Source organism: Lampetra fluviatilis, chromosome 61, assembly GCF_964198595.1.
Source record: "Lampetra fluviatilis chromosome 61, kcLamFluv1.1, whole genome shotgun sequence".
Classification (NCBI taxonomy): Eukaryota; Metazoa; Chordata; class Hyperoartia; order Petromyzontiformes; family Petromyzontidae; genus Lampetra; species Lampetra fluviatilis.
The window spans coordinates 6,485,405-6,539,929 of record NC_136335.1 but is presented as its reverse complement, the minus strand read 5'-3'; the positions used below and the strand labels follow the sequence as shown (position 1 = coordinate 6,539,929).

The 54,525-nt window shown below is 49.0% G+C and overlaps 1 protein-coding gene across 4 annotated transcripts; it reads left to right on the top strand.

Moving 5' to 3' along the window:
• The first annotated feature begins 4,722 nt into the window (after positions 1 to 4,722).
• RO60 (Ro60, Y RNA binding protein) lies at positions 4,723 to 35,789 on the top strand. Of its 4 annotated transcripts, none has more exons than XR_013640466.1 (11): positions 4,723 to 4,761; positions 19,205 to 19,353; positions 21,572 to 21,962; positions 22,672 to 22,863; positions 23,218 to 23,667; positions 25,956 to 26,102; positions 28,508 to 28,645; positions 28,798 to 28,917; positions 30,218 to 30,331; positions 32,046 to 32,192; positions 33,480 to 33,566. XR_013640466.1 is itself a non-coding variant. In XM_078881449.1 (11 exons), exons 2-11 carry the CDS (start codon positions 19,216 to 19,218, stop codon positions 33,633 to 33,635), a joined length of 1,986 nt encoding a protein of 661 aa, XP_078737575.1. In that variant the 5' UTR covers positions 4,723 to 4,761; positions 19,205 to 19,215; the 3' UTR covers positions 33,636 to 35,789. The 4 variants fall into 4 exon arrangements, 3 of the variants coding, with proteins under 3 accessions (XP_078737575.1, XP_078737577.1, XP_078737576.1); XM_078881449.1 differs by having other exon boundaries at positions 23,218 to 23,660; positions 33,480 to 35,789; XM_078881451.1 differs by lacking the exon at positions 33,480 to 33,566 and adding an exon at positions 32,826 to 33,364 and having other exon boundaries at positions 23,218 to 23,660.
• The last annotated feature ends 18,736 nt before the right edge of the window (positions 35,790 to 54,525 follow it).

Genomic DNA, 54,525 nt, shown 5'->3' with positions numbered 1-54,525 from the left:
GGCGCTGGGCGTGCGTGCGGCCTCAGCCGCCCCGCAATGAGGTAGCGGCTCCCGCATCTCTCTGCCGAGAAGCTCCTGTGACGACGCAGCCTCTTGGCCGTGATGGCGTGCGGTGGGCGAGAGGCGCGAGCCGAGGGGGCTCATGGAGCCGAGGGGAGGAGGCCGTGATGACGTGGAGGAGGTCGTGATACACTCACTCATCTTACACTGACTCACTCACACATCATACACTGACTCACTCATCGTACGCTGACTCACTCACACATCATACACTGACTCACTCATCATACACTGACTCACACTACCACTGACTCACTCACACATCAAACACTCACACTACCACTGACTCAATCACGCATCATACAGTCACTCACACTACCACTAACTCACTCACACTACCACGGACTCACTCACGCATCATACACTGGGAGTGTCGTGCTGCCAGCTATGGCTGCAACGTTTGGTCGTACATGTTATATACAGTATATTGTTTATTGTTAAATTTAAATCACAGTTCCTATGATTACTGTTGTTACATTGTTTTTATAGTGTTATTTTAGTGATTTCGAAAACATGGGTAATCTAAATTGTATTATGGTTGTTATTGTTTGACTTGCATCACACTGGGATTTTTTGCACAGAGCGGTTTTTTTGGGGGGAAGATTTGCTGGTTTATCCAGGATGTTTCTGTTATTCTTTGGTTCTTTCGGTTAAGTCACGTCTAAAGATTAAATAATGAATTAAAATAATAGCGACGTTTCGATTGCAACACAAGCAATCATCATCAGGCATAAGAGAAATAGCAACAAAAATCTAACTAGAAAACTATAGACAGACATACAAGCAGACAGACATCACAAGGACACACAGAGAGAGGACACATATCGGCACAGAGAGAGGAGTCGTTTCTGTGACGGTCCCTTAAATATAGGGAGGGGGGGCGGGGACGGAGAGAGGGAGGGGGCAGAGAAAATTAGCATATCAATGAGTGGACGGCAACGTGTTGCTGCTGCGCAAGTAAGATGACGACGTGGCACGGCACGCAAGCTTGAAAATTAGGAGAAAGACACACTAAAATTAAATAACCTCGCAAAATATCGAAATGTGATGTAATGCAACACAGAGAGTCGGTCAACACACAATTAACGCATAGCCTGGTTGATTACGTATTTCAAAGATTGCTAAGTTAGAATTTAAGTGTGAAAATTCCAAAGAGAGGACACAGGCAGAGAGAACAAATAGCCAGAGAGAGAAAAAGATAAGCTTAAAACTTCCCTGTAGAAGTGGTTCAATCTTAATTTTTGGAGCTTTCGTGACTACAGGAATTATTCTTTGGTTCTTTCGGTTAAGTCACGTCTAAAGATAAAATAATGAATTAAAATAATAGCGACGTTTCGATTGCAACACAAGCAATCATCATCAGGCATAAGAGAAATAGCAACAAAAATCTAACTAGAAAACTATAGACAGACATACAAGCAGACAGACATCACAAGGACACACAGAGAGAGGACACATATCGGCACAGAGAGTGGGGTCGTTTCTGTGACGGTCCCTTAAATATAGGGAGGGGGTGCGGGGACGGAGAGAGGGAGGGGGCAGAGAAAATTAGCATATCAATGAGTGGACGGCAACGTGTTGCTGCTGCGCAAGTAAGATGACGACGTGGCACGGCACGCAAGCTTGAAAATTAGGAGAAAGACACACTAAAATTAAATAACCTCGCAAAATATCGAAATGTGATGTAATGCAACACAGAGAGTCGGTCAACACACAATTAACGCATAGCCTGGTTGATTACGTATTTCAAAGATTGCTAAGTTAGAACGACCCCTCTCTCTGTGCCGATATGTGTCCTCTCTCTGTGTGTCCTTGTGATGTCTGTCTGCTTGTATGTCTGTCTATAGTTTTCTAGTTAGATTTTTGTTGCTATTTCTCTTATGCCTGATGATGATTGCTTGTGTTGCAATCGAAACGTCGCTATTATTGTAATTCATTATTTTATCTTTAGACGTGACTTAACCGAAAGAACCAAAGAATAATTCCTGCAGTCACGAAAGCTCCAAAAATTAAGATTGAACCACTTCTACGGGGAAGTTTTAAGCTTATCTTTTTTCTCTCTCTGGCTATTTGTTCTCTCTGCCTGTGTCCTCTCTTTGGAATTTTCACACTTAAATTCTAACTTAGCAATCTTTGAAATACGTAATCAACCAGGCTATGCGTTAATTGTGTGTTGACCGACTCTCTGTGTTGCATTACATCACATTTCGATATTTTGCGAGGTTATTTAATTTTAGTGTGTCTTTCTCCTAATTTTCAAGCTTGCGTGCCGTGCCACGTCGTCATCTTACTTGCGCAGCAGCAACACGTTGCCGTCCACTCATTGATATGCTAATTTTCTCTGCCCCCTCCCTCTCTCCGTCCCCGCCCCCCCTCCCTATATTTAAGGGACCGTCACAGAAACGACCCCACTCTCTGTGCCGATATGTGTCCTCTCTCTGTGTGTCCTTGTGATGTCTGTCTGCTTGTATGTCTGTCTATAGTTTTCTAGTTAGATTTTTGTTGCTATTTCTCTTATGCCTGATGATGATTGCTTGTGTTGCAATCGAAACGTCGCTATTATTTTAATTCATTATTTTATCTTTAGACGTGACTTAACCGAAAGAACCAAAGAATAATTCCTGTAGTCACGAAAGCTCCAAAAATTAAGATGTTTCTGTTGTGCGTCGTCGCTTTAAGATATTCTCCATTCATATTTTGTTTGTTGCGGTTGCACCCGACTTCAGAGCCGCATAGTACCTAATAAATGAAACTTGAAACGCACGGCAACGTTGCTGCAACGTTCGCCCAAAACTTTCTTCCGTCATAGGAAGACATCTTCCGGAATAGGTAGATATTGTCCGGCATGTAAAGGCTACTTCTCGAATAAGGGAAATATTCTTCTGGAATAGGTAGCACTCTTCCGGAATGAAGAGGCAATCTCCCAGAACAGGAAGTGCTCGTCCTGAATTGAAATACTTCTTCTGGAATAGGAAGTGATCTTCCGGAATAGGCTAATCAACTTTTGAAATAGGAAGCGGTCTCCTGGAATAGGTAGAAAATATCTTCCGGAATTGAAATACTTCTTCTGGAATTAGAAGTGATCTTCCGGAATGGACAGGAATTGCTCAGCTCCAGGGTGATTTCAACAAACTACAACATCAGCTAGTTGCTCTTAAACTAGTCCTGAATACCTCCAAAACCAAGGTGCTATGCTTCTCACCAGGACTAAAGCAGGAAGTTATTTTTCCCCAATTACATTCCTTAAATAATTATCAAATAGAGCAAGTCAAGATCTATAAGTATATTGGGGTCATTCTTGATTCAAAACTGAATTTTGAAGATCACATTGATTATATTGGTAAAAAGACAAAAATTAAAATTGGTTTTCTATATCGACACAAGCACTGCTTCCCCCCTATGTTCCGTTTGGAATTGATAAAAGCTACCATACTGCCTCTACTTGATTGCTGTGACATCGTGTATAAATCAGCCAAGTACTGTACTGAAGAAGCTTGACTCAATGTATCACTCGGCCTTAAGATTTGCATTGAACTGCCCATATAGGACTCACCACTGTGATCTCTACATTGGGTCAAACTTAACATCTCTCAATGTTCGACGGCTTGTGCACCAGATCTTATTTATTCATGATGTACTTACAAAAAAATCCGCAGATTACCTGCTGGATCTCCTCTCTGTTTCAAAGAACAAATTTGACCTCATTTACCAGCTTCACATTCCCTATTGCCGTACAAATACTGGAGGAAGGGCCTTTGCTATTGATGCCCCCAGGGTCTGGAATGCTATTGCCAATAAACTGCAACTTGAATCACTACCTATGAGATCTTCACTCAAAACTGCTCTAGAGGAGTTGTACACCCACAGCTGCCACTGCAATTCAGTGGCCTAAAATACAATGTTTCGCTCCGGATGATCGCTGCAAAGTATGATCTGTGTTTTGATTTAGTGTGATGATCTTAAAGGTGCATTGAAAAATGTTGATACTCCGACTGATGCTCCTACTGTTGTGGAGTGACTCATGCAGCCAGCTATGGCTGCAGGGTTTAGTAGTACATGCTGTTTATGTCGTTTATTGTGAAAATTCGGTCACAGTTCCTATGATCACTGTTTCATTGCTTTCATGGCTTTATTTTGGTGATTTTCGAAGAGTTTTTTGGTTTGGCCATGTTTCTTTGTTGTAGTACAGAGTTAGACTGATGGCCTTAATGTAAGTTTTCTTGTGGTTGTTGTTTGACTTGCATCCCACTGGGATTTTTGCAGTGTTGGTGTACGGTGCTTTTTCTGCAATATTTTGCTGTCTTTTCTTGGATTTTCTGTTTGCACTTAGTTACATAGTCACTTTAAGATGTTTTCTTGTTCATGTTTTTGTTTGTTGCGGTTGCACCCGATGCAAGAGCCGATTGGCTCACAGGGCTATACCTAATAAATGAACTTGAACTTGAACTTGAAATAGTAAGCGGTCTCCTGGAATAGGTATAAAATATCTTCCGGAATGGGAAGTTATCTTCTGGAATAGGAAGAAATCTTACGTCATAAAAAAACAAAGAGTTCGGTCCCTCGGAAGAAGGCGTCGCTATTCTCAACAAGGCTCACGCTCATTGGTCGGCGCGCGTGCAACGCCTCCCCCTGATTGGTCCGCGCGCCGCCCGAGTCACTCCCCGTCGTTAGCGGCTGAGCGCGGTTCGAATCCTGGCTCCGGTGAGTTTAATGTTATTAAATATTTTTTATTGTATTATGATTATTATCGTCGCTTTTTTATTTTGTTACTGCTGCTGTTGTGTTTCTGACCGAGACGTTATTGTTTTACTCATTCATAACGTATGTTTTATAATGATCCTATCACAGTACAATCGCGTACAGTGTGCATGCAATGATACTCTTAAGACCCGTTAGCCGATGCGCTTATTGGTAACCACATTAAGTTCACTTCGTGAACAGCAATTAAATATGATCTTACGTAACCACCGGCGTCAATCACCATCCATCCATCGGCCATAATCTATCCACTGCTGGATGAAGGCCTCTTAATATGACCCTTAACATCATCATCACCACCACCACAATATCTCGAATATCCGCACAGATGGGTTCACCAACCCACACGCGGCACAGGCATATAATTTTTATATTTTGCGATAACAAAATATAAATATAAGAGAATGTAATAGCATTCCGCTGGATAACGAGGGGTTCTTCACGCCGTACGGGTTCGTATTGGGGGGGTTGTTTGACCATACTTCACTACCCTGGTCAATGAGGGTTGGTGATGGTGGTGGTGGTGGGGAGCGGTGGTGCAGCGATTAGCGCGCTTCGCTACGAACCTGGTGACCCGAGTTCGATTCCCTCTCACGGCCAACACCACCAGTGACGATTATCTGAACCGGTCCCGGGCCTCCCCTTGGTCGATTCGGCCTCAAATTACGCCCGACCACCTTTGTCTCCCTAGCGGCGATGTTTACACATGGCACGGGACCGGTTCGGATATTCGTCACTGGTGTTGTTTTCATACACGCAGGAAAACGCGCAGCACTGATATCTCCTTCAAGGCACTGCTAGACAGAATGGTCTCCGCTAGAGCCCTTCTAGAGAGGGTATTTGGCCTACTCTTCCACACACCGAGTAGTTCATTCTTAAATCTGGCGTGCATTCTTTTATACGGTGCAGTCAAACATTTTGCCATGAAGTATTGAAATCAGTTTGCACTTTAAGTCAAGGCCGTAGCCATGGAGTCAACATTTGGGGGGACCAAATCTTCCAGGGTGTCTGGGGGTCCCAACCCAGAAAAATATCTACATTTGAAAACGAATTTCCTGCCTAAAATATAAAAAAATTCACTAACACATGGGATAGACTTTTTGTTTATTTTTGACAATAATGTCTAATAGTGTATTGTATTACATTGCTCTGTTTTTACTTTTTTTACCATTTCTTGTTTCATTGAATGTAATGGCAGAGATTAGGGATTAATAAAGTACAACCATAACCACAATCATAGAAACAAAAATCTACGCATTGATTTATATGAAGACAAGTCCAGATATTGTGGCCAAGGTTTAGCAAATTGTTGTTTTTATTTACATAGCATAGCAATAACATTTTTATAATAGGAATATATTGTGGGGGTGACAATTTGAGCATATTTGAATATTGGGGGGGGGGGGGGGTGTCCCCCCCAATATATAAGAGGCTTGCACAAGTCCAAAAAGTTGTAGAAAGTGTGGGGTAAATAGTTGATGTAAAAGGTTTCCGAAAATTGTGGACCCCCCCCCTCAAAAAATATCTTTACCTACACACCTTACATATGTAATAAAGGACTCGATCCTGGGTCTGTCTCCGTTGTCCTTTATTCGGGTTCTTACACTTTTCCCACACGGCCCTCGCTCAGAGCTCTCCCCTTGGCAGCTCCATAGCTGCTCTTGCTCCCGTAGCCTCCACACCTCTGCAGCTCCGCTGCAGATCCCCTGTGCAGTCCTCCGGCTGCCCTCACTGCAGCTCCACCGCTGCCCTCACTGCAGTTCCACCGCTGCCCGTCGTTCCTCCGCGCTTGGTCACCGCTGGCCGACGGTGCCAAGTCTTACTCCCCCGTGTGTGTGGCGATCTCGCCACTCCTCGACCTCCGCCCTGCGTGGCCTCACTCTAACTCTGTCTCCCACACTCTCCCGTCTCTTCCGGTATCTCTCCCTTAAGACCTCACCCCTCTCTCACACGTGACCTAACTCCTCCCCCCCATGACGTCATATCCGCGAAGCCATTTACGCCCGCATTACACATACAACAAAGGAAGTAGTATCTATTGACTCTGTAGTAGTATCTACTGACTGTACCATAGTATCTACTGAGCCAGTAGTAGCTACTGACTGTGTAGTAGTATTTAGTGACTGTAGTAACTACTGACCATAGTAGTATTTACTGGACCTACAGTAGTATCTACCGACTATATAGTAGTAACGACTAAGTGTATAGTATCTGCTGACTCTATTGTAGTATCCACTGACTATAGTAGTAACTACTAACGCTATAGCAGTATCTACTCACTCTATAATAGTATCTACTGACTCTAGTAGGTACTCACCGTGGTAGTATGTATGTACTGACTGTATAGTAGTATATACTGACTGTAGCAGTATTGACTGACTGTTGTGGTATATACTGACTGTTTTAGTATCAACTAACTCTATATAGCAGCATCTGCCAACTCGATAGCAGTATCTACTATCAATACAGCAGTGTATACCGACTGAGGTGGTACCTGCTATCACTACAGCAGTGCATACTGACTGGTGGTACCTGCTATGATTACAGCAGTGCATATTGCTGTGTTGATACCTGCTATGATTACAGCAGTGCATACTGACTGTGTTGGTACCTGTTATGATGACAGCAGTGCATATTGTGGTGGTACCTGCTATGATAACAGCAGTGCATACTGCTGTGGTGGTAGCTTCTATGATTACAGCAGTGCATACTGACTGTGGTGGTACATGCTATGATTGCAGCAGTGCATACTGCTGTGGTGGTACATACTATGATTACAGCAGTGTATACTGCTGTGGTGGTACCTATGATTACAGCAGTGCATACTGCTGTGGTGGTACCTGCTATGATTACAGCAGTGCATATTGTGGTGGTATCTGCTATGATGAGAGGAGTACATATTGTGGTGGTGGTACCTGCTATGATGACAGCAGTACATACCGAGTGTGGTGGCACCTGCTATGACGACAGCAGTACATACTGTGGTGGTACCTGCTATGATGACAGCAGTACATACTGTGGTGGTGGTGGTACCTGCTCTGATGAGAGCAGTACATACTGTGGTGGTGGTGGTACCTGCTATGATTATAGCAGTGCATGTTGACTGTACTCACCACTCACCCTCACCACTCACCCTCACCAATTATCCTCACTACTCACCACTCACCCTCACCACTCATCCTCAACACTCACCCCTCTCCCTCACCACTCACGCTCACCCTCACTACTCACCACTCTTCCTCACTCCTCACCACTCACCACTCATGCTCACCACTCACATTCACCACTCACCCTCACTACTCACTAATCACCCTCACCACTTACCCTCACCACTCACTACTCACCCTCACCACCACTACTCACCCTCACCACTCTCCCTCACCACTCACCCCTTTCCCTCACCACTCACGCTCACCACTCACCCTCACCAACCATCTTCACCCTCACCACCACCACTCTCCCTCACCACTCTCTCACCACTCACCCTCACCACTCACCCCTCACCACTCACGCTCTCCACTCACCCTCACCAATCATCCTCACCCTCACCACCACCACTCACCCTGACCACTCACACTCAACACTCACCCTCACCACCACCACTCACCCTCACTCACCCTCAACACTCACCCTCAACACTCACCCTCACCACCACCACTCATTTTTTACCTACGTGACTTTTCTGAAAAAAACTAAGAGTATGAATCCTTGCAGTCACGAAAGCTTCAAATCTAGAAGTGTACTGGCAGTCTATAATGTAGACTGTATCCTGGTTATTAAGCTGGGTGAGTCTACTGGCAGTCTATAATTTAGACTGTAGCCTGGTTATTAAGCTGAGTGAGTGTACTGGCAGTCTATAATGTAGACTGTAGCCTGGTTATTAAGCTGGGTGAGCGTACTGGCAGTCTATAATGTAGACTGTAGCCTGGTTATTAAGCTGGGTGAGTCTACTGGCAGTCTATAATGTAGACTGTAGCCTGGTTATTAAGCTGAGTGAGGTACTGGCAGTCTATAATGCAGACTGTAGCCTGGTTATTAAGCTGAGTGAGTGTACTGGCAGTCTATAATGTAGACTGTAGCCTGATTATTAAGTAAAGTTAGTCATTTTTTGTCTGTCTGTCCGTCTGTGTACGCTCGCTTGCGAGGGATTTGGCGCTCGGACCGTGGGGTTTAGGCCGAATTTTTTTTGCCAGGAGGCACGTCCCTTGCCCCGCGGTGGGAATAGGCATGTCCGTTTTTTCATCCGTCACCTTTAAAGTGGTTTAATTATCGATTTAATGATATGCAACATTATTTATTTATTTCCCCGTGTCGCTCCGCGCGCGACATTTGCGCATGCGCGAAGCGCTGACCGGGGGTTGCCCCTGGCAACGCACACACGCGCCGTCGGCGGAGGGGGAGGGGCATTTTCATTTCGTGGGCAAGCTTACAAGGTGGGTCGCGCTTATTAACAGCTCCGTTAAAACAAGATAGATATTACTGTTTACTACTTTTTCTTACTCTGAATTATTAGGTAAGAAGATGATAGAGGTTGAGCAATGTTTGATGATCGTACACGATGTAACACGATTTTTCCCCTGGGTAATAAATGTTAACTTTTACGTGCTTATGCCTCAAAAGTTCAAAAAAGGCTATAATTCCCCACAAACTTTGCTTTTGTGACTAGGACTTTACGTGAAGGAATGACACAAATGCTCACCGCGTTTTATCTTTGAAAATAGCTATATTTCAAAATATCACTGTCCTTGTCACAAAAGCTAAGTTTGAGGGGAATTATAGCCTTTTTGGTACTTTTGAGGCATAAGCATGTAAAAAGTAACACTGACTACCCAGGGACTAAAACAATCATCACTTTTCTGTTGCACAGTGTTTATTATCGATACAAAATTTGATCTTTTAAGAGTTTTTATTATTTTTAAATAAATTATAAATAAATCTCTTTCTTTTTCGCTCCAGCTTATTCACACTTCCCTCCTCCTTGCGGTGGTTGGTCAGTGAGATTTGTTTATTCGGGTTAATTTGTGTGCATTTGGACATAGTTACAAGTACCATAAGTTTATTAAGATGACAAAAATTTTCACACTTTTGCTCGCGGCAAATTTAAAATCAAAATGGCGGAAAATGTATCGTACTTAATTTATTATTTAAAACGGGTGCCTTACATTTATTATTTCCCTCTTTCGGTGATGTCACGTAAATAGAAGCACAACGACAATGCATTCAGTTTGTTTTAAGCATTTTTTTAGGTGTGTAAGTCCAAGTGTGTGTGTAACACTGACTACCCAGGGACTAAAAAAATAATCACTTTTCCTTTGCACAATGTTTATTAACGAATCAACATTTTATCTTTTTCGACTTTTTTCATTTCTTAAATAAATTTTTCGCTACAGCGTATTCACACTTCTCTCCTCCTTGTGGGGGTTGGCCAGTGAGATTTGTTGATTCGGGTTAATTTGTGTGTATTTGGACATAGTTACAGGTAACATAAGTTTATTAATATGAGTAACTTTTTATTTCACACTTTCGCTCGCGGTAAATTTAAAAATCAAAATGGCGGGACATTTATTATCGTACTTAATTTATTATTTAAAACGGGTGCCTTTAATGTTTTATTTGCCTCTTACGGTATTGTCACGTAAATAGAAACATAACGACAATACATTCAGTTTTAAGAATTTTTTTAGGTGTGTAAGTCCAAGTGTGTGTGTAACACTGACTACCCAGGGACTAAAAAAATCACTTTTCCTTTGCACAGTGTTTATTAACAAATCAAAATTTGATCTTTTCGACTTTTAACTTTTTTTAATAAAGAATAAATTAATCTCTTTCTTTTTCGTTCCAGCTTATTCACACTTCCCTCCTTGCGGTGGTTGGTCAGTGAGATTTGTTTATTCGGGTTAATTTGTGTGCATTTGGACATAGTTCCAGGTATCATAAGTTTATTAATATGAGTAAATTTTATTTCACACTTTCGCTCGCGGCCAATTTTAAAATCAAAATGACGGAAAATGTATTATCTTACTTAATTGATTATTTAAACCGGGTGCCTTTCCTTTATTATTTGCCTCTTTCGGTAATGTCACCTAAATAGAAACATAACGACAATACATTCAGTTTGTTTTAAGCATTTTTTTTAGGAATGTAAGGCCAAGTGTGTGTGTAACACTGACTACCCAGGGACTAAAAAAAACAACACTTTTCCTTTGCACAGTGTTTATTAACGATTCAAAATGTGATCTTTTTCGACTTTTGAAATGTTTTAAATAAATAATAAATATATCTCTTTCTTTTTCGCTCCAGCTTATTCACACTTCCCTCCTCCTTGCGGGGGTTGGTCAGTGAGATTTGTTGATTCGGGTTAATTTGTGTGCATTTGGACATAGTTACAGGTAACATAAGTTTATTAATATGAGTAACTTTTTATTTCACACTTTCGCTGGCAGTCAATTTAATAATCAAAATGGCGGAACATTTATTATCGTACTTAATTTATTATTTACAACGGGTGCTTTTCATTTATTATTTGCCTCTTTCGGTAATGTCACGTTAACAGAAACATAAGGACAATACATCTGTTTGTTTGAAGCATTTTTTTTAGGTGTGTAAGTCCAAGTGTGTGTGGAACACTGACTACCCAGGGACTAAAATAAGCATCACTTTTCTTTTGCACAGTGTTTATTAACGATACAAAAATTTGATCTTTTTAGACTTCATTTTAAAAATAAATTATAAATAAATAAATATTCCTTTTTCACTCCGGCTTTGATTGCTGCGCATCTGCTCATATTTACAGGTACAGTGATCCCTTGTTTATCGCAGTTAATGGGGACCGGAACCCCTCGCGATAGGTGAAAATCCGCGAAGTAGGATTGGCCCCCTAGGAATTTCCGTATATGTGTGTGTGGGTACCAGAATGTTTAAAATATGTATATATATATACTTTATATATATATTTTACTTCAATCTACTTAATTATAAAACCTTAATATTATACATTCACTCTCTCTCTCTCATACGATACGTATTATGGTGTTCTACACTCACCAATGACAGTAGTATCTTGAGACTTGACTCCAGTAATGACGACAACAATGACAATGACGATGACAATGACGACGATGACAGACCTGTGCAGTTCGATGAATGTGATGATGAATGATGATGATGATGGTGTTACTGCACAGGTATAATGAGGCCTTTAAATCAGTTCGAAAAATGCGCGATGCACTGAGGCCGCGAAACTTGAACCGCGAAGTGGCGAGGGATTACTGTATACTTTTTTCCCTTTTCATTATTTATTTCGTTTTGAAATTATTCCTTGGCAAAGTTGAAAAACAACCTGCCGGAAAAACCCTCATGATTCTACTTCATTTATTTTCAACTTATAGTTTGATAAGTTCATAATATTCCTTTAGATATAGTACTGAGGTTAATGTATTGTTATGTTGGTAAAATGATAGGAGTCACATTTTTATGCTTTATAAAATGTCGTTGGTGTGCATCTCATAATTACAGATACATGAATGCTCCTCTGAAGAAAACTTGTAAATAAAGATCACAGGAGGAGAGACATAGGCCAGGCCGATTACGCTAACAAACTTGCTGAGTGGTGACGGGAGTGAGGTTTTTCTTTGCGGCAAAAATGCCAAAAAGAAAAAAATCAAGCCTCTCCAAGAAAAATAAACATCCGAAGAGAGTGGCGCTGTACCACGCAAAACAAACAACGCAGGAGCAGCAACTTTCTCAAACAAACAACGAAGGTGTCTCAGTAGCACATGCTGAGGAAACTGAAGAGCAGCTTGCACTAAAACAAACGACTGACTGCACAGCCACTGCAGCAACCCAAACTGAAGTCAATCCTGAAGAGGGTACATATCGACAAGCCAGAAACCGCACATCCACTGCAGCAGCACGGGCTGCCGAAATTCCTGAATATTGTGCATCTCGCCAAACAAGGGACCGCACAGCCACTGCAGCAGCACGGGTTGAAGAAAACCCTCAACATCGTGCATCTCGCCTAACAACGGACCGCACAGCCACTGCGGCAGCACGGGTTGAAGAAAACGATGAACATCGTGCATCTCGCCAAACAACGGACCGCACAGCCATTGCGTCAGCACGGGCTGACGAACCACAACATCACCAGGTGGCGCACATAACGCAAGTCCGTCATGCTGCTGCATCTAGAACAAGAGCAAATAACCCGGAATGGAACAGAGCAGCTTTTATCTACCAACCAGATATTGATTATCAATCGATGGCCATATTAGGCTGTATGTCGATTACTTGCGTAGATTGTGGTGCAAAAAAATGGATAGCAGAAAGCAAGGGAATGTGCTGCAGTGATGGCAAAGTAAAACTTTGCCTTGTGCAGACGCCCCCTGAGCCACTTAAATCCTTAGTCTTAGGACAAACCACTGAGTCTAAACACTTTCTCACCAACATCAGGAAGTACAATTCCTGCTTTCAAATGACTTCTTTTGGTGCGACTAAGGAGATAGTGGAGACAGGCTTTATGCCCACATTCAAGGTTCAGGGACAAGTCTATCATCGAATCGGATCCATTCAGCCACTGACTGGCGAACAACCAAAGTTTTTGCAGATATACTTCATGGGAGATGACGGTCAGCAAGGCAACCAGCGCTGCAGCAATATTCCTGGTGCAAGACTCAAAATTGTCCTCTCACTCCAAGGGATGCTCAGCCAACACAATTTATTAATTTCAAGTTTCAAACATGCAGCACAACAAGTCACCTCGCATGATTATCAGGTTGTCATCAGTGCATCCAAGGTCCCAATTGGGGAGCATGCACGGAGGTTCAATGCCCCAACTTGTGGTGAGGTTGCTGTTATTATGGTGGGTGAGAAACATGGTAAGAGACATTGTGCTTCGCTACCAAGACAACACCATCAAGCGAATTTCGGAGAGAAACAGCATATGATGCCCTAAAATACCCAATTATTCTGTGGCAAGGACAAGATGGCTACCACATCCAGATACCTCAAAATATCAAAGCTACAGGACTAAGTCATCCTCACAAAACTGTTTCCTCTAAAGACTTCTGGGAAGAGTCTACACGGTTCATCCCAACTATCAGGAGTGCTACTTTCTGAGAATGCTTCTCCATGTTGTCAAAGGGCCCAAATCTTTCCAAGACCTAAAAACTGTGCAAGGGGTTGTGTGCGAAACATACAGGGAAGCTTGCAGTCTTCGTGGAATACTTGAGGATGACCAGCATCTTGACAAAGCTATAACAGAGGCTTCTGTTAGTCAGTCCTCTTCTCAACTCAGAATGCTCTTTTGCATTATTATTCAAGTTTGCAGCCCTTCAAACCCCACGGGACTTTGGGAAAAATACAAAGAGGTCATGAGTGAGGACATCCTCCACAAAGCTCAACGAGAAAATCCAAACATCGATGTGCACTTTAATAATGACATCTTTAACCAGACCCTCATCCTCCTGGAGAATAAACTTCAATCCATTTTTGGGAAAGACCTCCGGGCTATCGGACTACCCACACCCTCCAGGGAAAACATGCATGGCCTTGCACAAGAGATCCTACGTGAAACATCGTATGATGGTTTAGAGCTTCTTAAATTTATTGAGGAAAATGAACCAAAGCTGATGGATGCACAAAGAGAAGCCTACACAAACATCTTGGAAGACATTGAGTCAAAAAATGGAGGCATTTTTTTCCTTGATGCACCTGGCGGTACTGGGAAGACCTTTGTCCTCAACCTGCTCCTGGCTAAGGTTCACCGAAAGGAGAAAATTTCCCTGGCTGTGGCATCATCAGGGATTGCGGCAACTCTGCTTACTGGAGGAAGAGCTGCCCATTCCACATTCAAGCTTCCATTAGATCTATCCTGACAAGAAAACCCTGTTTGCAATATTTCAAAGGGGACTGCCCTTGTACAAGTCCTGGTTAATTGTTAATTAATAGTGTGGGATGAATGCACCATGTCCCACAAGGGAGCATTTGAGGCTGTCAACACAACATTGCAGGACCTCCGCAACAATTCCAGGATTATGGGTGGTGTAACTTTTCTCATGGCTGGTGACTTCCGACAAACCTTACCTGTGGTACTTCGAGGAACCAAAGCTGATGAGTTAAATGCCTGCATCAAGTCTTCATTCCTCTGGAGCCACGTATTGATACTGAGACTAACTACAAACATGCGTGTATATCTCCATGGAGACCAAGAGGCAGGAAACTTTGCTGAAGCTCTTCTTGATATTGGAAATGGCAGAATTCTTGCTGACGGAACAGATGGACTTATCACCATGCCTAAAGGCATCTATTCCACTTCAGAAGAGGAACTGGAGGAAAAAGTTTACCCAAACATGCAACAACACTTTCAAGATGTTGTCTGGCTAGAGGAGAGGGCCATTTTGGCTCCAAAAAATGATGCCGTTCACAGAATAAATTCTATGTTGTTGCAGAAATTATCTGGAGAAAGCAAGTTCTACAAATCTATTGACAGTGTTGGACCATGATCAAATTGTTAACTATCCAGTAGAATTCTTGAATTCTCTGCAGCTCCCGGTTGTTCCACCACACAACTTGCGACAATAAATTGGGGCACCTGTCTTGCTATTTAGAAACTTGGACCCACCTAAACTGTGCAATGGCACAAGGTTAATTGTGAAAGATTTACATTCAAATGTTATCAAAGCTACAATCATTATAGGCCATTCTAAAGGTGAGGACGTCTTTATCCCTCGCATACCTATAATCCCAAATGACACAGTCTTTGAATTTAAGAGGCTTCAATTCCCCATCCAGCTTAGCTTTGCCATGTCCATTAACAAGGCGCAAGGACAATCTTTAAAAGTGGTGGGACTGAATTTGGCAAATCAGTGCTTTTCTCATGGCCAACTTTATGTTGGATGCTCTCGTGTAGGCAATGAAAATTCTTTACATTACTTTGCACCAGCAGGCAGGACCAGAAATATTGTTTACAAAGAAGCTCTTTGATAGGGGGGTGTTGGTCAGAAAAAAGTGGCAGTTTTTCCTGTCGGCGATCTTGCAGCCAGCGGTTGTTTGCGGCACCGCCCGTGCGCTGTTGTTCTTTTGCCTCGGATCTTACCTGCCCTACTTCCCTTCTCCCCATTTCCCCCTTTTTCTTATTACAAGTTATATAGTCTTGTGTTTTTTGTAGTGCCTTACTATAGTACAAATATATACATGTTTTTCTACCATTGACCATATACTTATGACTCATTGGATTCGATATAAGACAAAGGCATGTACATCTTCTTGGTTCTTTCGGTAAAGTCACGTAGAAGGGAAGTAATAAAATAATATAAATAAAACATAATAAATAAAAACATAATAATATATTCTATTATATTATTTTATATTATTATGTTTTATTTTTATTATTTTATTACTTCCCTTCTACGTGACTTTACCGAAAGAACCAAGAAGATGAATCCCTGCAGTCACGAAAGCTTTAAATCGAGGCATGTACATGTTATGTAGTAGTACAGAGTTAGCCTGATAACTTTAATCTAAATTGTTTTATGGTTGTTATTGTTAGACTTGCATCCCACTGGGATTTTTGCGCACAGCGTTAATATGCGGTGTTTTTTCAGGAAGATTTTGCTGTTTTATCCTGGATGTTTCTGTCGCGCGTCATCACTTTAAGATGTTCTTTGTTCATGTTTTTGTTTGTTGCGGTTGCACCTGAGTCAAGAGCTGTATAAAAAGGCACTAAATAAATGTTAACTACAATTAAATACATGTTTCTGTTTGTCTTGCGTATGGCACTTTTGGAGAGCTAAATGTCAATGTCCAGGTCTGCTGGCAACGAAAGGGCTTCAGCAGAGAGCTTATGCAAGTCCTGTTATTCCTACATTGAAGAGACGGAGACTACACTGGCTTATTATGTGGTCCATCATTTGGGTTCACAGTTCCATTGCTTATTTAGTATTACAGTTTTTATTCTCCTAAACACGTTAAATTCATACACAAATACTTTTTACGTACATTTAACTTTTTGTATTTGTGTATGTAATATATGTACTACCACATATTCTTAGTTTTTTTCGGTGAAGTCACGTAGGTAAAAAATGTAAATTAATAAAAGTAAAATATAAATATTTTTTATTCTACTTTTTTTTAAGAATATGAATCCTTGCAGTCACGAAAGCTTCAAATCTAGAATGTACTACCACACTCGGTATGTACTGCTGTCATCACAGCAGGTACCACCACACTCGGTATGTACTGCTGTCATAGGTACCAACACAGTATGCATTGCTGTAGTGATAGCAGGTTCCACCACAGTCGGTATGCACTGCTGTAATCATAGCAGGTACCTCCTCAGTCGGTATACACTGCTGTAGTGATAGTAGATACTGCTATCGAGTTGGTAGATAATGCTTTATAGAGTTAGTAGATACTAAAACAGTCGGTATATAACACTACAGTCAGTCAATACTGCTACAGTCAGTATATACTACTATACAGTCAGTACATATTACCACGGTGAGTAGCTACTAGAGTCAGTAGATACTATTATAGAGTGAGTAGATACTGCTATAGAGTTAGTACTTACTACTATAGTCAGTGGATACTACTATAGAGTCAGCAGATACTATACAGTTAGTCGTTACTACTATATAGTCGGTAGATACTGTAGGCCCAGTAAATACTACGATGGTCAGTAGTTACTAGAGTCAGTAAATACTACACAGTCAGTAGCTACTACTGGCTCAGTAGATACGACGGTACAGTCAGTAGATACTACTACAGAGTCAATAGATACTACTTCTGTTGTATGTCAGGTGTGTAGGTATATATACCTACGATGGGTAAAGATATTTTTTGAGTGGGGGGGGGGTCCACAATTTTTGGAAACCTTTTACATCATCTATTTATCCCACACTTTCTACAACTTTTTGGACTTATGCAAGCCTCTTATATATTTGTTGGCATAGAAATGTTCAAACGGCCCACCAGGCTTTGACAATACCTTAGTATCTGTGTATATATGTAAGGTTTTTAAGAAATATATTTTTTACCCGGGCAATGCCGGGTACTTCCGCTAGCTTTAAATAAATATAGACAACACGTTCTACTCAATTAAATAGACTTTTAAATAAATGTTTTCTCCTACAACATCAGAGTGCAGCTCCACATTAAATACGCACTACAATGACAATAGTTTAAAGCGATTTGAAGCATGTTTTTTGTTGGGGGGGGCAGAGCTTTGCGACGTTACGTTTGAGGGGGGGGTCTGACTTTTTGTGACGCCGTGTGACGATGAGGGGGGGGGGGGTCAAAAATCGTCCAAAATCGCGTGACGTCATTTATGGACGGCCCCTTTGTTAAAACACATTTCTCCAATCATTCTATTTTCTACCGTCTGTATGAAGTCATTGAACTAAGAACATGTGCATTGGGAACTCTCACAGTGAGTAGTGCACCATCGTGTGTCTAAAGAAAGGTACCTGAGGCTATGATATATCTCACATGGTATAGCTGGTGATTGAACCCTAGTAACCAGGCTCTCACGTCCGTTATGGTCATTCTTGAGATTGTGAATGGCTCGGCAGGTATTAATATAATCATAAGAGCCGGGTGTGTGTGGCTGACTGTACGTGCTTTGAAAAATTCAAGGGTTGCTCGATCGGGCGAGGATCATTGTTGTGAGCATCAACCAGGGGTGTTGAACCCGCTCGCTAACCGCAACTTCAATTCTATACGCTCCTGACTTACTTTGAATAAGATGACTTAATTTCACATGGCGCGAGACTTCACTCCGTAACGCCTGCGGCGTAATATTTACACGCGGCCACGGCAAGCGTGGGCCTGGTTCCATATTGGCACAGGCGATGAGAGAATGATGGAAACCGTGTTGAAAATCAGCCCATTCCTTAATGAGATTTTCACGAGTGAATGTTGTGTCATTTTTGCATCCATTCAAATAAAAAAAATGGAGGCGTAATTTGTGGCTTCTCTCAGAGATGAATAACGCCCTTTGTCCAGGAAAACAAGCATCACTAAGGCAGCTGCCACATTGCGATGTGCAGCCAATCCCATGGAATTAGAGCTTGGCCCCGCGTCTGAGGAAACGGGAGCGCACGGACAAAGCGCCCACACATAGCAGGGGTAAAAACCTGAATGAAAAGCCACACAGATGGATATAAATGTCACCCCTTGCTGCCCTGCTATTTCCTGGCCATCTTGCATGCCAAGATTACTTCACACGGTATTCCCAGGCAGCCTTTCATCCAAGTACTAAGCAGGCATAGCCCTGCTTAGCTTTCGAGATCTGACGAGATTGTATGCATTGCCGGCTAATTTGGTCATGGGCTGCCCTTTGATTAGGACTGTTAATAAAGCCCAATTTCCTCCACCCCCCCCCACTTCTCAGGAGGCAGCCGCATGGATCCCGCACGTTCTTCCTGCCCCGTGAGCTGGGGAGTGAGCGGCCTCACTCGCCTGCGCCGCTTCCTCTGCTTTGGCTCGGAGGGCACCGTTTACCGTGCGCGCGTGGATCCACCAACTAAGGAGCACGCTCAGGTGAAGTGCCTGTGAGGCAATGAGCACGGCGTGGGGAGGCCCTCATCCAGAGAGCGGATTGTGCATGTACAGCGGAGGAGTCTTTGACCTCCCTCCCTCCTTCCTTTTTATTACGATCAGAAGAAGGAAAAAGATGCTCGGTTAAAATAAATTAAATCACAATTTATGATTTATTTTATTTTATACCTACGTGACTTTACCGAAAGAACCAAAGAGTATGTATCCCCGCAGTCACGAAAACTTCAAATCAAGATTGGTTATTCGGCACTTGGCTTCGTTCATCATGTCGTTTTTGTTTGAAATTTTTGGCTTTAATGGCCTTTTTTACACAAAAAATATAACACATTTACACCTTTTCCAATGTAACGTAAGTCCCATTGTGTACTGCTGTGTTCACAGACACAAACAAACAATCACCTTAAAAATCTCATTACTAGATTCCCTCCATCAGTCACATTACACAGAGCACCCTCTATAGCCCAACGTGTCAAAAAGGTTGCAACACCCCCTCATGAACTGAGCCAAATTCTAGCAGAAACCAGGACATTGATTATGCGACAGTGGCTGTCTAAGCCGTTTCCCTCAATTGCGCATTTTTCGGCCCTATAGATCACCAATTTCGCATTGTGACGAAGTTCACCAAGCCCTCTATACAATGGGAACCTCATTTGCCAGTAAAAATATGATAATTGGTTCTTTACCCTTCTATCTGGCAACAAAACTGACACCTTTTTACAAGGAGTCATGTTGCGGTCTATGCAAACATGACTCCTTGTAAAAAGGTGTCAGTTTTGTTGCCAGATAGAAGGGTAAAGAACCAATTATCGCCCTCTATAAAGTTTACATTTCAGTAAGATATTGCGTAGGAGCTTGAAAAGCGAGCCTAGGCTTTTACAATGTACATGCTGATGGGCATCTGTTTCAGTTCTTATTGAATGCAGTCCCGTCATTGCAGCCATCTCAGTCGGGAGAAGCCATTGACCGTGCGTGCCTGGTTTCACCAGATCGCCTACCTTGGTGAGACGTGCATCAACTGTAACGCTTCTCTATAGCTAAACCCACGAGGGAGGGGAGTCGCCTGTCAGGATTCCGCAACAGCGGTCCCATGCTGACCGGGGTATGTTCACCCGGGTAGTGACGAGGAAATCCCTGGTCTCTACAAATGGGGAATCCACTTTAGCGAGCGGGACACCCGTAATGTTCATATAGACGAGTTGTTTGCTGCACTGCAGCCCCCCAAATTATTTAGAAAAAGAGGTGCTGTGAAACATCACTTGGGTGGTGGGGCTGTGTACAGGAACAAATTGCACGGCTTGCAAGCAGAAGGTGGACAGTTGACTCCGTACGCACGTTAGACCTTGCCCGCCTCCCCGCCGTGGCAAAGCTAAAACAACCCCCCGGTGCTTCCTATGTGACCAAAATAAATTCGCTGTCATCCTTTGAAGCTTGACGATCAAGTGAGTGGGCGGAGTGATAGAACAAAAATCGGTGCCACAATGCGGACGCAACTAAACCGGTTCACTGCCAGGGTTTTTGCCTCTGAACGTGAGGGTTTGACGTAGGCGGCCCCCCAATGTTCCAGTCATTTCCACACCCTTCCAAGAGATCCCAGTTTCTCTGGAGTGGTTGCTCTCCAGGCCCCAGGAGCACGCCAAGATGTCGAAGGCTTCCCTCGCTCCACACAACGGTGTTGGCCAACTCGGGGGGAAAATGGGCCTCGTCACGCTTCCCCACGCGATTATCCCGCTGCATTTCTCCCAATTATTCTTGGAGCAGGTCGCACGAGAATATACCTCCCTGGCAATCGCAGAGCCGTTCAACATCGTCAAAGGCTTTGTAAGAAGAGGAGAAAGTCGTCAGCGTATTCTACAAGAGTCACTTTCATATTGTAGATACCACTGGTTCTTCATGTTCTGCAGATGTAGATACCACTGGTTCTTCATGTTCTAGAGATGTAGATGCCACTGCTTCTTCACGTTCTAGAGATGTAGATGCCACCACCGCCATCTATTGCGCGGCGGTTGAACTTACGACTCTCGGTTCGAACAGGCAACTGGACACACGGACCAGGTTTGTTCGTGTCTCTGAAAGTTCGTAAGTCGAATGTCCGTAAGTAGAGGAGTCCCTGTATCACACTTTATGCAGTTACGAGTGAAACCCGTATCGGCCCGGGGATAACTTCCGCTGTCCCCACTTCTGCCGGCGCTCGCTGGCGCAGGCTCTGCTGCTGCTGCACCTCGTCGAGAGCGGGCAGGGCGAGGCGGCCGTCCGGGAGATCGTCTCAGCCGCCGCCGTCGGGTCCCCTGTCAACGCTGACGCCACCGCTCTGGCCCTCGCCGTCTGTTCCTCCTGTGCCGGCCCCGACGGCGCCGAAGAGACCGTCGCGGCAAATCCGGCGGACCAGCCGGCGCCGAACGCCGGCACGGAGGAGGCAACCCCGGGGTGGGGAGAAGGTGGAGCCGGCGCTGCCGGAGAGCGGAGCCGGGAGGACCGGGAGCCGGGACCCGCGGAGAGGACTCGGCGGGCGGCATTTGCGGCTCTGCCGGAAGTGTGCCGCACCCCGGCACAACTCTTCTTGTTCGTGAAGTGCCGCGACGAGATTGCCAAAGGTGGGGGGGCGGCGGGGGGGGGGCTGTTGTTGTTGCTGTTGAACGTTGACAAGGTGGCCAGAGTTGAGTGTTGAAGGAAGTTATGGAGTGTGCAGGGTGTCCGCAAGGGTGCCCAGTGGGTAAAGGTACAGCGCTTGCCATTGAATGCTCGTGCCTCTGCTGGTGGCGGAAGGTCCTCCCCTCGAGGAGGGCTGCTTGGCCTACTCGTCCACTACGGCGAGACGTCTCTCCGCTGCCTCGCCAACTAGTTGAAAGAATGTTGCAAGTTTCTTAATCTTCCGCTCAGTAAGTTTTGTGGTGGTGGGGTAAAGAGTGGGGTAAAGATTGTGTACTGTTCTCTCCCAGGTCATGCAAATTGAAAACTAATTTCTTTAAACTGTTGTCCTTCCCCCGCACCTAGCCAACCGCGCTAATGCGCGGTTGGCTACTTGCGGTGCGAAAGAAGTTCTACATACGTACATCTTGACCAACGTGAAAAAGTCGGTCAAATACCTTCCAGATTTCCCTTCAGTGGAGGCCCTGTCACCAGCATTAGCGTGAGCGAGCAATTGCAGGCCTGCACCTTTATTTTCAAATAATGCTTATTTCGGAGCTTTAGCAATCCACTGCTGGATGAAGGCCGTGTGGGCCGGATAATATCTGCCGGGCCATTGATTCCCCACCCCTGGGTTTAAACGCTCGGCGGTGACTCGGTGATTGCGTGGCTCAGGTCGGGCAGGCGGTGGAGGCGGCAGGGGTGCCGTGGGCCGCTGGGGCCGCGCCCAGCGCCGCGCCGTGTCCCGCTGGTACCACGGCCAGACGGGCCGCTCGCTCGTCGGCGCCGTCACCGCGTGCCGGGCGCGCTGCGGCTACGCGCACCGCGACCTGCTGCGTCTGGCGCACGTCAAGCCGTCCACGCCCGGTGAGGCTCCCACCGCGGTCCGTCGCCGTCGTCGTCGCGAGGGTGGCAGGGTGGCGGCCCGGCGGGAACAATTTTTTTCCTCGCAGTAAGAAGCGCCTGGGTTCGATTCCCGACCCGGGCGCCTTCCTGGCGTGGAGTTCCGTGTGTTCTCTCCCGCCCATCTGCGTGGGTTTCCTACGGGTTCTCCGATTTCCTCCCATAGCTAAGAAAACACAATGTAAGGTAACTGGCACGTTACTCAATTGGGATTTCGCACAAGAGCAGCAGCAACGTTACCCCCCCCCCATGACGCCAACGCCAAACGTGCCCCGGTCGTCCCCAACGTTTTGCACGCTCGCACCCTCACGCCCTTAGCCGTGCAGCTGGTGGCGAAGTACGTCACGCGCGGCTGGAAGGCGACCAGGGAGGCCTACGCGCACGTCGCCAGCGGGGACAGCGACCGCTGCCCCCCGGGGGTCGACGACGGCTGTGAGAAAGTCGCGGACGGCGCCGGCGGCGGAGGCGGAAGCGGCGCTCGCGCCCAGCGGCGGCGGCAGCTGGAGGAGGAGCGGGAGAAGGAGGAGCGGGAGGATGGTGGCGGGGAGAGGCCGAGCGACGGCTTGTGCCCGGCGGCGGTGGCAGGAGACGGAGCGTGGGCGCCCGGCCACGGACACGAGGAGCTGCGCGCGATGCTGCGCTACCTGAGCGCCGTGGAGCGCGTGCGCAGGGCCAGCGACTGCGGAGAGGTGGAGGTGCTGGTGGCCGAGCACGGCCTGGTGTGGCAGCATCTGCTTACCCAGCATCTCAAGTCGCCGCAGGTTGGCGGTGCGGGCGCGCTGTTGGGCGGGCGAAGCGAGCGAGGCACGAGCCCGGGTGGGCGGTTTGGCAGGCTGGTGGTTGGGTTGGTGGGTGGGTGTGTGTGTGGGTGGGTGGGCAGGTGATTGTGTGTGTGTGTGGGTAGGTGATTGTGTGTGTGTGTGTGGGTGGGCAGGTAATTGTGTGTGTGTGTGGGTGGACATGTGATTGTATGTGTGTGGGTAGGTGATTGTGTGTGTATGTGTGTTGGAAGAGGTAACCCCCTGTGCGTGGCTGGCTGAGGTGCCATCTGTTGAGGAAGTACTGAAGGCAATCCGGAGTCTGAGACTAGGAAAGGCACAGGGCAGAGGATGGCGTTTGTGCACAGACTGCCCTACATTACATCATAACAACAGTCTGGACCACTGGACGGGTTCCGCAGGATTGGAAGGATGCCCTGGTGGTCCACCTCTTTAAGAAGGGGGACCGCACAGACTGTAACAACTACAGGGGCATCTCACTCCTCAGTGTGCCGGGAAAGGTCCTGGCAAGGATTATTCAAAATCGCCTTGCTAGGCACGCTGACGAGAGGCTTGCGGAGCCCCAATGCGGTTTCAGGAAAGGGCGGTCCTGCACGGATGCCATATTTTCTGTCCGTCTGCTACAGCAGAGATGTAGGGAATTCCAACAAGACCTACATCTCTGCTTTATTGACTTGGTCAAGGCCTATGATACCATCAGTAGGCCTGGGCTCTGGGTTGTTGTTCGTGCTTTTGGAGTCCCTGACCCTCTGCTCACGATCATTAAGGACCTTCATGATGGTGAGCGGGCCCGGGTAAAACTACGTGGCCGGGAGTCGGAGCCTTTCCCTGTATACCTTGGGGTGCGACAGGGATGTCCTCTGGCTCCCACATTATTTAACATCTATTTTGACCACGTAGTTCATGAAGCCTTCAATAGCTGTACCGGGGGAATTTCCATTTGGTACAGATATAATGTGAGTCTGATCGACGCCCGGGTGCGATGAAGGGATGGCTCACTATTGGTCAACCACGTTATGTATGCCGATGATTTGGTAATAGCTGCTCATTCAGAAGAGGAGTTGGAGACGCTGCTGCTGAGACTGGAGCGTTTCACTAAGAGGTGTGGCCTTACCATCAGCCCCACCAAAACTAAGCACCTGCCTGGGTATTTTGTACCATCGGACACTCCACCCCCACAACTCCCAATCGGTGATGGGGCAGTAGTGGAGAGAGTGGAGAGTTTCCCATACCTGGGCAGTATGCTTATGACCGGCTCCAGTTTAACAGTAGAGGTCTCACTCCGAATCAATCGAACGGAAATATCTTTTCATCGGTTGCGTAACGCTGTGTGGAAGCTACCTGGTCTGTCGCTCCGCACGAAGCTTCAGGTCTTCTCGGCCACGGTCATTCCCTCACTTATCTACGCTTGCGAAACGTGGACCCCCCTAATGGAGCATCTTCGCCGGTTGGAAACATTTAGGCTGGCCTGCCTATGATCCATCCTGGGTTTAACCAGGCTGGATTGTGTGAGGAGCTCACAAATCCTTGATCTGGGCAAAATCCCATCGGTGAGCTCCTCCGGCAGGCAAGGCTGCGTTGGCTGGGTCATGTAGCCCGCATGCCCAAACAGCTTTTGTTCGGCCAGATCGAGGGGGCTAAACTGGCGCGGCACAGGCTAGAGAAGAGATGGAGTGATGTGGTACAGGAGGACGTGGAGCTGAGTGGACTTGCCGATGACTGGTACCAGCGGTGTCAAGATCGGCCTCTGTGGAGGAGGCTCGTGAAGGACGCTACTGGGCAGTTGGAGGCAGTCGCCCTCCAACAACAACGGAGGGCGGAGGAGCAACGCTCACAACAACGAGCGGAGCGCCGGGTGGCTAAAGCACAGCAAGTTGGTACAGTAGGGGGCACAGGTGGTGCATCAGCCAGTCATTTCGGTCATCTCAGTCAGTCGACCCGTGGAACCTGGGTCTGCCCCGTGACCTGCCAGCGGGCATTCAACACTTCACGTGGCCTTAAGGTGCACATGGCCTGGCACAAGCGTCGTGGTGACGTCACCGCCACTTAGTGGCGAATGGCGGTTGTTGTTGTTGTGTGTAGGTGATTGGGCACCCCATGTTTCAATTGTGTTGAGGCGCTTATTGTGTTGTGAAGTGCTCCGAGACGCCCCGGCGTATCGGGCGGTTCCATCAAAACAAACGGTGGTTATCGTCACGTGTTGAACGTACACACACGGGGCCAAATTCGTGGGTTGGGTTCTGCTCACGGTGCTGGGGTGGGGGGGGTCCATGCCAGGTGTGGATGGCGCTGCTGAAGGAGATGCCGGTGTCGGCCATGTTGAGGAGCCTGGGCAAGATGGCCGCGCTGGACCTGCTGGCTCCCGAGAGCGCCGGCGCGGCGCTCGTGTGCCAGAGGCTTGCGGAGACCGACGAGCTGCGCGAGGTACCGTGCCATGCTGGGTGCGGAGCCGCGCTGGGTGCGGAGCCGCGCTGGGTGTGACGCTGCGCTCCCCCCCCAGGAACCGTTCAGGCGGAGGCAAGGGAGGGGAGCAGGGAATATTCCTTGCCGATAGCCGGAGAGGACTTTTTAGCATAGCTTCGACAGACGACGTTAACACGCGTTCAGAATCAGTATCAGGGTTCAGTGACTCCTCGACTTATGGACATTCGACTTAAAAGCTTTCAGAAACACAAAAAAACCTGGTCCGTATGTCCAGTTGCCTGTTCAGACCGAGAGTCGTAAGTTCAACCGCCGTGCATTAGATGGCGGTGGTGGCATCTACATCTCTAGAACGTGAAGAACCAGTGACATCTACATCTGCAGAACGTGAAGAACCAGTGGCATCTACATCTGCAGAACGTGAAGAACCAGTGGCATCTACATCTGCAGAACATGAAGAACCAGTAGCATCTACATCTGCAGAACGTGAAGAACCAGTGGCATCTACATCTGCAGAACGTGAAGAACCAGTGGCATCTACATCTGCAGAACGTGAAGAACCAGTGGCATCTACATCTGCAGAACGTGAAGAACCAGTGGCATCTACATCTGCAGAACGTGAAGAACCAGTGGCATCTACATCTGCAGAACGTGAAGAACCAGTGGCATCTACATCTGCAGAACGTGAAGAACCAGTGGCATCTACATCTGCAGAACATGAAGAACCAGTGGCATCTACATCTGCAGAACGTGAAGAACCAGTGGCATCTACATCTGCAGAACATGAAGAACCAGTGGCATCTACATCTTTAGAACGTGATGAACCAGTGGCATCTACATCTACAGAACGTGAAGAACCAGTGGCATCTATATCTATAGAACATGATGAACCAGTGGCATCTATGTCTACAGGAGATTTAACAACTTATGAAGCCATTCCGCGTGTTTAGAGTACATGCCGTACAGCATGTTTGGAATCGACAGGAGTAAAGTTGGACTTACAAACAAATCGACTTACGAACAGACCTCTGGAACCTAACTTGCTCGTAAGCAGAGGAGTCCCTCTATTGCATTTATCCTCGGAGGAGGAATCCGATGAGAGCTCTTTTTTCACAGATGTCCAGTAGGGGGCACGGGGTCAGAACGTTACAACAACAAATGACACGACAAGCACGATAGGAGTGCCAAGTTTAGGAAAGGTAAACAAATCGCTGTGAATACAGCTAAGTTTTTTTGCATCTTACCAAGTAAAGCTTGCTGAGATGTAAACTTATACTGGTAGGAACCTCCTGGTTCCACCAGCCCACAGGGGATTATTCTGTCCGTCCGTCGTGCATCCAAAAATGGGAGGGGTGGGGCTGGGTGGAGAGGGGAGGGTGGGGAGGGGCGGGGTGGGGAGGGGCTGGGTGGGGGTGGGAGGGGTGTGGCTGGGTGGGGAGGGCTTGGTCACCCCGTGGTGCCCTTATAAAACGCAACGTTTAACCTACTCACGCCGGCTTGTGCCCTCCCTCACAGTCGGGCATATTTGCGGAATACACCACGCCGCCGTTGACCCTGGCCATTGACCGAGCAACCCAACGTTACTACCAGCTCCCTCCGCAGGAATGTGTTTTTTCAGAAGCTACCTGGCCACAAATGATGGCTCAACGAAGCGGCCTATCATCACGTGGACATTTAAAGCGGCGTAATCATCGAAATCATCTCAGTTCACACTGCTCCTTTCCGATCGGAGCAGAGCGACGAAGCACGGATGAATTTGGGTGGAGGAGGCGTAGTAGGGAGGAAGAGGGATGGGGGCGGGGGTGGGAGATGGTACCATGTATGCCTCGACGTCATCGGCAGCTGCGGGGCTGCGTTACGCGTTGGGCAGTCGAGGGCAATGCAGGAAAATCCACTGCCGGAGGTCACGGGACAGACCCAGCAGGTGCCATGGGTTCACTGACTGAGATGACCGGCAGATGCATCGACTGTACTCCCCTCTGTGCCAAACGCAGAGATCCCCCGTATAGCCTTGTAAGAGACCATCGGGGCAAGTGCTGTTAGCGAGCACCTATGAAGGCTGGCACGGCGCACGAAGGGGGTGGGTGGCCAACACCACGCCCGGCCGCCTTTGTCTCCCGAGTGGCGATGTTTACACAGCGCACCGGTTACTCATTTAAGGCTGAGTCGACCTAGGAGAGGCCCAGGACCGAATCAGATGATCGTCACCGGTGTTGGCCGTGGGCGGGAATCGAACTCGGGTCATGACCGGGTTCGTAGGGCAGTGCGCTAGCCACTACACTACCGCTCCCCAACCACACACGCACAAAGACACCGGACCACCAGTCATTGACAATGAAGCGAGCGAACGCGACCCATCCCCAATTGCCCGTGACCTCTACCGCCCGCCCGCCCGCCCCCACCACAAGGCCCGCGTTCACCCACTCCACGTGCTGGTGGCGTTGAGGACCTACGAGCGTGGCCAAGCGGGTACGGGGCGGCTCAAGTGGAGGCCCAACCCGGCGGTGCTGCAGGCCCTGGACGCCACCTTCTACTCCTCCATGCAGGTCGGGGAGGGGGATGGGGGGGTGGGTGGATGTCATCCACAATGATATCCACAATGACATCCACAATGATATCGTGGATGTCATCGCGGATCTCATTGTGGATGTAATTGTGGATGTCATCGTTGATGTCACCCTGAATCTTTGCCGTCCAGGTTGTGCAGCCGACGGGCAAGCGCTTCCTGCTGGCGGTGGACGTGAGCATCTCGATGTGCGGCGGCGTCCTGGGCACCCCGGTGCTCATGGCCAAGACCCTGGCAGCCGCTCTGAGCCTGGTGAGACGGATCCGACGAGACGCGACGGGGGCGCATGTGCGGTGTGCAGCGTCGCGTGCGCGACAGCTCTTGGCCTTCGCCCAGAACCACCGGCTCAGAAAAGAACTGGGCACCCGCGCGGTAAAAATTGGTATTTTTTTTCAAGACCCGGCCGTCCGCACAGGCAGCGAGCGACGCACGCACAAAGCCACGAGTGCACACCGACCTGGTTCATCGTTTAGTCTGGGCGAGACGCAGCAGGGGCCGCGTGGACGAGAGGGGCTCGTGCGACGAGCTGAAGCGCCGGCATGCCCTCAAGAGTGACGTGGGCGGATTTTTTTAACCGTGGATTTTGACCGTGGAATTTTTTTCCCGTGGATTTTTCACCGCGTGCCGCACACGGTGTGGAGTTTCTTTTGTTGAGCGCGTGTTGGTGAAGGGGTTGAGGGGGGGATGGGTACCAACATCATTCGCCACTGACGTCAGCCTCGGTTGGGTTTAAAACCCAGGTCACCGGGTTCATAGCGCACTTCGCTTAAGCGTAGTGACCCATTGCGCCACCGTTTGCTGCCAAAGAAACAAATCTTTTCCAATAGAATTTTCATATTTTAAACCTTGCCGTTTAATGCTTTACAATCATGACAACTACGGTAGCGCTCGTTAAGACGATTCGATCTGAACGAAACTTCAACGTGAAGTTACGTGCCCCCCTGTCGAGAACTCGCGACGGAGTAATAACCGGATGCATCCCCCCCCCGGCAGAGTGCTACCAATTAATTACCGCCAAATAAATACTTCACTGGGACAAACGCGCCATGGATAGCGTTTCAGAATCCACGTGTGTGTGTATGTGGGGGGGGGGAGCGGTAGTGTAGCGGTTTGTGCGCTGCTCTACGAACCCGGGCTCGATTCCCACTCACGGCCAACACCCAGTGGCGATTATCTCAACCGCTCCTGGGCCTTCTCTAGGTCGACTCAGCCTCAATGAATACCTGGTGAGGTGTGTAAACATCGCCGCTAGGGAGACAAAGGCAGCCGGGCGCGGTGCTGACCACCCACCCCCTTGTGTGCCGTGCCGGCCTTCATAGGTGCTGCTCGCTAACAGCACTTGCCCCAATAGTCTGTTACGGACGATGCGGCAGGTCTTTGTGCGCGCGTGAGTTTTCATCGTTTAGCATGTACTTTTGTCGTAGGTTGTGTCGCCTTTAGTTTGTTGTGCTTCCCCCCGCACCTCCGATTAGCACGGTTGCCTATGTATGGTACATACGTACGGCGGGCACTACGTCACTCAGCTTGCGTCCACGCGCGTGCGGGATTGCAGGTGATCGTCAGCACGGAGCGGAGCGCCACCGTGCTGGCGTTCTCACAGACGCTCCTCCCCCTGCCCATCGACCCCTCCCTACGGCTCGACCAGGTGCTGAGGATCATGGACCAGGTGGGCACCCGACGTCTCCTACTAAAAACAGCGGCGGCAACAGCTGTTCGCCGCTAAGTGACGGTGCCGTTGCCCACATCGTGCTTGTGCCAGGCTAGGTGCACTTAAAAAAAAAAAACTCGAGTCAGCGGGAGGCCCATGGTCAAATGAGACGCTGCTTGCCAACGATGTGTTAACAGCGGCCGAGACTTGAACTCAGGCTGTCGGGCTCCGAGCACGGTGACCCTAACCACTGCAAAAAAGACAAAGATCTCCCCCCCGTGTAGCCTTAACAGACTGTTGGGGCAAGTGCTGTTAGCGAGCACCTATGAAGGCCGACACGGCGCACGAGGGGGTGGGTGGCCAGCACCACACCCGGTCGCCTTTGTCTCCCCAGTGACGATGTTTGCTGCACACCTCAACATGTACTCATTTGAGGCTGAGGCAACCTAGGAGAGGCCTATGACCGGTTCAAATGATCGTCACCGGTGTTGGCCGTGAGCGGGAATCGGACTGGGATCGCCGGATTCGTAGCACGGCGCCCTAACCGCTGCACCACCGCTCTCTCCGGCGATGACTGTCAGTGGCGGCGACGTCGCCGGCAGCGCCTGCGCCTGGCTCGGTGCACTTTTGGGGCTGTCGCTCGAAGCGTGGCCGAAAGGAGGTCACTGGCCAGACGCAGGGCCTATAGGTTGACGGACCGAGATGACCGGCAGATGTGCCACCCGTGCCGCACTCTGTGGCAACTCGCTGCGTTCTAGCCGCCCGGCGCTCCGCTCGTTTGCTGTGCGCGTCTTGCCACCTCTCTGTGCTGTGGCTAAAGTTCCTCACCTGGGTTAAAAAGGAGACCTTCAAAACGCAATCGTGGACTAGACTGATTTCCGTGATGGTTCCTAAAACGCATTGATCTCCGCTTTCCTGGCGACGGTGAAAGGCGCCTAATAAGTGCAAACCATCATTTTTATTACGAGTAAACTAAACTATTTAAACATTTTTGTTTATTTACCAGGTAAGTGCCCACTGAGCTATTGAGGTCTTTTTCAGAACTTACCTGGCCACAAATGATAGCTCAACGAAGTGGCTTACCACGTGGAAATCTACATGAGCAGCTAAGTACTCTAAACACGTGATGTTGATTCTAAATGTGGAAGGGGAAAAACCGGAGGACGTGGAGAAAAATCCACACGACCACGGGGACAGACATTTTTTTAATTTTGCGAATGCTTTTTTTAATATTTACGCGATCTAACCCAAAAAAGAAATCTGTATTATGGATGATATTGGTCACGAAAGCCTACGTGTTAAAAGCCTATGTGTTAAAATGAATGCTTTTACATGTAACTTTTACACAGAGCACCAGATACATGAGAAAAATAAATGATAAAATTCATATGTACGCATGTCAATGCTACGTCAGTGGACGTGAGCCCACGTAGCCACACAGCCATGTTATGGCCTCTTCCAGTGCGTGCAAAATATACAGCAGCAGGCGTCAGGGTCGGGATCGACCTCACGACCCTCCCGCATACCAGGCGAGGTTGTTAACATCTCTAAGCCACTGTGGTGTCAGGGTCGGGATCGACCCCACGACCCTACCGCATAGCAGGCGAGGTAGTTAACATCTCTAAGCCGCCGTGACGTCAGGGTCGGGATCGACCCCACGACCCTCCCGCATACCAGGCGAGGTAGTTAACATCTCCGAGCCGCCGTGGTGCCCGCCTCGGCGTTTGGGCAGGTCCCACGTGGCGCGACGGACTGCGCACAGCTCCTGGCGTGGGCACGTGACACGGGGACGCCGGTCGACGTCTTCCTGGTTCTCACCGACAGCAAGGCCGCCTGGGGAGCCGTCCATCCGACCGCCGCCCTGCAGGAATACCGCAAGGTTCGACCCCCGACCCCCCCTCACCCCCCCTCACCCCCCCCCCCACCCCGTGCGCCGCTCAGGCCTACTGAAAGAGACGACATTATTCGGTGACTCTGCCATCGCCACTCGGCAATGCCCCGTGCCCTTTTTCTTACCGCACCAGATATTCCCACAACAACAACCGCCATTCGCCACGAAGTGGCGGTAACATCACCACGGCGCGTGTGCCAGGCTATTTGCACTTTAAGGCCACGTGAAGTGTCGAATGCTCGCTGGCAGGAGGTCACTGCCATGTGTTGACTGAGATGACTAGCCGATAAACCACCTGTGCCCCCCACTGTGCCAACTCGCTGTGGTTTAACCGCTCGGTGCTCCGCTCGTTCTTGTGAGCGTCGCTCCTCTGACCTCAACATGTAAAAAATTTACTTTTAATGCGAACGGGTTTATATTAGGAGTAATATTTTTGGGATTATTGAAGGGTTTGTCTGTTATTAGATAGCCACCAAGTAGTATTAACTGTTCATATGCCAATAAAAAAACTGGCTAAATGTAATTTCCATCACCCCTCATGGTATCGTCATGTTATATCTCTTGTTAACTCTCGCCCCAACTTTTACCCTCTCGGCGCTGGCCGTCGTGCGTTGGCGCCAGGACCCAAAATTGCCGAACTCGTGAAAACGAGACCACGGACGACACAGCTGGGATCACGCTGTACGCAATGTCCCAGGTCACTGTTGCAAACGAGGCCTCGACCTGGTCTCTTGAGCTCCCACCTCGTTAAATAAAAATCGACTCGCTGTGTGGCGTTGTTCCGGTAACCCACCAGCGGAAAGTTGCGGCGGATGGCATGCGTCTTGCTGGTGAACACGCCGCGCGTGACTATAACCAGGCCATGATGGCGGGATGTTAACTACCTCGCCTGGTATACAGGAGGCCGTGCCTTCGATCGTGACGCTGATGCCTGCTGTACATAGTTTGCATGCTCTACTCCTGGTCGCGTGGATTTTTCTTCGAGTCCTCTGATTTTTTTTCCCCTCCATGTTTATCAACACGCCTTCAGAGTGTTTGGCTGCCGCTATAAATTCCCACACGATGACGACGATGCGTCACTTTGTCGAGCTATCATTTGCGACAGCCACGTCACTTCTGAATAAGAGCTATGCAGCTCAGTGGGGGCCTTACACCCGGTTAAAATAATTTGACAAATAGTATAAATGTACGTTAGCTCCTGGGTGGGCACCGCTCGTTAGCTGTTAGCGGACGACTCGACTGCCCGCTCCCTCCCCGGTGCCCCGACGGCCGTAGGAGACGGGGCTGGCATCGCGGCTGGTCGTGTGCACCCTCACCCGCGACGTGGCGGTGGGCGCCGGTGACGCCGACGACGCCGGCGTGCTTCACGTGTGTGGCTTCGACGCGGCCGCCCTGGACGTGATCAACGCGTTCGCCTGCGGCAGATTCTGAGAATCGATTCTGGGAATCGGTCGCCAACACCAACCCAGAGCTCAACGCCTACCCACCCACCCACCCACTCCGCCAAACCTGGGGTCCTTTCAAGATCAACATTCAAAGCCATTTATGTGACCACCACACCTTGCAACCAATGCTTTCTACCCACTGTTTCTGCACAGTACACGCAGAGCGACCTCCCAAGCTCTGCACTTAACAGTGTCCTGGAATACATTCGAAGACTCTTATAAGTGACCCACACTCTCACACAGACACCCACAAACTTTGCATAGCGACCCGCAGTCTCACACCAAGACGTACAGACTCACACAGAGAGCCACAGACTCATCGAGAACTACAGACTCACACAAAGACCCACATACTCACACCGAGACCCACAGACTTACACAGACTTACACCGAGACCCACACATGCTGACACAGAAAACCACAGACTCATCGAGACCCACAGACTCGCACAGAGACCCATAGATCTGCACCTGACAACAGTATCCCACCACTTGCTTTTCGGTGTTTTCCTCCCCCAGGTCACCGGACTCATGGAGACCCCTCCATCGCAGGTCACGGTAATCGGCCCTCTAACATCCTGCACGCATGTCCTGCAGCGCAACCTTCACTTTCCTGATTCCCATCTGCACCACTTACCTGCCATGTTCTCTTCCGGACGAGTGCATTGCCTTTCCTGTCTTGTTACTAACTTCACAGCAAGTGTCTCAGGCACACGTGCTCACATGTCAGCGAATTCCTTTCCAGCTGCTGAGTGTCTAGCTCCCGGATCCAAAGTGGTTTCCGTAGCCTATGAAACGCCCGCCCAGCCATCCCTAATGTGTGGCCATCCCGAACCTAATTAGGACGGGGCCGGTTTGCAGCCCTCTCTGTTTGTAATGCTTCCTATTGGGTCTCCGTTCTGCTGAGCAGCATGTTGGGATGGCCACATTTTTCCAACTTGTAGATGTGGGTGGCCTAAAGAGTGTTCAGGAGGGTCGCACATTCAGCCCTTGAGTTGGCGGTCTGGACAACGCTGAGAACGTTGCTCATTCAATGCGGCTGTTACACGGCGTGCACGCAAGGCATTAATGGGAGGTGCACGCAAGGCATGATGGGATTTGTGCTTGCACCGTGGAGGTTTAGTGGGACTGGACTCGTACGCTACCGCACGCGCGTGTGTGTAGGCACGTGTGTCTACGCTTGTGTGTGTGTGTGTGTATGTGTGTGCACGCGTGTGTGTGCAGTTGTGTTGACTTGGCCCAGATTGCCACAATTATAATTTTGACAGTGCATGAAACGTTTGCGGACAACGTGTAGTTGGATCGGCATTTCTGTGCTAAAAAAGAAAAAGCACTTGCAACTTTTCACCGGTGGCTACACCACAGGAAGGGGAGTAGAGTCAAGGAGGGTTCAACAGAGTAGAGAAGAGGGAGGAGAGAGGTTGCATCAGGGCCTGGACGCTGCCACTGCTGCTGCGCATAGGAGTGGAGTCTGTTTTCACAGTGGGCGGTGGAGGGTATGGGGGGGTCAGAGTGGGGGGTGGCCACACGGAAGTCACGTGTGGTTTATATCGTTTGTATGCCCATGACGAACATTTTGTAATGGTAACGATTTATGGCCATCAACCGGGAGCGATTCGCTTGATTTGTCACGAATCGAGGGGGAAGGGGGGAAGGGGTCGCGATTCAATCAAAGGATTCTGTTTCTCCCCGTCATGGTGGCGAGCGAAGCCGGCCGCCTCCCGTGGCCGCGAGGTTCATGCGAAACGGTCGCCTGCAACAAGCAGACCGGCCAGGACTCCGGTGCGCCACGCTGTCGCGAAGCGCAAGAATCGATGCGTCCTGCCGAACACTATCTTAAGCGTTCATTCGCTGACAACTTCAGTTTGTATCGAAGCTATTGTGAACGTCTGAAAAATAAGAATAGTTTACCCTTTCAGGCAATAAAATCAGGTGTCCAGATGTTCAAACACAAAATAGATTAACCACATACTTGTGGTCAGTCAGTTTAAAAAACAATGCAGAAATTATCGGAGGATGTTTGTTTGCATGTTCACCACAACCGAAATGTGATGGGGATCATCGCTGCCGGCTCACCTGACAGGCACTCGCTTCCCTGTGGCTTCTGTTGGCCAAATGGCACTTCAATCGCTCCCCGTTCCTCATTCAAGACACTGCTCCCCTAACTGGGACTGAGCTGAGTTCTCAAGTGGGCACCCCTCCCCCTTCACCGGTGTTTCGTCAATGAGCCCACGACACCTCAGGGGGGGCTCGATGGCAGAACCAGCGTCCTGGAACTTGCCCCTCGATCCGCCACTCGACTCAGCCCTGCCCTTCCCTGCTGCCTGTTTGGCTCTGCCACCGCTCGTTCCTCTTGAGCCAGATCCAACGGGGTGCAGCTTCTGCCCGCTTGCCGACGTCGGCCACCGACTCCTTCCTTGCCACCCCTTTGATGCCGAGCAGCACCCAGGGCCCTCCGTAGTGATTGTCCTGCCAAGCCCCCTGCAGCCGACCTCGACTGGTAGATTCCATGCTCTCCGTCCATCCTGCTGGCTCTCAAGGATGAGGGACTGATATTTCCTGAGCTTCCGCTCATGGGGATTCCTCGATCCTCTCCCCCTAGGGCACTGTGAGCTTGATGACCACCTGCTTGGTTCCTCGAGACCAAAGGACGATGTCCGGTCTGAGGCTTGTGCTGGCTATCGCCTCTGGGAACCAATGTTGATTCCGGCGGTCTGCCAACATCTCCCAGTCACCTGCTGTAGCAAGGAGCCTCTCTCCTGACCTGAGTGGATGAAACAGGGGCCCTGGGTTAGTTGGCTTGGCTATCTCCCTGCTTGCTCCAGTCCCGTGGCCAGCTGAGTGAGGATTTGGTCATGTCGCCACCTGAACTTTGCATCTGCCAGACCTGCTTGGTAGGAGGAGAGCCACGTGTTCCAGGCTGGCTGGCCTTCCTCCAGCCCCCACGTGTGGAGATTTGTTAGTGTGGGCAACACATCATACACAGAGCAGGGCAGAAACATAATCCGCTACCCTTCCATGTTCCCGATGTCTTGCTAGGTCAGTGCCCTCTCTCGTACGCTCTCCTGGCGTGTCCAGCTGCCATTTTCTTTCACGGCTACAGCTTTCTTCGTCAGCGTGTCGGACCTCCCTCTGCACTATGCCACGGCGCTCTTTTGTATTCGCTTTGTTCCAGCTTGACCTGGTCGTACATCCCCGGCCCAGCCTGCGTCCTCGATTCACCGACCCGACAATGTCCGCGCGTTGCGGCCATTCCTCCGCCTCCCTGAGTGCTCTGCTGGCTGGACCACTTGCGAACCGTTCTTACTCGGATCTCTTGCCTGGCGAACGTTATCGTACATGATGTCCCCCGCAGCATCGTGGCCTTGCGAGCTTTCGTTGCCTTGTACAGGCCGATGGAGCGGAAGCTTCTTGGGAGCGCCGTCCATCTCCCGAGGAAGTTGTTGGTTTTCCTCTCTAGAGCCTCCAGAAGGGCTGACAGAGGTATCTCCATAGATAAGCAGCGGGCAGCAGAGGAGTCCCCCGTGTTGGTAGCCCCAGGCCTTAAACTTGCCAGGTAGGCCACTCTTCTCCAGTGATGTCATCCAAGTGTTGGCTTGCAAGAGCGTCTCCTTCAAACTCTTCTTGTCGTTGAGCTCGGCCCTGTGCCACCTCTTCACAGGCTTCTCTTTGACGGTGCGGGATGGTCTCTTCTCCGATCTTAAATCGGTACCTTTCCTGGACAAGTGCCGTTTTCAGGACTAGGCTTCTGGACTTTGCAGGCTTGAATCCCATTCTGGCCGATTTGGTGAGCTCTACCGGATCTTCCGGACTCCATTTACCTTCCGTGTGTGGTCAATGCAGTCTTGATTCCTTACAAACGGCATCTATTTGGTTTTTTGAGCATCTTAACACCACCTGTTTTATTGCCAGAAAGGTTAAAGCATATTTTTATTTTTCATACTTCGACACCGGCAAAAGAGGTCCCCTATGATATCGCTGTTGTCATTGTCGGAGGAGGGAGATGACCACTACGCTGTGTTTTAGTCGCCGTCTCGGAGTGCTGGCCCACTCCTGCATGTGCTCACGTACTGCCCGTTTGTCATTCCATTGCTGCATAAGTGGGGGGGGGCTTCCCCCACACCTTGCGGGCCACAGGTGACATCTTGATCATACTTCACGCTGGTCAATGCAGGTCGGTGAAGGTTTTAGTGGGAGTGCGGGACGTGCGACAGATTTGCTGCGCTGCCTTCCCGCTAACCACAACGCCTATAACGCCTGTCATGCATGGCGATAACCCATCCAAGCACTGTCCAGGCTCGACGCTGCTTAGCTTAGAATCACCGTATTGGGTGCATTCTGGGTGGTCTGGTCCTAGGCTCCCCATTCCTCCTATCACATTTCTAAAAGCTCTTTTACATTCATATTGCAGTAATTGTACACTACACGAGTGATGTTGCAGCTATGGGGCCAGCTCATGTTGACGGTATGTGAGGCATGGCCCACATTTATAGCCGTGGTGTTATCGTGTCCAGTAGTAGTGATGTTATGTCACTGCCATCGGGGCAGTTCCCAGAGCAGTGGTTCTTAACCTTTACTGCAGCCTTGCACCCCCTTTGATTCTGAATCGTAAAAAGAATTGTGAGGAAATTCATAGGGTTTGACGAAACAAAGGAATATTCTTGGTTCTTCCGGTAAACTCACGGAGAAGGGAAACAATAAAATCAGACAAATATATAACAATAAAATGTTCACTACAGCAATAATTTTTTTTCCTGTAGTTTTCACACCTGATGATGATTGCTTGTGTTGCAGTCGAAACGTCGTGATACTTTTATTGTTTTATATTTTTCTTATTTTAATTGTTTCCCTTCTACGCGACTTAACCAAAAGAACCAAGAATATGAATCCCTGCAGTCAGGGAAGCTGTAAATCGAGACAAAGTAAGTTGTAACTCATGTGCCCATGCTTTATTTGTGTTTTCGATTATTCACCTTCTAAAACAATATGGCCATGCCTTGTCACCCCCATCAAGGTCGTCTTGCACCCCCAGGGGGTGCAGCGTGCACCCCAGGTGAAGAGCCACTGCGGTAGATTAACGGAGCTACTCCTGGGGTGTGTTCAGTGGGCATAGCGCTCTCCGGCTCTTTCCTCTTAAACGACCCCGCCGTTAGCAGCAGCCTGAAACATTTAGGGAACCACTGCATCAGCATGACTCGTAATGATAGTTATTATACTGGTAGGAACCACCTGGTTCCACCAGCCCACAGGGGATTATTGTGTCTGTCCATCCGTCGTGCATCCAAAAATGGGAGGGGTGGGGCTGGGTGGAGAGGGGAGGGAAGGGCTGGGTGGGGAGGGCTGGGTGGGGAGGGTGGGGCTGGGTGGGGGGTGGGGCTGGGTGGGGAGGGGCTGGTCACCCCGTGGTGCCCTTATAAAACTCAACGTTTAAGCTACTTACACCGGCTTGTGCCCGCCCTCACAGTCGGCCATATTTGCGGAATACACCACGCCGCCGTTGACCCTGGCCATTGACCGAGCAACCAAACGTTCCTACCAGCTCCCTCCGCAGGAATGTGTTTATAAGGTTATGAGTTTAAGTCTTAGTTCGGGTCCACTTAGTTTAGCATTCCCTCCAGGTGCCACGGTGGCGAGATGTTTACTACCTCGCCTGGTATGCAGGAGGTCGTGGATTCGATCTCGAACCTGACGCCTGCTATTTCATTGGAGTTTGCATGTTCTCCCCGTGGTCGCGTGGATTTATGTCCGGGTCCTCTGTGTTTTCCCCTCTACATTTAGAATCAATGTCACTATGCGTTTAGAGTTATTTGGCTGCTATTATATTTTTCCCGCGAGCTAAGCCGCTTCGTTGGGCTATCAATTGTGATGGTCAAGTTTGCTTCTGAAAAATAATTACATATTTCAGTGGGTCTTACCTGGTAGATAGAAAATTAGTTTCGATCGGTAAAAAAAGTAAAAAAAAAAGTTTAGTTTTTAGTTTTGGTTCATGAAACGGTACTACTTTCTGAGAAGTCAGCAGTGGCTACTCTTTGGAGAGACTTGCTTTTGCCATAGAAATGTAGAATTTCCACCATTGGCCAAATTGATATGACCACCTTCACACTATTCACCTGCTCCTGTTTTGGAGACACCTCGAATATTTATAAAGACTGTCCTGCAAGAGTTCAGGTGTGTGACGACGACGATGATGATGATGGATGATGGTGATGATGATGGTAGTCATTGCGTTCCCATCTGGAGTGGCGATGTCACTATCCCATGGAAAAAAAAAATTGTGCTCGGCTCGTGGTGGAATTTCGCTGTTTATTTCAAGCGAAGGTGCTAGAAACGTCGTGATCAGGGTCTACACCAGCAAGGTACAGATGGTTGCCTGCCACTGTGGTTTAACGCTTGGCAGCTCAATGGACAACGCACTACGGGCCGTCTCCTGCCGCCGCTGTCCCCCCAGCAGTGTAAGCGGATCCACCACAGTTATGCCTTGTGATCGGAAGGTTGCGTTTTGGTGGGGTCAAGCCGTAGTTGCCCTCACCTCTTCCAGCACGTCTGGGGCAGCATGGAACCGTAGGCCAACTCCCACCGTGGAGCTCCTGCTGGTGGGAGCCCATCCGCCAGCAGGGGCGAGAGCTAGACGCTGCAGGGCTGCCCCTCTACCTTTTGACACGTGCGCGTGCGTACGCTGACCATCTTCCGCACAGTACGTCGCTAACCATGCTAATCGGAGGTGCCGGGGGGGGGGAATGACAACAAACTAAACACACGAAAATCAGTTCTTCAGAAATTTAATTACTTTACAATCTAGATTTTTGTTTTTTAATCCGTTGTGGTGTCGGGGTTTTTTCATGTTGTCGTGCTCTCCGGCAGCACACGGATTTAGACATTTTTCCCACCGACTCGTTCAGCTTTGGGGCGCGCAAGGTTCACCGTGGACGGGAGGCCGTGGGCGCCGTGGCTCTCGCGAACCCCTCTGGGCAGGAGTTGACGTCTCTCTCGTCAGTCTCCGCGCCAATGCATGGGAGTGGGTGAATGTGCCCAGTTTCGAATTTGCCGGCAATGTAACGGCGTTTGACTCGGTGGGAGGCGCGTGGTCTTACGTGAGTTTGAAAGCCAATCGAAACCAAAAAAACATTAATTCCACGCGCATGACCAGGAAGTGGAATGCTGTAATTACGTTGTTATTTTTTTTGGCCCACACTTGAAGTCTTGAAGACTTGAGTCTGTTTCTGGGAGGGTTCTACTTTTGGTGATGTTTTGGCCAGTATGACTTGTACGTGATTAACTATGGGGGGGGGGGGGAGGGGGAACCAGAGAACGCGGAGAAAACCCCGCACAGAACAGGGGGAGAGATTTTTGAACTTTTGCGCGAAGGAACGGTTTGCCCCAAGTCGGGAATCGAACCCAGGCCCTTCATGCAGTGAGGCACGAGCATATGCCATGCCACCCTGCTGCCCGACAAATTCGCTCGTGGTTCTTTTTTTTTCTTAATTTAGGATTGCGGTGAATGAGTAGGAGCTGCGTTGCTCCGTACGCGAACTCAGCGTGCACCGTCGTGGAAGATTGGTGAGATGATTTTCAACCCCTTTGTTAATCCACTGCTGGATGAAGGCCTCCCAGTGCAGCTTCGGTCGCGGGGATTGTTTGACCATACTGGTTAGTACGAGTTGGTGAAGAGCAATTCATATACTGTCCCCCCCCCCACTCCACAACTGATGTTTGCCATGGTTGGGAATGAAACTCAGGTCGCCAGGTTCATAGTGCAGCGTACTAACCACTGTGCCACTACTCCCCCCCCCCCCCCCACCATGGATGGTGATGGGTAATACAGTAATACAGACATAAGTCTCTCCACGTGCAAATACAAGAAACCCATAAACCCACATCTTAGCCTATCGGCCTGTGGCCATCTTGGTCCAATACTCTCAGTTTCTGAAGCGACCCTAAACAATAAGCTAACCCGCTTTTTCCTGGCAGAGGGCAAACAAACAGAGACTCCCACATTTGGGGCAAGTGCTGTCAGCGCAGCACCTGTGAAGGCCAACGTGGCAATCTCCGGCGAAACTTCACGGCACTCGGATTGTAAATGTTGTGGGTTTTCCTTTCCGACACACAGCCGGTGTGCTGAAGTAGAAACTAATTGACACGTTTTGTTCACGCGACAAACCTCACTCATTGGCTTGGCGATTGGTGGTGGGGTAACGACGGATTTATATTTGCGCGCTCTAACCCATGAAAAAAAAAACATGGATGATGTTGGTTCGCGAAAGCCTACGTGTTCAACGTCACGAGGAGTGGGTAGCACCACGCACGACCGCCTTTGCCTCCCCACTGCTGATGTCAACTGACCCTGCACAGGTACTCGCTTGAGGCCCAGGACCAGTTCAGATATTTCGTCGCCGATGTTCTGTCCGTGGCTGTGAATAGAACTCGGGCCGCCGGCTTCGTGGCGCGGTTCGCCCGCGGAGCGGCGCGCGTCGCAACGTGACGAAAGTGAAACGCGTCGGAGCGCGGGGGGGTAGCGCACGTCTTCTGTAAACCTACCCGGCAGTGCCACCACACGTCTACAGCGGAGAGACCGTCCCCCGAGTGGTCAGGCCCGACGTATCTGTCCGTCTACGCGAGGTGCTGAACCTTTTTATACATCCTTAAAAGAGCGTGGTTCGTCACGCGTCGATGGTGAAACTGAAAGTTTTGTAACTCGCTAAATGGAATATGCAAACGGTCGATAACCAAATTTTTCTTGACGTCCTAATTACTTGCGTACATTCGACGGCGTGCCGGGTCTGAGACCAGCAGACCACTCTCCCCTGGGGATGCGGTTGAATCACGCGTGGCTTTAGAACCCGGACTCGAACCCACGATCCCAGCAGCGATGCTGGCTCGGTGATCTGACAACGGCGATTGTGATCCCCCCCCCCGCACGATCTTGACATGTCAATCCAAACCCGCAGTGTTTCTCGAACTCCCGTCTCCACTATTAATAATTTTAAAAATGCCAATTGAAAATGTTTGATATTTGCGACGCACTCATAGCGCAAGGCTGCCATGATGTTTCGGCTGCCATTTGGGGGCGATGTTGCCACGCGGTTTTTACCCGGTTGAGTAATTTGCGAGATTTATTTTTCAAAGTTGCCGGGTTTCTAAACGTGACGCCAGCATACCTTGACCTTCCCTTCTCGAATAACGTCGCGGCGATCTTTAACACGCGGCCATTACAGCTGGCCATTGCATTCGCAGGTATTGACCAGGGTGGCCGCTGGGCTCGCGCCGCGAACCCTCTGCATCAATCGCTCCGTAAACCAGGGGTGGGGAACGTCCGGCCCGCCGGCCGTATGAAGCCCGCAAAATCATTTGGTCTGGCTCTGCCAAGGCAACCGCTGGCGGAACTCGAAATTCAATAAATCTCGGAGCAAACCTGGAAAAGCAGTTGCGTGTAGCAGCAACATCAATGCCAGCTAACATCACACGCCTCGCCAAAAAGAAGCAGTTCCAGCCATCACATTAGGGGCGAGTTAATTAAATGTTTGACCAAATATAACGGGCTAATTTTTAAGTTGATCATTTTGTATGGCCCGCGAATGATGTTATAAATATCCAAATGGCCCTTGGCAGAAAAAAGGTTCCCCGCCCTTGCCGTAAACACTTAATTGGTCTACGGATTGTTCTGCTACGCGCTGCACATGCTCGGCGTTTCGTAACCGAGGAAAGCCAGCACACCGGTGGGACTGGAGTTTGAGAGACGCCGGCCCGCTAAGCTGGAGCCAAACTGTTGGCCATTTGTTGAAACGGTTTGAGCGTTTTTTTGTAACGTGTTTTAGAAGGATCAGAGGCAGGTTGTGAACAGATTAAACTGTAGACTTTTAAACGACGTCGGGGTCTTGTTTTCTCTTTGATGAATCCAGAGGTCGCCGGATCGGTACGATCGTCCGGCACGGCGTTTGAAATAATTGGTGGCAGTTTCTGTTTTCTGTCCGCTCGTCAGTACAGATGGGTAACTCCGCAGTTGGTGAATCTGCAGGTGGGGAAAAGTGTGGGCACTACCACCCTCTTACCAAGACGTCTGGCCTTGAATGGAAGAAACTTGATTTGAAGCTTTCGTGACTGCAGAAATTGCTCTTTGGTTCTTTCGGTAAAGTCACTTAGAAATAAAATAAATAATAGAATGCGACGTTTCGATTGCAACACAGGCAACCGCCATCAGGTGTGTTATGAATGCAAGCTCGGAGAGAGACAGAGAGAGACAAACAGACACGGAGAGAGACAAACAGGCGGAGAGAGACATACACAGAGAAAGACAGACAGAGAGACAGAAACACGCAGAGAGACAGACACACATGGGGTAGAGCCACATAGAGAGACACGCAGAGAGACACAGAGACAATGGAAGAGTCGACCAAAAACACCCGAGATAGAGGAGTTCCTCCCCCTACAGAGCTCGCTCTACCGGAGGCCCTTCTGACGTCAGTGCTCGTTAGCAGCCACCAATCAGTCTGAAAGACAACGCGTCATAGATTATCAGAGTAATTTATTGCATGTTCACCACAACTAATGTGTGTGTGGTCAATGCAGTAACTTGATTGCTTGCAAAAGGTTTCTATTGTGGTGTTGGAATGTAATACCTCCTGTTTTATTGCCAGAAAGGGTCAAATCTACTCTTATTTTTGAAACTTTAAAACTGGATAAAGGTCCCATGCTATAGCTGCTCACACCGAGCTATGAATGCTCTGAGACGCGTGGCATTGTCATTGACCTGTTCGCCTTTTGGCGTTGTTCTCTGGTCTGACACTGATGGTGGGACTGGGACGTGAAGAAGGCGGCTTTCTTTCTGGTGTAGGCCAATCAGTCTCAAAGACAACGCATCATACATTAGTATCAGAGCCGTGTCTGCATGTTCACCCCACTACTGTTTGTGTGGTTAATGCAATAACTTGATTCCTGGCAAGAAGGTTTCTATTTTGGTGTTTGAGCATCCTTAACGCAACTCATGTTTGATTGACGCAAAATGGTAAACCGATTATTATATTTCGATTTAAAGCTTTCGTGACTGCAGGGATTCATTTTCTTGGTTCTTTCGGTAAAGTCACGTAGAAGGGAAATAAAATATGATAAAAAATAGAACAAGAAAATTCTCACGACGTTTCGATCGCAACACAAGCAATCATCAGGTGTGAAAACCACAGCAAGAAAATTTGAAAAAAGTGGTCTTCACACCTGATGACGAGTGCTTGTGTTGCAATCGAAACGTGAGAATTGTATTGTTTTCTTTTTATTATTTTATTATTTCCCTTCGACGTGACTACCGAAAGAACCAAGAATACCTATTATTTTTCACGAATTGCCAATTATACAGGGCGATCCATTTACAGATACCCCACTCGAAAAAAACACGTTACAACAGGTGGGTGATTACACGACAAAGACAATGCACAATTTATTTCAAGGCCTCTTTACACGTCTCCCCCCACCACCACCGCCACCAATCTCCAACGAAAAGTATTGAATTACAAAAATCCGTTCGAAAAATATCTCTCAAGTTGCGAATGCCACTTAGCGAGAAAGAACGGCTCCGGGCTCGTTGGAGATGGACGTGGTGCTACGGGGGGTGGCCCAGCGGCTTCGCGATCGGGAAAAGTTCGCGAGTTCACATTCTGGCTGGGGGGGGGGGCGGGGAGTTGGCTCGACCCCATCAACCCTCCGGGTTCGCTTATAAATACGAGTAGCCACTCTGGAGAAGTCGACAGCGGATGGATTGATGGATGCGATGTTGCAGTGGTTGTTCACCTATTACTGCAGCCTTGTACCCGCTTGGTTCTCGATCATATATTTTTTTTATGAAACAAAGGAATAATAGGGGTTTTTCCCCTTTTTTCTGCCAACAAAACTGAAACCTTTTTACGAGGAATGCGTGCATTAACTACAATACTTGTGGTCAAAATGCTAACAAAAAACACACTCTGATAATCTATGCATTGTCCTTGAAACTGATTGGTCCACACCAGAGACGGCTTTCTTTTGAGCCTCGTCTCAATTGATGCTAGACCAGAGGACGCCAAAAGGCGTACAGCTCAAAGACAATACACTATGAAAGTAACGAGAGCTCGGGGTAAGCATCTACACCAATAGACCTTTGTCAAACACCCTATTATATGTTGGTACTGGCAAAGGAGGTCTAACGATGTAGAAACAAAGCAAGTTGTAAGTTGCATTCCCCGTGCTGAAATTGTGTTTTCAATGATTTACCTTCTACACGAAAAAATCTGCCCACGTCTCGCCACCCCCCAGAAAGGGCATCTCGCACTGGCTGTGTTGGGTGGTGGAGAAGAAGCACTGCTCCACGGAATAGACTCGCTCCCCCACTCACACCTGCCACAGGAACGTGTAAGTGTCACCACTGGCTTCAGGGGCTGTGATCGGGAGGTAAACACATCCCTCGATGCTCATTTGAGCAGGAAATCACTCCGACTATGATTGGTGGGGGGTTTGCAGGTCACCCTGGACGCCGAGGAACGCCCGAGTGTGACAGTGGTCAGGGTTTTTATTTTGCTGTAGGCCACAAGGTGGCAGTGAGACCCCAAATACTGCCAGTTCTAAACTCTTGCCGTGTTGACACGTGGTGTAAAACGAGTTGAACACTGAGTCGGAGGCTTTCACGACCAATATCCATAGCGCAGGGTTTTTTTTGGGGTGAGATTGCGTAAATATAAATGCGTCGTTAAGCCCGCCACCAACCCGATGCAGCCAATTAGTAAGTTTCATATTCTTGGTTCTTTCGGTAAAGTCGCGTAGAAGGGAAATAATAAAGTAATAAAAATAAAACAATACAAATTCTCGCGACGTTTGGGGTTATATAAACCCCTTACCACAGCATCTCTCCCACTTCAGCTAAAATTTTCTTGCCGTAGTTTTCACACCTGATGACGGACGCTTGTGTTGCGCCCGAAACGTCGTGATTTATTTTATTTTATACCTACGTGACTTTACCGAAAGAACCCAAGAGTATGTTGTGGGTTCACTCTCCTACACACCGGTGTGCTCTACTAGGAACGTGACAAACTTTACTAAGTGGCTGTGTTGGGTGGTGGCGGGTTGAACAACACAGTTATATTTACGCGATATAAATGGAGTTTTTATTGCTCTCTCACGAAACATTTACTTTGTAGTAAATGAACGCATCTCAACGCCACGTGGCACCACCTTCGCTGAGGGGGGGAAGAGAGAAAAAACAACCACACGGAAGTGACGTTTCCATTGTGACGTCTTCGTGACGCCACACTTCCGGCTCGCTCGACGCTGGGATTCGTGGCGTTCGTCCGAAGTGCGCGGTCGCGCCCGGCGGGTAGGCGACTTTCACCAATCTTGATTTGAAGCTTTCGTGACTGCAGGAATCCATACTCTGTTCCTTTCGGTAAAAACCAGAGCGACTTTCACCCAGTTGAGGGCGTCATCTCGGCGGGTGAGTCGCGCGGAACGTTTGTTCCAAAAGGGGCGAAATCCGCGCTCACGCGGGGAGCGAGTACCGCTTCGTGAGAGGCGGAGAGGCCCAGCAAGGCCTCAAGATCTCTGTCGCCACTGATGGTAGCCGCGGCCGGAAATGCAACGTAACGCTGTCCCCCGCTGCACAACTGGCCCGACCCCAGTTTGGCACGGGTACACCAAAACAGTAATCCCCAGGGCTTAAATGTCCGCGGGAGTTGTCAGGGGCTGAATTCCAGAAAACACTTCCCACCCCCCCCCCCTCCGCAAACCGCCACTTGAACTTCGCGCTTGGTAAATTTTTAAGCCAGTCCCCATTTTTTTCGTGCTACAAAAAACAAAATCAAGATCCTCAGAGCAATGCCAAGATATTAGCCACGCACCAATAACGGCGCCGTGATGACGGCGACGCTTTGACGCGGCAACAACGGCAGACGGAGCCCTGGCACTGCAAGAATTAATTTGTGATGATCGTGCAAACTCAACACGAGCACCACAAACAACGACGAACCCCCGTGTAGCATGTGCAGACTGTAGGGGCAAGTGCTGTTAGCGAGTAGCAGCTTTGAAGGCTGCCGGCACTGTGGCACACGAGAGGGTGGGTGGCCAGCACCACGCCCGGACGCCTTTGTCTCCCCAGTGGCGATGTTTACTACACATCGCACCGGGCATTAATTTGAGGCTGAGTTGACCTAGGGGAGGCCCAGGGCCGGTTTAGATAATCGTCACTGGTGTTGGCCGTGAGCGGGAATCGAACTCAGGTCACTGGGTTCATAGCGCGGTGCGCTAGCCGCTATTATACCGCTCCACACAGACACACACCCGCACACTCACCCATACAAAGACAAAGATCCCCCCTATAGCCTGAACAGACGGTTGGGACAAGTGCTGTTAGCGAGCACCTATGAAGGCCTGCACGGTACACCTAGACACTCACCCACAGACACACATCCACACACTCACCCACACACTCACCCACATACCCACCCACACACCCACAGACACACACTCACCCCCACACACACTCACCCACACACTTACTCACCCACCCACTCACCCACACACACTCACACATCCACACACTCACCCACACACACACACTCACCCACACACGCTCTCCCACACACACACTCACCCACACACTCACTCACCCACCAACTCACTCACCCACCCACCCACACATACACTTACACACTCAACATTCACACGCTCTCTCATCACATGAACGCGGCTTCAAGCCAGGGAGAGACGGAATCATGGGACCACAAATTCCGTCTCCCCCTCCCCGCCCCATTGACTGGTCCGTTGCGAGTTTGTAGTGAAAGAGAGCAGACATACAGTGCTCGTAAGAGTTGGTCTGAAAAGCAAAATCTTTGATGAGGTTTAGGCTTCGGTCCTTTTGATGAAGAAAAAACCCCATATAAAATGCGGTAGGAGGCGGCGCTGTTTAATACGGTGCCACGGTTATTTGGACTTCTAGATTTGAAGCTTTCGTGACTGCAATGATTCATATTCTTAGGTTTTTTCGGTAAAATCACGTAGGTAAAAACATTAAAAAGTAAAATAAAAATAAAAATCACGACGTTTCGGAGGCAACACAAGCTTCCGTCTTCAGGTAGTACCGTCACAGCCACGACAGCTGTATCAAGTAAATGAGAGATTGCAGGAGCTACCACTCCGTTTATATAATGGTTGGAGAAGGTGGTGGGGCAAGGGCCGCATACTTTTATTAATATGGTAAGGTGAGGCTTGAGACTAAGAATAGACTGCATAACAAGGGCTGAGCCTTTGTTATGGAGAGGTGCGGTTTGTGACGCGACCTGGGACAAGGAGACCACCACTAAACATGGTAAAACTGTAATGGTTGTCTGTCAAATAAGATTGGCAAATAAGTGTAGTTAAATCTTTTTTGCATGGTTAATCACATCTTTCCAATGATTACTCAGTTTGTAATCGTCATCACGGTTGAAATTATGTCTGTGTTTGTATATTTGTATGGCTTCGTGTACAAACCTTTGATGGTAGCCAGGAGGTTTGCAGAGAACCTTGGTCTCGGAAAATACAATTTCATGAGAGCCCACCGAGTTGTAGCAATGATCGGCAACGGCCGAAGAATCAGTTCTGCCGTGTTTCAGATCTGACTTGTGCTCGCGGACACGATCAGAAACATGACGTTTCGTTTCTCCAATGTAGCAATCACCACAAATGCAACTCAATTTGTAGACTCCAGGATACTGTAAGTCAGGAACGACATCCTTCACAGATGGAATCAAATCACGGATTTTATGCACTGTACTGAATCGGACTTGGATCTTATGTTTGTTTAGAATTTTGGAGATCTTTTTGGTCACGCCTGCTATGTATGGCAACGTGATAGTTTTGGTCGGAGTTTCATGTGGCTGTTTCTGTATGGTGGGAGAAACAGCTTGTTTCAGCTTGTTTCTCCCACCATACAGAAACAGCCACATGAAACTCCGACCAAAACTATCACGTTGCCATACATAGCAGGCGTGACCAAAAAGATCTCCAAAATTCGATCTCCAAAATTCTAAACAAACATAAGATCCAAGTCCGATTCAGTACAGTGCATAAAATCCGTGATTTGATTCCATCTGTGAAGGATGTCGTTCCTGACTTACAGTATCCTGGAGTCTACAAATCTCTCATTTACTTGATACAGCTGTCGTGGCTGTGACGGTACCACCTGAAGACGGAAGCTTGTGTTGCCTCCGAAACGTCGTGATTTTTATTTTTATTTTATTTTACTTTTTAAGGTTATTTGGACGTTACCACAAATTAAAACGGGAAAGCCATCCCTGCCATCCCCCTCCATCAGCTGGTAAAACCACTCCTGAGATCTGGAATCCTCTCGTCCAGGGGCGTTGCGCTGCTCCAGCGCGGCCCGGGTGGCGGCGGCGGCGGCGGTCCCGTGGCTCACAGCAAGAAGGGGCCTGGGCTCGATTCCCGACTCGGGTGCCCTTTGCGGAGTTTGTATATTCTCCCCACTCACTCACCCATCCACCCACTCATCCACCCACTCATCCACTCACTCATCCACTCACTCACTCATCCACCCACTCACCCACCCACTCACCGACCCGCCCACTCATCTGCCCACTCACCCACCTGCTCACTCATCCGCCCACTCACCCACCCACTCACCCACCCACTCATCCACCCACTCATCCACCCACTCATCCACCCACTCATCCACCCACTCATCCACCCACTCACTCAACCACCCACCCACTCATCCACCCACCCACCCACTCATCCACCCACTCATCCGCCCACTCACCTACCCACTCATCCACCCACTCACTCACCCACCCACCCACTCATCCACCCACCCACTCATCCACCCACTCATCCACACACCCATTCATCCACCCACTCATCTGCCCACTCACCCACCCACTCATCCACCCACCCACTCACTAATCCACCCACTCATCCACCCACCCACTCACCCAACCACCCACCTCATGAATAGGGTTTTTCCTCTCCGAGTTATCCAGCTCCCTCTCATAGGTATTAAAAACAACAACAACAACAACCCAACATTGTGACCGGCATTGGCCAAAACATCCCAATAAGAGCGCAGCAATACCCGGCAGCACTATTCGATCGGGAATCACACAGCAGCGATGTCGCACCCCAAATGCGAAACGCTTGGCAAGGACCCTCGTGAGAAAACACAGAGACGAGGGTGTGCTCAGCGAAGCCTCCTCGGAGGAACAGGCGTCCGTCTGATCGTAATTAAACCACGTGCGGGAAGTGCACGTGGGGTTGACGATCTCAACCCAGCCACCGACTGACTCCCTGCACACGACGAACGAGTCACATTCGGGTGTTGGTGAAACCCTACACGGAGACTCCGGGTAGACCGCGTGGCGAAGGCTGAGAGAGATGGAGGAGAGCGGCGCTGCGATTAAACTGGGCCCTCAATTGTCACGCGTTAATGACATCAGTCCAGTTACCAATGACTGCCCAAAAAAAAAGACAAAGATCCTCCGTATAGGCTGTAACAGACTGTTGGGTCAAGTGCTGTTAGCGAGCACCAATGAAGGCCGGCACGGCACACAAGGGGGTGGGTGGCCAGCACCACGCCCGGCCGCCTTTGTCTCCCCCAGTCGCGAAGTTTACACACCGCACTAGGTACTCGTTTGAGGCTGAGTCGACCTAGGGGAGGCCCAGGACCGGTTCAGATAATCGTCGCCAGTGTTGGCTGTGAGCAGTAATCAAACTCCGGTCGCCGGGTTCGTAGCACAGCGCGCTAACCACTACACCACCGCTCCCCAATGACTGCACATACGTACACCAACAACAACCGCCATTCGCCACTGAGTGGTGGTGACGTCACCACGACGCTTGTGCCAGGCTAGGTGCACGTTGAGGCCACGTGAAGTGTCGAACGCCCGCTGGCAGAAGGTCACGGGGCAGACCTAGGTGCCACGGGTCGACTGACTGAGACGACTGGTCGATGCACCACCTGTTCACCCTACCGTGCCAACTTGATGTGCTTTAGCCACCCGGCGCTCCGCTCGTTGTTGTGAGCATCGCTCCTCTGCCCTCTGTTGTTGTTGGAGGGCGACTGCCTCCAACTGCCCAGTAGCGTCCTTCACGAGCCTCCTCCACAGAGGCCGATCTTGACGCCGCTGGTACCAGTCATCGGCAAGTCCACTCAGCTCCACATCCTCCTGTACCACATCACTCCATCTCTTCTCTAGCCCGTGCCGCGCCAGTTTAGCCCCCTCTATCCGGCCGAACAAACGCTGTTTAGGCATGCGGTGGCTGGGCATGCGGGCTATATGACTCAGCCAGCGCAGCCTTGCCTGCTGGATGATCTCACTGATGGAACTTTTCCCACATCTTTCAAGGATTCGTGAGCTCCTCACACAATCCATCCTGGTTAAACCCAAGATGGATCGTAGGCAGGCCAACCTAAATGTTTCTAACCTGCGAAGATGTTCCATTTGGGGTGTCCACATTTCGCAAGCATAGAGAAGGGAGGGAATGGCCATGGCCGAGAAGACATGAAGCTTCGTGCGGAGCGACAGCCCAGGTAGCTTCCACACAGCGTTATGCAACCGATGAAAAGATAATGCCGCTCGACTGATTCTGAGTGAGACCTCTGCTGTCAAACCGGAGCCGGTCATGAGCACACTGCCCAGGTTTGAAACTCTCCACTCTCTCCACAACTGCCCCATCACCAATTGGGAGTACAATTGTACACACACATACACACACTCATGAACTGTAATGTTCAAAACAGATTGTCTGCATCTTCTTGGTTCTTTCGGTAAAGTCACGTAGAAGGGAAATAATAAAATAATCAAAATACAACGTAATAAAATAATTCTCACGTCTTTCCTGCAGACCTGTTCTTCACCTGAGGACGGCTGCTTGCGTTGTGGCCGAAACGTCGTGAGAATGATTTTATTATGTTTATTTTTTATTATTTTATTATTTCCCTTCTACGTGACTTTACCGAAAGAACCAAGAAGATGAATCCCTGCAGTCACGAAAGCTTTAAATCGAGATTGTCTGCACTTAATTTGGCGACTCCTCGACTTACGAACGAATTAGGCTCCAGAGGTCTGTTCGTAAGTCGAGTTGTTCGTAAGTCCAACTTTACTCCTGTCGATTCCAAACGTGTTGTACGGCGTGTATACTAAACACGGGGAATGACTTGTAAAGTTGTATAATCTTATTCAGATGTAGATGCCACTAAATCTTCATGTTCTGTAGATGCAGAGGGAGGAGAGAGAGGAGAGGGAGGGAGGGAATACGAGACCCTGCCACGATGCCTCGGGCAAGCATCAAACAGGCGTGGGGCATGCGCCGAGGGGTTTTTGTGCAGACAATGTTTTCATCACCGTTACCACGTGGTGTTTAAATACCCACGATTACAGCGTGGGTTACAGAGAGGAGGCGCAAGATGCAGAGAGGGACACTGGGAGGGAGAGCGGCAGACATGGCGGGCGGTGTGGCCTGTGCTCCTGCTGCTGCTGCTCAAGGCGATGTCGTTGTATGCCACGGAGTTAACGCCGGAAGCATGCAGAGAGACCTGGGCTTCTCCAGTAGTAACCTGCAGCCCTTGCGACTCGCTGTCCCAGTTTGGGCTCGAGCAACTGGACCCTGGCTGCAAGCGCCGCTGTCAGATGGAGGTGGAGGAGTGCGCTCTGCAGCTTTATCGGGCAGCAGTTCTTGAAGTGTGTGGATGAAAACTGGGCCGGTTTGCCGCAAGTGCAGGCTGCAGCATTTGTGCGGAGTAACAAGCCCAGGCACGTTTGGAAGGTCTCACGATGAAGGTAGAGGCGCGGTGCGGACCCCGTGCTGAAGCTGCCGGACGAGAGCGGGAACTTGGCCGAGGAGTTGAGCATCATCAAGGGGCCGTCCATAAATGACGTCACGCGATTTTGGACGATTTTTGACCCCCCCCTCGTCACGGCGTTACAAAAAGTCAGACCCCCCCCCCACCTCAAATATGACGTCACAAAGCTCTGCCCCCCCCCCACCCAAAAATTAAACATGCTTCAAATCGCTTTAAACTATTGCCATTGTAGTGCGTATTTAATATGGCGCTGCACTCTGATTTTGTCGGAGAAAACATTTATTAAAAGTTTATTTAATTAAGTAGATCGTGTTGTCTATATTAATTTAAAGTTGCGAATTTTGATTATGACGTCACATTTCTCAAACACCCCCGCTCCCTCGTCACACATCGTCACAAATGTCTGACCCTACCCCCCCCCCCCGAGGTGCGTGACGTCATTTATGGACAGCCCCCAAGTGGAAACACGAACCGGAGCGCTTGTAACGCCGCTGTGTGTCGAACACATCCATCTACCCACGCCACGCGTGACCTTTATCCGTAACGTGATTCACCGTGTCTCTTGCAGTGGCATACTGTGACCGGGGCCGACACTGATATGCCCTTAGCGTGACCTTTGCCTGTAACCGAAGCATGCCCTTCATGCTCAAGCTTAACCATAGCCAAGCTTACTTCGTCTGTTAACCACCGGTTATTGTCCACCCCCTCACATTTCGTTATTTAAGCCACAACACGTTCTGGTCGTCATTTCGTGCAATTTGCAATGTGCAGATTTCACTTTGATAACTGTCGAATCATTAATTTGTCTTACAATGACATGCTCCATGCTAAGCGTTTGAAAGCAGTTACTGTATTTGAGGAACGTATTCTGTAGTTTATGGTTTTAAAAAGTCTCATTCCATTACTTGTATAACTTTTTGTTGTTGAAATAGAGGGGTAAAATAGATGTGTTTATTGGGAGTTGTGTTTTTTATTGCACTGGGATGCCACTGCATGGGTGACCTTTCTATGAAGGATGTGCGTTAACACCTGCCATGGTCTGTGCGGCCTTGAGAGTTGTGGACACCCAAGCC

What these genes read in the sequence shown, in the direction of transcription:
- RO60 (XM_078881449.1), top strand. Translation starts at nt 19,216, where the DNA reads ATGGATCCCGCACGTTCTTCCTGCCCCGTGAGCTGGGGAGTGAGCGGC. An exon ending in CGTCAAGCCGTCCACGCCCG is followed by an intron (nt 22,864 to 23,217) that starts GTGAGGCTCCCA and finishes TCACGCCCTTAG; the next exon opens with CCGTGCAGCTGGTGGCGAAG. An exon ending in TGCTGAGGATCATGGACCAG is followed by an intron (nt 30,332 to 32,045) that starts GTGGGCACCCGA and finishes GCGTTTGGGCAG; the next exon opens with GTCCCACGTGGCGCGACGGA.